The sequence below is a fragment of the Phragmites australis genome, chromosome 1 (assembly GCF_958298935.1).
Source record: "Phragmites australis chromosome 1, lpPhrAust1.1, whole genome shotgun sequence".
Lineage (NCBI taxonomy): Eukaryota > Viridiplantae > Streptophyta > Magnoliopsida > Poales > Poaceae > Phragmites > Phragmites australis.
This window is the reverse complement of record NC_084921.1, coordinates 46,622,689-46,690,649: the sequence shown is the minus strand read 5'-3', so window position 1 is coordinate 46,690,649 and position 67,961 is coordinate 46,622,689. Positions and strand designations below refer to the sequence as shown.

The 67,961-nt window shown below is 46.2% G+C and overlaps 4 protein-coding genes and 1 long non-coding RNA gene across 7 annotated transcripts; 4 read left to right on the top strand and 1 right to left on the bottom strand.

The window, feature by feature from the left end:
* Window positions 1–11,428: 11,428 nt before the first annotated feature.
* Window positions 11,429–15,156, top strand: LOC133922969 (ABSCISIC ACID-INSENSITIVE 5-like protein 2). Of its 2 annotated transcripts, XM_062368473.1 has the most exons (5): window positions 11,429–11,593; window positions 11,707–11,805; window positions 11,896–12,867; window positions 13,070–13,141; window positions 14,738–15,156. In XM_062368473.1, the coding sequence occupies exons 3-5, from the start codon at window positions 12,028–12,030 to the stop codon at window positions 14,816–14,818; spliced, it is 993 nt and encodes a 330-aa protein (XP_062224457.1). In that variant the 5' UTR covers window positions 11,429–11,593; window positions 11,707–11,805; window positions 11,896–12,027; the 3' UTR covers window positions 14,819–15,156. The 2 variants fall into 2 exon arrangements, with proteins under 2 accessions (XP_062224457.1, XP_062224453.1); XM_062368469.1 differs by having other exon boundaries at window positions 11,429–11,805.
* A 778-nt stretch (window positions 15,157–15,934) lies between these two features.
* Window positions 15,935–26,340, top strand: LOC133890155 (adenylylsulfatase HINT1-like). Its single transcript, XM_062330608.1, has 3 exons — window positions 15,935–16,166; window positions 25,886–25,943; window positions 26,127–26,340. The coding sequence occupies exons 1-3, from the start codon at window positions 16,027–16,029 to the stop codon at window positions 26,169–26,171; spliced, it is 243 nt and encodes an 80-aa protein (XP_062186592.1). The 5' UTR covers window positions 15,935–16,026; the 3' UTR covers window positions 26,172–26,340.
* A 1,962-nt stretch (window positions 26,341–28,302) lies between these two features.
* Window positions 28,303–29,695, top strand: LOC133922959 (protein RETICULATA-RELATED 3, chloroplastic-like). Its single transcript, XM_062368462.1, has one exon. The coding sequence runs from the start codon at window positions 28,419–28,421 to the stop codon at window positions 29,463–29,465; it is 1,047 nt and encodes a 348-aa protein (XP_062224446.1). The 5' UTR covers window positions 28,303–28,418; the 3' UTR covers window positions 29,466–29,695.
* A 14,623-nt stretch (window positions 29,696–44,318) lies between these two features.
* LOC133890147 (uncharacterized) lies at window positions 44,319–46,282 on the top strand. Of its 2 annotated transcripts, none has more exons than XR_009904028.1 (4): window positions 44,319–44,650; window positions 44,801–45,197; window positions 45,280–45,371; window positions 45,448–46,282. It is a non-coding gene; the product is annotated as an uncharacterized LOC133890147 (long non-coding RNA). The 2 variants fall into 2 exon arrangements; XR_009904029.1 differs by lacking the exon at window positions 44,319–44,650 and having other exon boundaries at window positions 44,707–44,884; window positions 44,970–45,197.
* A 14,585-nt stretch (window positions 46,283–60,867) lies between these two features.
* LOC133922949 (F-box protein At4g18380-like) lies at window positions 60,868–63,034 on the bottom strand. The gene is made up of 2 exons (XM_062368454.1): window positions 62,665–63,034; window positions 60,868–62,380 (listed from the first exon to the last, which is right to left on the bottom strand). The coding sequence occupies exon 2, from the start codon at window positions 62,204–62,206 to the stop codon at window positions 61,142–61,144; it is 1,065 nt and encodes a 354-aa protein (XP_062224438.1). The 5' UTR covers window positions 62,207–62,380; window positions 62,665–63,034; the 3' UTR covers window positions 60,868–61,141.
* Between the last annotated feature and the right edge of the window lie 4,927 nt (window positions 63,035–67,961).

Here is a 67,961-nt window from a genome sequence, read left to right as displayed (position 1 = left end):
CAAATTGCCAAAAGAGAAGAAGCATGCTCGTTGCAAGTGGATTTTCAAAAGAAAGGAGGATATTTCTCCTAATGAAGCAGCAAGGTATAAAGCAAGGTTAGTTGCTAAAGGCTATAGCCAGATTCCAGGTATTAATATAATGATGTCTTCTCTCATGTTGTGAAGCATAGTTCTATTCACACTTTACTCAGTATTGTTGCTATGCGTGATTATGAACTTGAGCAATTAGATCTTAAAACTGCATTTTTATATGGGAAGTTAGATGAAGATATTTATATGGATCAACCCGAAGGTTTTGTTATTCCTGTAAAAGAAGACCTTGTGTGTAAATTAAAGAAATCTCTTTATGGTTTGGAGCAATCCCCTAGATAGTGGTATAAGAAGTTTGACTCCTTTATGCTCTCTAATGGTTTTAAGCGTTCTGATTATGATAGCTGTGTCTATTTAAAGACTGTTAATGTTTCAGCTATTTATTTGCTTCTCTATATCGATGATATGTTGATTTCTGCAAAGGATAAATCAGAAATAGCCAAATTGAAATCACAATTGAGTAGTGAATTTAAGATGAAGGATTTAGATGCAGTACAGAAACTTTTTGGCACGAAGATCATTATAGATAGGAAAGTTGGCAAGTTATATCTTAGTCAACAAGCCTATATTAAGAAGGTCCTTCGTCGTTTTAATATGCATGATGCAAAATCAGTGAGTACTCCATTAGCTGCACATTTCAAATTATCTTCAACGTTATGTCCTGAGTCAGATTACGATGTTGAGTACATGTCTAGAGTTCCATATTCAAGTACAGTTGGTTCACTTATGTATGCCATGGTCTGTTCTTGTCCTGATTTATCTCATACACTAAGTGTTGTTAGTAGATTCATGGCTAATTCTGGCAAAGAGTATTGGAAAGTTGTTAAGTGGATTTTCATATATCTGCGTGGTACTTCTAATGCTTGTTTAAAGTTTAGAAATCTGGAGATAGACTTGTTGGTTATGTTGACTCAGATTATGCTGGTAATTTGGACAAGAGTAGATCTCTCGCATGTTATATTTTCACCATTGATGGTTGTGCTATTAGTTAGAAAGTATGTTTATAGGCTACTGTTGCTTTATCAACTACTGAAGCTGAATATGGCTATCTCTGAAGAATGCAAAGAACCTGTTTGGCTGAGAAGTTTGTACCCTGAGCTTTGTGAAGATAATTCTTGTATTAATATTTTCTGTAATAGTCAGAGTGCTATTTGTTTTACAAATGATCAGATGTTTAATGAAAGAACAAAACACATTGATGTGAGGTATCATTATATTCGAGATGTCATTGCTCAAGGTGATATTAAAATATGCAAGATAAGCACTCATGATAATCCTGCTGATATGATGACAAAGTCAGTTTCTGCTACTAAATTTGAGCTATGCTCAAGTTTTGTTGGTGTTACAGTTTGAGTCCTAGAGACTTTTGGTGTCGGTGATATTTTTTTATTGAAGAGAGTTCATTGATAATTCTTTATTTGCTATAAGATGGAATTTGTCTCAAGGTGGAGTTTGTTGGATTGTGATCCGAATTCTTGTTGGGCTATAAAGGGACGCCTTCGGCTCATTTTTCGGAGCAGTCTGTATTAGGCTCGAGTCGTATGTGTTCACTCTTATAAATATATCTTGTAAGCTGCAATGAGAGTTGAGACGTTTATTGTAATCCACTGCATTATACACATCCCTGATATAGTGAAGATCCCCTATTTGCGCTCGTGGTTTTTTTTCCGTAAAAATTTTTCACGTAAAAATCATGTCTTGTGTTCGATTCTGTCGTGTTTAATTTCTTACATAGTCCCTACTGGATCTCAGGTCCTGAGACCGGGACTATTTTACACCCGATATCTATTTTAAAGGTAGATCAGATTTGTAAAGTCGGATTTAGAGTCAGGTGCGAACCAGTAAAACTCGACGGTAGACCCGTTGGCATCACTGCACTAGCCATAAGCTTCCACTACCGCCACCACCTGACCTGAGACAGTACCAAACGGTGGAAGGCTGGAAGTGCAGCCGAGAGACGTCTGAGCAATCATTATCTCTGGGTGACCGGGGAATTTTCAAACAATCTAGGATGGTCGATTGCTGGCTGGCCCACCGGCCACTGGGAACAGCAACAGGAGCTGCTTCACGGAACATCACGGGACTGTTTGGACCGATTTCAAAGGAATCGGTTTCTCTGGAAAGTTTCTCGTGATGCCGTTTGTAACACAGAAACATGAACAGTAAACACAGAGGAAAGTTTACTGAATTGACTGATTTCACGGCAATTGAAACATCCGCTCCGACCCAAAGTTTTGAACGAAGCCCCCAACTAGCAAATAGGGGGAGAGGACAAGTAGCTGAGTAGAGGGATATTTTTTTACTCATCCGTTATTGAAGTATACATGGAGATTTGTTTAGAATATTTTCTCGTGATTCAAACAGCCTAAACTTTCTATTTTTGTATTTTTAATTTCTGTAACTTTTTACTTTTTACTTCATCCTATTAATGTGTTTTTTTTATCATTTATTTGTTTATGTAGGATAGATTTAACATACGAGTCGAATCGATCGAGGAAGATCATTGAGAAGTGTAAGTTTGTCTAACCTGAATAATTCAAATTAAACCTAGAGGGCCCGGGTAATTCGTGGTACTTTTAACGGAGCACCCTCGCTCATAGCCTCATCCGAATAATCCACCCAACCCGATTAATCCAAATTAAACCCGGAGGGTACGAGTTAATTCGATTTAGATTTAGCTAGAGAACCCCCATCCGGAGTATAACCTGGAGGTTTCGGAACACAGAGGTTCCGTGTTCAACCTGGAGTCTATGGCCTCCTGTTAGATTTTTAAAATCGTTTAGATCGCAAAGTTTATTATTATTTCACATGTCTTACATTTTTAGCTTGTTGTTATGCATATTGAAGTATACATTGTTGCACCTCATTCATACTTATTATTACATATGTTCTTCTTTAGTGAATGGGGATCCAGAGCGTGACACGGGTGTGGTTAAATGTGACACCGAGACACACGAGTTCTGTGATTTCTATGTGGGTAGCATCAGACAGCTGTCTGAGCAGCAAGGCAAGCATCTAAGCATATTTCTCCCATTAATTTGGATCATATGTGTCTAATGTGATAAAATATGCTTTATGAATGTTATGCATGTTGTTGAGTCGATGCCGGGTCTTCTATGGGTAGAATCTATGGTGATGCATTACGTTCCGTCTTGAGTTATTGGTGATCCATCTTCTTGTAATCGGGGTTTAACTTGATGATGGTCTAGTTTAAAAGTTAACTAAAATGCTTAATCATGCATAGATTCTTCGGTAGAAGTCGAGCGGTGGTTCAACCCCGTTCGTGAGCTATAGGCTTTAATTACTGTCACATTGATAATAATGTTGGGTTGATAGTGCTGATTGGTTGAGTAGTGAGGATGAAGCGAGATGTGAACGGTGTTAAAGGTATTTCTTCTACCCCGATGTGGAGTTCCCAGGGTAGGTTGTGAGAGGAACCTGAACACCGTAGACCGCCAGCATTGCTTAAGCACCGATCATTGTTGCAGTTGGCTCTAGCACTTACCATACTTACTACATGTCAATCTAATGATAAGATATGATGAATACCTCTATAGTTGTGCTTATTTGATCTTGCACATCGATGATGTGAGCGGTGCTCCAGGAGTTAACTTAAGTGGGTTATACACCGAACGATGCCTGATTCAAATGGTTATGGTTTATTGGGAAAGTTTAACACGAGTATCCCTTGGGTGAACCTATGTGATCACTCAAGTCTTATGGTCCTCGAGTCTTATGGGTAAAGTTGTACCCTCTGCAGGGTGTAAAAATATTTTGAAATACCGCACTCTTGGTCATGAGCATATTTTTATCCATTTATAGCAGTCGTAGAGTTTCGAGTTTGGTTTGAGGTGGTTATTAGGTTGAGATGATTCTTTATAGATATTATTACTAAGGTTCCTTTTAAATATATGTTCAATTGATGGTTATGAGTTAAATAGTTGTATTGGTTAAGTCTAGATGCTCACACATGTTTTTGTCAAATTTTGCTTTCGCATATCAATTTACTTAATCATGTGGTTGTATTCTTGCTAACATCCCAATTCATAATTCTGAGAGTCGGGTTATATATAAATACTCAATATTGATTAAGTCTTGTGAATAACTTCTTACTCATGCTGCTCTTTTAGATGCTACAGGCTAGGAGGAGCTGATATTTGGCTACTTCATGCCTACCGAGGGTGGTGGTGAATATAAGTAGGCAATTATTTGGAGATCGTGCTTTTGTGATATAGCCTAAGGGTATATAGCTCTATCATCTTTTTTATCGTTTATAGTTTAGCTTCCGCTGCATAGTTCTCTTTTGTCCATGAGTTGATTAATTTTAGTCTTCTTCTAGTTCTCTTTTGCTGTATATTGTAAGAAATTATGGATACTTAAGAATTTGTAATATAATTAAATTATTCGCTCTTTATTAAGCTTTGTTGTGATATGTTGAAAATACATGTGTTCCGATCTTGGATGCAAAACACATGCCGGGACTACCGGAGCGGTATTTTAATTGATCATTGAAGGTGTGCTTAAGTAAATAATTAATTTAATGATTAATTAAAATACTGTTTGAACGGTTCTTTACAATACGATGATGACTCATATAGGGTATGTTTGGTTTCTGTGTCTACTCTTGTCTACTAGTCTTGCTTAGGCAAATCTTGTTTAGAAGACGGGAGCAATTTGGCTCTCTCCCAAAAGTAAGAAAATTCTTACCCATTTTGCTTAAATTCAAATTAAGTAAAGAAATCAAATATATTTGCTTGTTCTCTAGTCTTAGGGTAAGCAAAGAAATCAAATATACCCATAAGGAGGAGGCAGGCCTGCATGCTTCCACTTCCGCATTCTCTCATACATATGCTAATCACTAGCACCTTGCTTAGTGCTTTAGCCATTCGTTCCTACTGGGTTGGTGCACAAAAGCAGGGCCGGCGGAATTGTTAAGCGCGATGGCACACGTATCCTAATCATTTAATCAACCACTAGCACTAGCAGCAGGCCGGCCTTAAGTTTTTTAGTTTGCTTTGCTCAAGGTGCTTCCTTGTTAACCTTGTAGCTAATCAAGCGCCCTGCGAGATGTCTTTGAGGAAGGAGGACAACAGCCATTCTTCAAGTCAAGGACCAAAAGCAGTCAGCACTTGCCGCCATGTAGTTAGATTTCTTGTTTACCATTACGTTACATGGTATATATAATGCTCACGACCCGCTTGCCTGCTTGCCAAAGTCTCCTCTCTCACAAGAAACTTCTAGCGTGACATGCATGCTACTAATCGATCAGCAGCTTAGAACTAGCATCAAACAGACATGTACTCTACTCTATATTAGTATTAGCTATTGTTCCAATAAAGAAAAAAACCGCTTGGGGAGGAAACAGAATATACCCGGCGAGATGCACTGGGTCCTCACCGCTGGAAAACTTGTTCAAGGGTATTTAGACATGTTTAGCACGGCTTTACCTCTCAGCTTCATCTCAAATATAAAGTTTGTATATTAAAATAAAATAATTTAAACATATATTTTTAGTATAAAATAAAAACAAGATGATACACAAAACAACCTGATATACCCACATCTTCAACTCCATGATTATTAGAGCGAGGTATCTAACTCTTTTTTTTAGAGTTATAGCTCTACTAAATAGATGTTTAAGCTGTCCTGACTCTCAAGCGATCTAAGATCATTCCCAACTAATTTCCGTTAGGGCTCAGAATCTCTTTACAAGAGATTTTCGTTCTCTTCAGCGTTCCAACGTTTTTCTTTCATGGTTGTCATCACGAAGTGATTTTCAAGATCATTCCCTTCAGGACGGAATTCTCTCTCCTTTCCCTTTACGAATCCTTTCAAAAGTAAGCTGTTAGAGATTGGAAAAAATAAAAAGAATGAGAATGAGGAGAAGAATCAAGAAGAGAACGAAATAAAAAAATATAATTAGAGATGATCTAACATAAAGAACAAAACTTTCTACAACTAGTGACGGACCCAAAAGAGCCACAGATCCCGCTCAAAATCTTATTTTTAGTAGAGACTTAGTTTTTTAAGTTGTAAAGACTCGGTCACTATTACAACCCGCTCAATTTTTGGAATTGGTCCCTCCCTGTCTACAACAAAGGTGCTTTGGTTTGTTTATTGCATATATTATTGGGTTTTTGTACTGAAAAGGGTTTGAAAGGTTAAAGTAAAACAAGTTGGCATCTCGAAAGTCAGAATAGAATACTATGTGCTTGGTTTGTTTTAGTATGGTTTAAGGAATAATCCCTAGAGTGGGAAGTCTCTACTCCCTCGAGATGCCATAGACTACGGTATATAAAAGAACCTGCTAGCAGTATAGATACACTTCTCTTCATATTTTGTTGGAGTCCGCTTTATATAATGCTTGTCTAACAAGGTAAACATTAAATATTTTACTATAAGAAAATGAATGATGTCTATAGCTATTGCAATGTTTATGACTACCCTATTTTGACACCTGAGAAGAGTGTTAAGTAATTCTAACAAATCTTTTAATAGGTGTGCGTCGTAATTTATAGCATAGATATTTTGAGGGAAACGGTATAATAGGAAATGTCTGCCATAAGATGGCTACTTAGGGAAACTTGTGTAAAATTTTAATGTGGTCTAATATGAAGTATTTAGACAAGTTTTTTGCTACTTCAACTATTATGGCACCCCCATCTTATAGTTAATGCTTAATGCTAGAGTTCAAGTCATATTAACGATGAGTTAGGGTGAAACAATTTAACTCTCATATGGTTAAAACCAGCTAGCCTTCCAACTTTGCGAAATGAAGCCTACTTTTTGTTTGGGTAGGAAAATCGATCAGTTTTATATCAGTTCACCACTCCACGCTCTATAGAACTCACTTGTCGCACCTTTTCAAATTAAAGACAACTAGTCAAGCATTGTGCGCAAGTTTTTCCCCCCACTGAAATAGCTTTCACTTGAGTACAGGCAGATACCCTCCCACAATTTCGCCCATTTCACGACATATGGATCTAGTCACTCACATCAGGGTGCTTTTTTTTTTTTTGAATTTGGCTATATCATAATATTATTAGCTTTATAAGAAAATAATAAAAAATTTATGCAGATATTTTTCAAGGGTATTTACTATACTGAGATTCTAGAGATTGATGTAGCTAGAAAGCAAGAGAGAAAATATAATCATGGTGTGTCAAGCATTGGAGGTGGTAACCATAGAATTCTTTGTTAATAATGGGTGACAGTTTAGTACTAAATTATGTAACGATGATTTATATTCATGTGATCTTTTATGTTTTTATTTTGTTTAAACTTTTAGCTATGAGCTGAGATAATGTAATAATGTACAAAGGCTGCATCACACTAGGGTTCGAAAATTCGATCGATAACTGAAATTTGCTACCCAGCGAATTTTCAAAGTTCGCAAATATCAGAAAATTCGCTTGGTTAAATCTGTAATTCGGTAAAAAAATGTGGGCGAATCGACATTTCGTAGATGCTCGATTTGAACCAAAAACTGACTGAATTTACCGCTTTTTTTAATTGACCACACTGACCGAATCTGTCACATTTCAAACGATTTTGTCGAAAACCGATCGAATTGACCAATTATCTTTGCATCAGAAGTGGTTGACCATTATCTTTGCAATATAGCATAAAACTCAGGGTCTTGTCACTCATAGATCTACTGAATAGAAGGCTCTGATTTAGCATCGAGGATATGATAGTGGTACGGATATGATCCAGAACTACTCTTCATATCATACTTGCTGCAAGAGCTCACACTATCTTGTGGTCTATCAGGGCCACCCTGTATGATATGCCTTTATGAGGATAGGGCACCGTGGTTTGGGTCCTATGTGGCTTGCGTAAACTGACTCTCAGCAGTGAATTGTGTGGGAACAACGGCAGAGGATGGGCATAGAGGAGCATCGCCTCCCTGATCATCATCGTTATTACTATCTGTCTTTAAGCTATTGTCATTAGACTCTTGGTAAGTTTATTTTTTTGAGTCACTATCCGTGCTCTCATCGTTTTGCACTTGTCTTTTGCCTCTACCCTTAATCTTCTTGGTCTTCTTTGTATGTCTATTTTGTTTATTCCTCTTTCCCGTGTGTGTGTCACCTACCACTTTAGCAGCTCATTGTGATAGTGCACATTCTCCAGTCTACCGATGCAAATCATATGGGTTCACTATGTTGGTCACTAGGTGAGTTGGCAGGGGTATGTCATTATTTGTGTCCTCATCAAGCTCTAGGGTAGCATTTGATCTATCGGTCTCCATCTAGTTCCGGAGCGGATTATTTTTCTCATTCAATGTGAGCTCCATAAGCCGCTAAAATGGATCATCATCAACAGTCGACCTGACTCCTGCATCCAAATTATTTTGCATTCTTAGGTTGTAGTTTATATATATCAATTTATGAAGCTTCTTGTAGCTTAATCGCTTGTGAACTTTCGTATGGATAAATACAAATATACTCCAATTTCTCTCACACCAACTAAATGAAGTGCACTGAGACATTAGACGTCTGTCAAGCATCTTTAGTATAGGTGTAGATGAACCGAACATAGACTACCATTACGCTGCATGTAGATAAAGAAATATAACGTTTAGAAAAATAGATAAAGTGATGCAATGGTTATATATGTCAACGTAATACGTACCAGGTGGAGTCTTGTTGTCACATGCCATCAGTGAAGCGAGTTGACTAGCGAATGACCGAGACTTTATCTGATATATTCCAACCTCATTAAGTGCTTCCGCGACAATATTAATATCGGTCATCCTCTCGAATGCCTCCCGGAGATCTTCAAACAAGGTTAGACCCATGCCATACGCGTAGTACGTGCAGGGATGCAATGCGGCTGCTGCAAAGTTGATGATCAAAATATTAGTACCATAAGCATTAGTACTATAAGAATACAAATGGTGAGAATGTATCACAGGCATTCACATAGGTCCCATGAGTTATATCATATATTCTGCGATCGACAACTGTCATATACATGTCAAAGGTATCTCTATCAATATGATACAAGGAATCATACTTCTGCTTGATAATGTTGTATTTCAGAGCACCTCACTCAATATCGACATCTTGTCTTGATCAGCAAATTGGAGGAAGGCATACAACCGCTTCCACTTGTCAAATATCTTCTTCAAATTTCTCTCGTTCTCGTCCAAGTACTTACCATCTATATCCCGACCAGTCGGAGATGGGACACCCTCTCCTGTTATAGAATAAATATTCATAAGTAAAAAAGAAGAACAAAAATAAAATTCATTACAAATTTTATCACTCACACTATTTATGTGTTTCTCTCACTACAGCAAAAAAAAAAAGTTATCCGCCCTTCTTCCAGAAATACCTGAAGTATGAAAAAATTTGGACCATATCAAACCAATAGCTATCTTTGCTTTCTTTCCCTTTGTACTCCATGGCCCGATATCAATCCTCTGCTGCACATGAGCTTTTGATGTAGCAACATTGTAATCACCTACTCTCATTCTTAACTCTGCCCGATATCAATCTTCAAAATATTGCCTTCTCTGGCACTTCCACAACCACCTTCGTGCTCATAAAAATCACCTACTCTCATTCTTAACTCTGCCTCCTCCCTAGACTGAACCATGGCATGTTGCACCTGTTCCTTTTCCGTCTCCTCATTATCGCTTGTTAAATCTATGTAGACAGCTGTCTCTTTCCTCTGAAGCCTATCCTCAGACATTTCCTTCCTCTTATCTCTTATCCTATCAAACTCACGCACATCTGGAGACACACTATCACAACTTAGAACATTCGATCCACGTCCTGTAAATATTCTTTCAACCTTGTGGCACCACCACCTTTCTTTTCCTTCTTACAGTAATTGCGCCTAAACCCCGAGTGCAAGTTATCCCCGTGCTGCTACACCACATCTCTATACACCATCGACTACTACAAAACAACATATATCATCCTATTAGCACTCCACAAATTTCAACTGTGAGTAAACATTGAACAAAACCAAGTACTAGGCGCCAACCAATGCTATTGGACACTAAACAACCGTAACAACCTAAAGACGAACCCTAACCGACATTAACCACTTAAAACCAACTCTAACCAAGCATAACACACATCAACCGACCAGTAAAATGTATTAACCTAGCGCACATGACCTAAAACCGACTGCATCAGGACGAAAATCGAGCTCATTGACAACTAAGCGCACTAACGACCTCCTACAAGCGCATACCGACTGCATTACACAATAAATTGGTCAGATTCGATTGCATCGACAACTAACCGCATAATGACCTCCTACAAGCGTACACCAGCCGCATTAAGCACAAAATCGTTCAGCTTTAGGCGCTTACAAGTCGATTTGCGTCGAAATACGGTCGGGTGTCAAGCGCTCACTTTTCCCTCTGCAAATCACGAATACTACTACAATGTGCTCGGTTACCACCCCCCCTGTGCCGCTTTTTGCGCTTTCTATGCCAGATTTCCTCAGCTATGCGGCGAATCTGGCTAGGCTTGAGGAGATGGCATTGTTTTTGCTCTAGGTGAAGCGAGGGGAACTCAGGGAATGTCTTATCTTGCTCCTGCCCTTATCCCATCGAGCTAGGCTGAAACAGTTCGTTTGCACTGTGCATTCGACCCGTTTCGTCCTTTTCTATATTTTGGTCTTTTTTTGAACTATCAATATTTCGGCACATATTTTCTGATGCAAACGATATTTTCTGATTTTTTCACAGATAGTCTTAAAATTGTCTCTAGTTTTTTTATAATTTTTATTTTATTTTTTTCAAATCTGATTTAAATTTTTTGAATTCAAAATAAAAACCGTTCGATTTCCAAATGTGGACCGCAACGAATTAGCCGAATATCACGAATACCGAATGATTTTCAACAAATTTTTAACCCTGCATCACGCGATGCAAAAGGATAGCGCCTTTTCCATTATCTAAGAAAAGTCACTCACACCTTCTAGAGTTACTTTATTACATTGTTAATCTTTTTAAAACTTTGATCGCCAATATACATAAATATTTAGTTATGTAGTATAAGCGTGCTATTGTTCGGCGTCAAAAATACTTCGATATCTTTCCTATTATTGTATGTTTATGATTTTTTTGTTGGTCTACATATTGTGAAAGTTCATAACCATTATGGAGACAGTGGTGATGTTAGAAACGACAAACAAAACAAATAGAGTGGACACGGCTGCACCCTGAAACTCGTCAATCTGGTCATGTCTTGGAGACTCTTTTTTGCTAGCCAGGAGAAGACAAAAGCGTGAAGCTCGGTTCTTCCCCCTTTTCTCATTCTGATGGTGGGGCCCATCTCGTAGTTCTTAATCACCTCTACACCAGTTTCAAGCCTGTAGTTTAGTGCTTCTACTACTTAACACCAAACACCTGGTTTCCTCAAGTTCTCCCATGGTTTCCTCACGCACCAACCACATGGCCGCCTCCTCCCCCTCCTGCTCCAGCTCTACCCCCAATGGCGGGTGGTAGGCGGCGGCGTCCCTCCCCCCCTGAGAGGTAAAGGAGAAGTTTTTGCCCCCGCGCACCCGACTGTGCCACGTTGGGTTCGGTCGCACCAGCTAGCTCCCGTCGCCTGACCCGCGCCTCTTCCACTCGATTGGTCGAAGCAGACACCTGGTGACGCGCGCCCGTGGTGAACTGAGAGGCGGCGGCTGCGGCGCGTCTTCACCGACTCCGGCGCTGGCGAGGGTGGCGCGTCTCACAGGCAGGTAAGCGCTTCTTCCTCCCTTCCCATCCCTTGATGGATTCGTATTAATCTTGCCCTCTTCTCTTTTTATCTGTGCTGGGTTCATCGGCAGTTGCTTGCTGGCCCCCCCTGTATTATGGATCTGCAGGCTGTGATCTGTCAATCTGTAGATGTGAGATTTGTCTCGAACTGAACGACAGTGAAACGGAGACCGGTTACCATTGTTCCTGAATTCTGTTGGTTCATGGGGAGTCAGACAATGGCGTCGCAGGCTGGGGGAGGAGGAGGCGGGGCCGGGACCGGCACAGCGCAACGCGGGCAGATGCAGAGCCTGGGAAGACAAGGGTCTTTGTATAGTCTTACCCTTGATGAGGTGCAGAGCCATTTGGGAGAACCCCTGCACAGCATGAACCTTGATGAGCTGCTTAAGTCTGTGTTTCCTGACGGTGTGGACCCGGATGGTGCCACTGCCAGCCAGTACGAACAGACTTCGAGCCTCTTGCGACAGCGGAGCATCACGATGCCTCGTGAGCTCAGCAATAAGACTGTGGATGAGGTGTGGAAGGGTATCCAGGATGCACCGAAGAGAAATGTTGAGGAGGGTGGTGGACGGAGGTGGGAGCGGCAACCGACTCTTGGGGAGATGACACTAGAGGATTTCTTGGTGAAAGCTGGGGTCGTCACCGAAGGATATCCGAAGGACTTGAACGACATAGGAAATGTGGATCAGGTTGGAAGTGCTGGGGCTGCCGAGATGACAACTGGGGCACAGTGGTTAGAGCGGTATCAGCAGCAGTTTACTGCTATCGAGCGCCGTCAGCATGGGCAACAGAGTATGCCAGGTGCTTATTTGCCAAGACGGTTAGCCCTACAGCCACTGAATGTTGGGCCAGGTGCTATTCTGGAATCAGCCTACCACGATGGCTACATTACTTCACCAATGATGGATGCACTTTCTGATTCTCCGACACCTGGTAGGAAGCGTGGTTCCTCAGGAGATGTAGCGGATAAGTTGATTGAGAGAAGGCAGAAGAGGATGATCAAGAATAGGGAGTCAGCTGCTCGTTCAAGAGCTAGGAAGCAGGTTGCAATATATGTTCGCTGCCTTTCTATGTTTTAATATTCTTTTGGTCTACAATTCTCTAGCTATAGGTCAATATGCATTAAGGATTATCAGTGCTACTATCTTGAATTAGATTTTCTTGTGATCTGTGAGTAGAAAAATGTTAAAACATGGTAACTTGATGTTTTATTAACTTACATTAGCTACATTGTATTTGCAACAGGCCTACACTAATGAACTCGAAAACAAGGTATCTCGTTTAGAAGAGGAAAATGAGAGGCTAAAGAGACAAAAGGTACTTTATCTTTTCAATACAATTCCATCAGAATGTCATCCTCTTTTTGCTAGTAAGTGTTGTTTTTTCCCCTCTATGCTAGGTTGGTGCAGTTACCAACTAGCCTTTTACTCTTTCCCTTTTATCATCACTAGGAGTCAGATTACATGATAAATGACAGGAAAGAAATGTAATTACTTTTACTGGCAACTGTGTCTATTTTTTTTCTTCTGTATTGTCAAGCTACTTTCATGATTTCTATTTACCAAACATCAGTAAACCCTTATAGTTTGTGATTTCCATTGTTCTATAGTCGTAGTATTTTGCTTCCATTACTGGAGAAAAGCCATGTTTGGGTGAGTATCAGAACTAAAATCTGATGTACCACATAACATTCACCCCATTATTTGATCTAATTACGAGGTTTTTCACTTCAAATAGAGTTGATGCAAGTACCAAGGCAGACTCTAATTCTTTTTTGTGACTGTAGGGGATGCAACTAATTTTCTGCTGAATACTGGGGGTTAGCTTGTATATACCTTAATTATCGGCCCAATGCCATCTGATATTATTATACATATTTGAAGTAATCATATAATGCTGCGTTATGCTAGGTGAATTATGTGATAAAAAACAGACATATATATTTCATTTAAAATTCTGAGAGAACCATTTTACAGTCTTTCTGGGGATGCTAATGTACTAAAACATTCTGATTTACTGTCCTTCATTAGAAGGGGTAGGATCGAAGTCCTCCATTTCTAGTTTTAGTTCTAACTTAGAGTAGAAGTGTACTGTGACTCTACAGACTTATTGTATTATCAGTTATAACTTATAATAGTGATGCCTTGGTTATTATTATTTGTGTGTAGAAACTAGAAACTGTCTGCTAAAAAATTTCTGGATGACTAAAAAGTCCTACAGTTTAGTTTTTTAGTGTAATTTAGAGATGTTTCATATGTTAAATATTTCTGCATATGCACAGTTTCGAGTTTTGCTTTATATTGTGGGTTCAGACTGCATCTACACAGATGTATTAGTAACATTATAACTACTGTTCTTATCTTTATATGCTACTGTTAATGGGTGATATACTGATGTGTAACTATGTAAGTGTAATTGATATCTAGGTCTTAGTTTCTAAACTTCGTAAGGGCCACTTGGTAGTGGTATTGTACTTTATAGTTTATGCAGCTACCCATTCATTTAGTAAGTTGCTTGATGATGTTTCCTATGCAGTTTTGGTAACCTGTGGTCCAACTCATAAACTAGATTCACTGTTTCACAGCTCAAACTTAGTTTCTTGGTGCAGAAATCTTTGTTTAGTTGGTAGTATTTTTTAGTCTTTTAGTTGATCCCAACAACATTATATGGCTATTTTGTTACGAAATGATTCAGCTTACAATGACACTGGTACTTTGCTACTGATGCAAATGTTTCAGCCCCAGACATTAAGTTTAGCTACTTGAAAATAATTTGTTATGCTGATTTCTTGTTTTTTATATTCAATTCAGTACAGTTCCCATATTTCTGTACTCGGATGAAATTAATGATGTATTTTTTTCCAATCTCCATGCATATCATTGACTTATATACCCTGTTTTCTGTTATTTTCAGGAGTTGGAGAAAATACTCTTCTCTGTGCCTCTACCGGAACCCAAGTATCAACTCAGGAGAACAGGCTCGGCGACTTTCTGATTATGTCCAGAATATCTTGTTTTGCAGGTTTTTAAGTGATTTGGCTTGTAAGTTCTGCCTCTTTGGTTCACCATCATCCTAGTTCGATGATTTGCTCTCAATCTCTCTAGATTAGCAGGAGCCTAGTATGTGCCGTGTGATCACCGCTGCCTTCTGAGGCCGTGCTACTAGCCTAGTATGTAAATCTGCAGGAAACATTTAGGTGTTCGAAGCTTCCTTTCCATGGTTACAGACCCTTCTCTTCCATGTGTGATATTCTGTGCTTGCGAAACTTGCACTATGCCAGATGGATATATATAACTATAAGCAGTATAGAACTTTAGTTTTCTTTCAACTTAGCTAAATTGTTTGATTCTGGTGCTCTTTGTTCTCCCATCTCCATTGATATATTGTGGAGAGTCAGTTTCTTGATGAATCTTCTGGGAGATTGGCTTAACCAACTATTTTATTGTCGAAGTTGGATTCCGACTAATGATGATGTCTCAAAATATGTGGGGGACAAAGAATCACTTGAATCCATGTTACCACATATCTACATCATTGTGCTCAACATCATCATTTGTCGGAACCCATTTATTTACTTGTGCTCAGCATGGTCTTTTACGGTGGTCCGATCAAGATGTTGATGTGCGTTTTTACCAGCGCCAAGTGTGAAGTTTCTCAACTCAAGCTTTAGTGGATTCTAACGCCCGAAAAAAAAAAATCAGATGCAGATTGTCAAGCTCGCATTATCCCGGCATTGCTTGACTGTTAAGTCTCTGATGCTGGTTTAATCCCGTGATTAGATTAGTACCATGCTAATTACTACCATGTGATCGCCAACTGGATGTTAGAGCCATACGTACAGGCGGCGGACCCACCATGGGGGCTAACATCTATACATGCAGCAGTGGATCCATCAGGAGGACACTTACGAGCCTCTTTCAGTTTTTTTTGCATGGAAGAGGAAGAAAATGAGAAGAAAGAAAAAAGAAGAAGAAGAAAGGACACATCTACTTCTGACTTTGAATCCGTCACTACATATATGACGTAAGAGCGCACTTACATCCTGCAACCATACTACATACACCTCTCTAAACTCGCCTCAGTACAAAAGTACGCTTTCATTCGCAGAAAGCGTAAAATCAAAGTAAGTCTGGGTCTCTGGGAGTTCAACAGCGGAAGACAAGGACCGAAGGAGCAGCGTGGGCGAGAGGAAAACGGTGGGGATGGGCTGGAACTGCGGCGCTCAACCTCCTCCGCCGACCGCGAGCGGCAGCCGCTTTGCAGTCATCGCGTCTCACTTGTCCCACTCTTCGCTGGGGATGGGCGAGAAGGAAGCCGCCGAGCCCATCGGCGGCCCCACCATGTCAGCCTCTCTCAACTCCTCCCCAATTTGATAATCACGTGGAACTCAGGGAAGATGACGGAGTGTTCATCTGAGTCGAGAGGTAGTTCTGCGAGAATTAAATTTGTTCTTTTTTTTAACCAAGCGAGAAATTTGTTCTAGCAAGCGTGAGTTTGGACTTCAGAGTGGAAGAACTGCCTGTACTGAATCCAACTCGAGCGAGGGTTCCTGTAGTCAGTATCCTATTCTACTCCATCAAATCTGTTGAAATTCATAGGTTCTGCATGAAACAGTCGAAACGTTTCTTCGATTGTGGCCTGGACCGAGAAACGCCGCAGGGCTGTTTCACCCGATTCGACCCTTCGGTTCCTAGATGCCTCAAAAATCTATATTTTCAATCTTTTTTCCCTATAGATTTAGACCTTCTAAAAGACTTAAAAATCTACCAATTAAAATTCAAAATAAAAATTAAAAAATCCACAAGCAACCTATTTTAACTGGTTACACTTTAGAAACCTGAACATAATTCAAATTAAAATTTATTAAAGTTGACCGTTCTTGCACCTTCCATGAATTTTAGAGCTTTAGAAGGATTCTAAAAAATTAGGAAAAATTCACCAATATTCATCTTAATTAATCGGATAATTTCTAAAATTATCTCTAGCTCTAAGTTATATAGTGAAATTTCAAGTTTCTTTATATGTCCTCACTTTTCATGAATTTGATCAATTCCAATTAAATGCAAATGCATGCAACAATTGCTCAAAAGCGATAAGAGTGATGCTCATGATGTCTATGTATGTCAATTGTTATTATTGAAAAAAACCCCAAAAAACAATATATCAAAAAAGGACAAAGTGGTCAATTGCATCACCATTCTCTCTTTAAATCTAGACAGCTAGCCAAACGATTTCTAGAAGTGACTATGATTCACTAGAGAAACGTTTTTACAGAAACAGATTTGCTCGGTTCCTTGATTGGGGCGGTGGATATACTCAGCTCCGTCATGTTTGAGCGGGCAGCATGCGTCGAAGGTCGGTTCTGCATGTCACCAGTTGGGTTTCGCGTGGGGGTGTGTGTAGTTGCCCACTGCGCATCATTGACGGGCCGTTGGATGTGAGGCACTCGGATCTGCTCGGCTCATCGCGGGATTTGTGCTTCGCTGCTTGGGATATGCGTGCGGATGGCCTCCTCGTGCTTTGCAGCCAGGTGTGCGCCACCGTGTGGCCCCCTTCGTTGATTCTTCACGTGGATTTATGCAGTTGGGTTCGGTGTGGTCGTGGCACCCCTGGCAGCTGTCGCTTGCGCTTCCTGTTGTTCTGGCGGGCCGGTGGTTCCGCAGTCTGATGGCACAACCTAGCGAGTGTGGTGTGTCGTTGGCATGGAGTTGTGCTCGTAGAGCCCTAGCGGTGCAACGTCGTGCGAAGGTGCGGCCCATGTCCTTCCAGGGTGGTTGTGGGTGTTCCATCTTGTTGGACTGATGGCAGGGGCCTTGCAATGGTCGGTTTGCGTGAGGAACCACCTCAACAGGGACCCTGCATCGGTCAATTTTTGTTTGGCGATGGCGTGCTCTAGTGGTTTGGTGGTCCGATGCCACGGGGTGTGCCCACAGGCACCTGTGGTGTCACGACCGATAGTGGGGCTTCCCTGTGTCGTGGGGGTATGGTTGCGCTATGATGCGACAGAGCTATAGCCTGGTGGCGCGGTGACTCCTCTTATGCTGCTCGTGCGCTCCCTCAGCTTTCTTCCGTGCTGATCCTGGCTCCCCCTCAGCTTTCCAAGGAGGTGCCGGCGGCGGTGGGCACTGGCCTGTTGCCTATGATGGGAGCCATCTCACGCTGCGTCATTGGCGGTGGCTGCCCCTCCTTCCACTACTTCGGTCGGCGTTCGGTGGCGGCAATGTCGTGTCGTTCTCGGCTCCTCGCGTTTGTGTTGCTCCTCTTACCCGATCTCCTCTTCTGCATGTTAGGCCCGTGGGGAGCTTCATGATGCTGAGATGGCCATGGGATGATGTGGCTGCGAGGTGGCAGTGGCACCGTGCCGCTCCTAGCTCCTAGTCTTTGCGTTGCTCCTCCCCTTGCCCGGTCTCCTCCTCTTCTGCAGGTTGGGCCTATGGGGAGCTTCATGACTCTAGGACGATGTGGCTATGAGGAGGTGGCGATGCTACTGCTTTAGTCATGACCCTTGGGCAAGCTGGCCGTGCGCGAGGGGCGGGAAGTGGGAGCAGCTGGTGAAAGCTTTGTTTGGTCTTTGGTCGGCATTGATGATGATGATGCTCTCATGCGTTGTTCTCCTCCTTGGAGGCGTTGTCAAGGTGTCTCCCCACTCCCCTCCCCTGGAGACTCTAGGTGAAAACCTGGTTCAAGCAACCGGATGGGCGATGACGATGACTTAACGTTGCATCCTCCTTAGAGGCGTCGCTCTGGTGGTCCAGTTCCCGCATCAAGGTGGTTGTCGGCTTAGTGGCGGCTTGGTCGGGTTGGGCATTGGCACTAACTACACTTGGCCTCGGAGAAGGCCTAGAAGTTTCGACAAGTTGTGGTCTGCTTATGTGGAAGTCGGAGTTGTCGTGTCATGGTGCGAGTTGGGCAACGATGACCTATGTTGAACGTCGTCGGTTGGTAGGGATGTGTTTAGTGCCATGTCGGCTGTTGTTGGGTCATCTTTAATCCAAAGTCGTCTAGTAGTTTAGGTTTCTAATTGGTTTCCCCTCAAATAAACCATGCAGTTGTGAGGTTTTCGGGCTCGGTTTCCCCTAATAAACTAGGCCAACTCTCTTCTTATTTAATAAAATTGGTAGTGCTCCTGTTATCCTTTCAAAAAAAGAAAAAGAAAAAAAAGAATCTAGAAGCAGAACGTTTCTAGAAGAATCTAGATCCCTATCAAACACACCCTAAGGGCATGAACAATGCTAGGTGCTTATTTCTATGTGCTTAATGAAAGAGAGTGCTAAGCATCTGTATGAAAATTATAATTTCCAATGCAAACAAGACTACAAGTGCTTAAAAATTATAATTTCCAATAACAAAGACTATATGTGCTTGAATATGGTTATTTATCTTGTTAGCACTAACATAAGCAGCGGTGCTTAAGTAAGCACCTCACTCTTTATCTAAGCATTTGTGCCACTGCAATTGAGAAAAAACCGATTTTTTTCATAAGCACCTACTATAAGCACTCTATTGTACATGCTCTAAATAACCTTGGATTGGTTTTAGAGGCGGTTTCACGTACATGGCGAATTACGTGGATGACAACGTGGCACTGACCCACGTCAACTCTCTCTCTTCTTTGTTATCTCCCCCCCCCCTCTCTCTTACACGGTTAAGCCATTTCCAACCGTTTTTTCTTTATTTTGTTCTCTTCCTGATTCTCCTTCCTGTTCTCTTTTCCTTTATTTTTCCTCATCTTTAACAGATTCACTTCGAAGGGATTCACGAAGGGAAAGTAGAGAGAATTCGAAGGTGAAGAGAATAACTTTAGGAATCTCTTCGTAAAGGGAACCATGAAGGAAACCGTTAGAGCACTAAAATGAACGAGAATCCCTTCGCGAAGAGAACGAGACTCGCATAGGAAAACCGTTGAAGATGGTCTTACACCCCACTAGTTATCCCTTTCCTCTCCTGCTCTCCTTTTTACACCCAACCCGAAGCGGCGAAGCCAACCGCCACTACCTCAATAACAGGGTGTCCACGCTCGGTACCTACCGAGATGGAAGGCTTGTGCTGCATCCCTTCCCCTCTCTCCTCGCACCTCCCTCCTTCTCTTACAGTGGGACTGTGGAAGCATCGGAGCCACGAGTGGTCCTGATCTGAATAGGTGGTGCTCGTGAAGAATGTCAGCTGAGCTACATCATTACTAGAGCAAGGCAATGAGGCAATCAAACTTGGATGTGTCGTGCGTAGCGGCAAGCGGTGGACACAGCGGGCAAGTTGCGAGTGGCAGAGTGACTGCAATCGTTGTCGACGAAGAGCGCGACGGTCTCGGCCATGATCCACCTCGGCGACACGCGGGGGGGTCTTAGCTCCGGCGATGAGAGAGCCTGGTGGGACCTCGTAAGCAGAGAGACGGTAAGAGAGAGAAACGAAGGAGCGGGAGTAGGAAGGTGTAGTTCACTTACATATGGACCCCACTTTCTTATATTTTTTCTATCTATTATTTTTAATTGCTGACAAAGCATCAACTCATCTACCATGTCACTACCACGTCGGCAAAACCACTTACAAAACCACCAGTGGTTATGTAGAAGGGTTAGAATACTTTAGGGATTTAATGCTTGGTTTTATAGTTTAGGGGTGAAGTGGACTTATTCCTCACTCAATTATATGAATCAAGACAGATACCTGTGAAATACAGTGTGCCATTGTGCTCATTGAGATGGCAAACATGAGTACATTGTGCTCATTGAGAGTAGGTATAGACTCCTCTCAAGAAGCATTTTCTCGGCAGTCTCAAGCCGACTGATGACTTGAGCATGCAAAGTTCGTAGCTCGGCAAGCTCACTTATGACCACAATATAACTATCGCACTCCTCATCATTGGCCCTAGACTTAAGCAACTCAAACTTAGAAAAATGAACACTCTAGCCTAGACTTGCGTTCCTTAATCTCCCTAACCGCCTTTTTGAGCAACCTATCTTTGCTAACAAGCGTATCATTCAAGGTATAGACCTAAATAGAAAGTTGGTCGTAGGAAGGCGATACCTTAGAAAAATCAAGCTCGGGGTCGCTGTTGTTTCATTCCGCCATGAAGCAAAGGACGTGAAATTTTTATTCTTCTTGTTTTTCATGAGTAGCTCCTCCTCCTCTGAGCTCTCCTCCTCACTTGATGAAGTGTTGACGTCGTTGAGCGCCGCCACGAAAGCTCGAGATGTCGTCTTGGCCGCCTTATTGGCCAGCTTGTCATGGTTCTTGAAGAATGACTTCTTGTTCTTCTTGTACTTGTCGTGGTCGTGATCGCGGTCTTCTTTCTTCTTAAGCTTTAGGCAATCAGCTTTGAAATGAGTGGTACCACCATACTTATGACAAGCCCAAGAGCCACATCTCCTTCGGTCTCTTCTGTTGTTGTAGAAATAAGTGAACTTCTTCACGATCAAAGCAGGATCCTCATCATCAAGTGTGTCCACCTGCTCTTCTGTGATAGAAACCAAAGAGTGCAAAGTAAAGCCACTGGATGAAGGATTAGCACAAGAAAATCCAACTCTATCCTAACTACCACTACTAGATCCTGAAACCAACGTCATATTCTGAGACATGGGTTTTTTTAGGCCTATCCTAGCCGCCTTAGCTATCTCAATGGATTTGAGCGTGCTTAATACTTCATCATAAGTTAATGTGTCATAACTGGATGACTTCTCAATGCTCGAGATCTTCACTTCTAATATGCTACGGTCAAGAGCATAGAGAAGCTTGATCGCTCTCTCATAATCAAAGTAGGGTAAAATACCCGTGGATCTAAGATTGCTAACAATTTCATCAAACTTAGCAAACATAGCATCCAAAGATTCTTCGGATCCTTGCACAAACATTTGATATTCTTGATTGTATGTGCTCTGACGCCGTGCCTTGATTTGGTTAGTGCTCTCATGGAAGACACTAAGAGTAGTCCAAATCTCGTGTGTAGTATAGAGGTGCTGAACTCTGTCAAACTCATTACGACTCAGGCTTACGAACAATATGTTTCTAGTCTTATTGTTAGCTTCATATTTTTTATTTGGATCCGAGTAGTACGAGCAACAGAGATCTCATAGTTGGAGTCCATAATCTCATATATTGCACTTCCTTAGCTCAAAAGGTAAGACTCCATGAGCACTTTCCAGTACAAAAATCTCAGCCTTCAAAGAGAGGAATTTTCCTATGTCTTTCTATTGTCGCCTACGGATCACAAAACTGGTTAGAGTCAACAAGCGATCAAACCGCTATGATACTAATGGTAAGATCAAGAACGATGATTAGAGGTGGGTGAATAGATGCATAAATAAATTTCTTACAAAATTGATGGCCTTCTCTTATTCTTTAACCCAACACACCTAAAAAACATATGCAGAAGCAAAAGAGACAAGAATAGATTGCAAGACTTCCAAAACTAACGCTCCTCTTTGATGAATAAGAACTCTAGGTTTCATTTAAGGTCATATCAAGATTCATAGTGCAAGAAAACAATTAACTAGAAGAAAAACTTCTAAACACAAGAGAACGAGCAACTAGAAAAAAGTGATTCTTCAAGTTGATGGATCCAAAGAGTTGGGATGGTTCAAGACCAATTCATATGAAAAGATTAACCCTCTAGCAACAGGAAGAAGACATCTTACACGATCCAAATGGAGCAGCTCTAAAGGAAAACAAAAATCAACAAGAAAATACCAAAAACTTGTACCAAAACACGGGAGCCAAAAGCAGGAGACTAGAAGAAAATGAATTCAAGCATATGCAAAACACTCTCTTCATTAAGCTCAGAGAAACGCCCTGTTTTGACAGATTACAAAGTGTTTTTCTCACAAAAGCTCTCACCTAAACATAAGTTAAGTACTCATCTCTTCCTCCCTACACTGCACAAGTGGAAGGCTCTCAAAACTTCTCAAAAACTATGTAAGGCTATTACTCAACCACCAACCATACCCCTCTATTTATATACCAAGGAGCTTGCTTAACTCTTAAGCTATCTTATCCCTAAACTACCATTCTCTAACAATGCACTCCCACCTGCCACCGGGGATAGTTTCGTTCGAATTTTTCTCTGTCCATCGTATGAACGTGGCGCCTTCAAGATTTAGCTTAGCCTCGACACTAGCTTCGTGATGATGCCATGTGCACTCCATCCTTCCAAGGTTTTGAGGCCAAACCGTGAAACCGTTTTGCACGCTTCTCAAAGCACGACTCACTGCCGCATGCTCTGACCCCAAGCAAGCATCCTGACGTCAACACGTGTACTCCATCTTACGATCTTGACCACTGGCAAGTCTCTCTCGCTCCCAATCCCTCCAGGCTACCTTGTCACTTGCACCGGCACCCCTTTCGCTTGACTTTGTCAACACACCGTCTTCATCCTTTATTTTATGCTTTACTTGATCTCCATGTGCACAACTAGGATCACCCTTGACTCCACTAAACTTCCTCAATCATCTGGCACCAAGAACCTCGCTTGGCCCTAATCATCTCACCGTCGACCGTCAAGTTGCATCCATCATCTAGACAACACAAGATAAGCAAACACATATCTCCAAACCATTTCTAGTTAATTTCAAATATAAATCCTCAGTTTAAGACATATCCTAGAAAAATCATGAACGACGTATGATCTGACATCCACAACTCCTGAGCGTTGAACCATCCGACGTGTTCAACTCCACAAACCAGCCATCTGGAATCCTCTCTGCAAGAAATAGTCCAGCGTGTGTAATTTCTCATCGTTGGACCATCCGATGTATTCATTTTCACCAGACAACAATTTTGTAATCTCTCTATAACAAATGGTTCGGTGTAGTCTCCGACGTTCACATCTTCCGTCGTCGGACCTCGGCGCACGTAAGTCCACCAGAGTCGATTTGCAACCTCTCTGCAAGAAATACTCCGGTGTTCACAGTGCCCATCATCGGACTATCCAGCGTGTACTTCAACTTTTTCTTCTGAGTTGAAATTCTACGGCGTGTACACCATCGTAACGCGGGATCATTCGGCGTGTTCAACTTCCTCAGCGGCAGATCATCCGGCGTGTACAATTTTTCTGAACTTAGAAACAAACACATCACCTCCATTTTTCTACAAATTTAGTTAGTCATGATCATAATTGTAACGGCTATATATATATATATACATACGCCGAACTATTTCTTGCAGAGAGGATTCCAGATGGCCGGTTTGTGGAGTTAAACATGTTGGATGGTTCAGCGCTCATGCAACCTAAAAATCATCAAACCAAATCAACATATTTGTCAATCACTCATTATATATAAATCAAGATATATTTCTATTTCTCATCTTAACGGGAGCTCATTTGTCATGGACATCCGCTTAAGAGTTCCAATGTTAGATTACCTGATTACCTCACATCTCCTTGCAAAAAAACACACACACACACAAATTGTGACGTTTGATGGAAATGGTCGTTGAGTTCATGAAGACCAATTATTGGACTCGCAGCCATGGTTCACGTTACCGACCGGAGGTCGGTTACCGACCTCCGGCGGTAACCGAAAAACCGCGGTAACCGCGATTACCGGTCAAAAATTCAAAAAAATTCGGAGAAAATTCATTCGGCAAATTTTAAATTTTTGCGAAAAAATCATGTTTTTGCCCTCTCGGTAACCGAGCGGTTTGGGTCGGTTACCGAGCGATTTTCTCGCATTTTTGATTCGGTCGGTTACCGAGCGGTTTGGCTCGGTAACCGCTCGGTTTTCTCGATTCATCGAGCGGTTTTATCGAATTTCAGCGCAGTTCAACAAAAAACCTAAAAAAGGGTTCAATCTTGTAAAATCAATAACTAATTCATCCGAGCTTCAAATCAAGTGAAACAAATTTTGTTGGCTTCCTTGTAACATGATCTACATGATAAATGTATTTATACTCATAAAAAAGTTCAAAATTTTCTGTGAGAAATTTTATTTGTTAAACCAAGGTAAATGCATAGTTTACTCTTTGCTAATCCAAAAATCATGAAACTAATTTTGTTAGTCTTATTACATGATCCTATATCTTTTAAAAATATATGAACTCATGAATTAGTTATTGTAACATGCATGATTGTGTAAATGTGTTGCGACTAGATTAATTCATAACTGACCCATCACACCTTAAAAATTAGTGAAACCACTTTCATTAGCTTATTTATATTATGATTTACGTAGAAAAAATAATAGTAGACATGAAAAAATTAATTACAGTGATGTTTCTTAACATATTCACTTTATGCTTGTGAACTTTGTAAAAATCATAGAGAATTTAATAAAACTCTAAATAAAGTGAAATCAATTTTAAAGGTTCTCTTAAAATACGTTTTATACAAGAAAAATATGTGTTTGCATGTTACACTTTTCCTTAACGTGAGTTAATAATTGAGCCGCACGCTTCAATTTTTTTCATTTTTTTCAAACTTTCTCCCTATAGAATATGATGCAAACGACATTATTTTTGAAAAAAAATTTCACAGAAGTTCTTAGAATTGTGTCTAGTTTTTTTTAAGATTTTTTTTGAAATTTTTTTGAAATTTTTTATTTTTTCGAATTTTTTGAATTCAAATTTCGGTTACCGAACGGTTTTTGAAATCGGACCGGACCGAAAAGGTCGGTAACCACGATTTTTGAGCGGTTACCGACGGTTTTTTAACCCTGCTCGCAGCATCCATGGGGATGCACTGAACCTACGGCCAGGAAAACTTGCAGAAATCTTCCTCTGATAACTTTATTATAGCATTTCCAGTCATCTAGTGAAGATATGGGTGACTAGTAAAGACCAATTATTGGACTCGCAGCATCCATGGGGATGGAAGTGTATGTAAAAAAAAAAAAGGGGAACAAATACTGTGCACACGTGGTTTTCGTAGTATCACACTTGCTGCTAAGATATATATTCCAGATACTAGCCAACATTTGCTGATTTTTAAATGTCATCTTCTTGTTGTTTTTCCTGAAAAGAGTTGGCTTTGGGTGTTCTGATTATCTCTCTACGACTATTGTTTTACCCCCTTCACACATACATGTGCCGTATGTCCTCCATTCAGATGGCTAGTTCTCTGTTTTTTTGCAGTTTCGACAGAATTATCAGGAAGGAGATCCCGTGTCAGGTGGTTTATGAGGACCAAAAGGTAAATCTTATCTGTGCTACTGCGATAAAGTTCTTAGTTATCTAAGGCTATGAACTTTGCTATTTGATATTGCCACCTTTAAAAATAATGATGCCTCCATCACCCTTGGTGCCATGTCAGCAAGGGTGATGTTCCTCCTTGACGTGCTATTTTTTATTTGACGAAATCCTCCTTGGCATGCAGTTGACAAAATTCGAGAACTACGTATCCTCAAACGTTCCTCCTTGACAATCTGGGTCAGAAATCTGGTGAAGTTTACATCCGTCACCTGGTGCCATGTAAGCAGGGGGACCTCGCTGCGAAGTCTTCAGGCTTAAGATGGAAATGAATTGATCCTATCCTCATCAATTTGTGCTCCTGAAATAACACCTTCAATTTCCCTGCCGGCCACCTTCAGAAAAAGCACCTTCACATATATCGAAGAATCATTGTGAAATGTTAGATTATTCCCTATTTTCCACAGACACCACAAAGCTGTAGGCTGCAGCACAGGCAGTAAGAACAACATGTATATCGTTTGTATCCACCATTAGTTTATAGTACGTGATTACAGTTGAATTTTGTCATGTCACATTTGGATGTTCAACTGTTAATTACTGGCTTACTGCAGGTGTTTGCATTCAGAGACATATCACCCCAAGCTCCCATACATATTATAATTATACCCAAGTTCAAAGATGGGTTATCTAGGCTGTCGAAGGTACTTGCATTAATCTCTTACTCCCCACATCCCAATGGTTGTATCGTGCCAATTCCACATTGTAAACTCTGTTTAAGAAATTCTCTGTAGTTCCTATGTGCCTTGTACACCAATGACTTCCATGGTGGAGTATCGGATGTTTGAAAATAAGATCAATTTACCTGATGCTTTTAATGATGATTTATAGACGATTTTCTTTATACTTTATGATACGCACTTTGTGGGTAATCAACGTTTTTTTGTAACTAACGATTGAAAATAATTGAATTTTTGTGATAAGCCTAGCAATACACTTGAAAGTTCGTGTATCTATCCCGTTCTATTTGCTGTTTTAGATACGAGGATAGTAATTTTGTAGTCCATAGAATTTCATCGTGATCAGCTCTCTAGTGTGCTCAATTGCTCATTGGAACAAACGAAGAATTGTGGCATGAGAGATTTTGCGAATCATGGATTGCTAATTGTCACATTATGGAATATAGTAGACTCACCTTCGGTAAACTGCGAGCAAATCTTTATCTTCCCCAGTAAGTGTGACTTAGAAGTATGACTCTTATTTAAACCAAATTCTAAGCAAACTATTAAAGTCTTTCAGACAATTCACCACCTCAAAACCATTTATTTTTTAGTATGAACAAAATATGCGTGTATGCTGTAGCTTGTAGGTGGGCTTTAAGCCTTCAAGAGCTTAGCCTTTCAGCAGCCTGTACCTCATAGAATTCTTTGAATAAGAAGGCCAAAATGGTGGGACAGCATCGGTACTGGACAGCGCAAAACAGCAAACTTCACACCTCGGTTTAAGACTTATTTCAGGGATTCAAAGCTGTTGGCAACTGTAGTTCACTGCAAATACTAATGGAAAAGATAATGAACTCTAATTGTACCTGTGAAGTTAGTATAGACACTTTCATTTGCTAATACCCTGGCGCGCTTGTTCTCAGGCAGAAGAAAGGCACATCGAGGTTCTGGGCTGTCTTCTTTATGCTGCAAAGATTATAGCAAAGCAGGGAGGCCTTGACGATGGATTCAGGATTGTCATCAATGATGGGCCGAAAGGATGTGAGCATCGTTCACTGGTTCTGATCAGACCCATCTTCTTGGGGGCAACAATTCGACTGATTTTTCTGTCTTCTGCTACGTAGGCCAATCTGTATATCACCTCCACACTCATCTTCGGACGACGGCAGATGAACTGGCCGCCTGGGTGAGTTGGTGTTGCAGCTTCCACGAGAGGGATTTTACAATGCTAGAATTCAGTTACAACTTACAACTACGGTCAGATGCATATTATTCTGTATGTTCTGTGCCCTGTAGTCTGCAATGTAATGAACCAACGCTGATTGCTTAGGGCATGTACAATAATGGTTGAGACGAGACAGCTGCTGTCTATAACAAGATTCATGTAAATATGACTGGTATTATTTTCGAAGCAGGCGAGTGAGGCAGAATCGGAAAAGACCATCTCCTGAGGAACTGAAACCCAGCCATTTTCGAAAGGAACAGAGGAATGAAATCAGCAGCCCGAGATCCTCCAAATTTGCGTACTGTACAGCAGCGGGTTTCGCCGCAGCCGTAGGTGGACAGGTGGTCGCACCGATGCACGTTCCCACCACCACCAACCACCCACCCCCCTCACCAAACATCTCTCTCCCTACTTACTACTCCTGCACTACACCAACCCCCGAAAAGCCCTTGCCACCTCACTCGCCCTTCTCCCGCACCGCCGCCGCCGCTGCGCGGCAGAGGACGCGCGATCCCCTCGCCTCCCGATCGCCATGGCCTCCACAGCCTTCGCCGCCGCCAAGTTCCTCCCCGCCCACCTCGACTCCTCCCCGCGCATCGCCCCTCACCGCCCCGCCCCCACCGCGAACCTCTCCTTCTCCCCGCTGCCCGCCTCCTCGTCCTCGCTGGCGTCCTTCCTCCGCCTCCGATCCCCGTCCCCGTCCGGCCCCGGAGGTAGTCTCCCCCCGCCCCCGCCCCCGCCCCCGCGCTCGTACGGCGGCGGCGGCGGATCTGGCGACGCCGCGGACTCCGGCGGCGGAGACGGCGGCAAAGGCGGCATCCTCGGCCTCTTCCTGGCCGGGTGGGCCGCCCGCGTGGCCGCGGACCCGCAGTTCCCGTTCAAGGTGCTCATGGAGGAGCTCGTCGGCGTGACCGCCTGCGTGCTCGGCGACATGGCCTCCCGCCCAAACTTCGGCCTCAACGAGCTCGACTTCGTCTTCTCCACCCTCGTCGTCGGATCCATCCTCAACTTCGTCCTCATGTACCTCCTCGCTCCCACCGCCGGCGTCGCCGCCGCCGCGTCGTCTGCGGCCTCCGCGCTCCCCAGCCACATGTTCGAGCCCGGCGCGTTCTCGCTGGGCTCCCGCGTCGCGACGCTCCTATCCAAGGGCGCGACCTTCGCGGCGGTAGGGTTCGCGGCCGGGCTCGCCGGCACCGCGCTCTCAAACGGGCTCATGGCGATGCGGAAGCGCATGGACCCGGCGTTCGAGACGCCCAACAAGCCGCCGCCCACGCTGCTCAACGCAGCCACATGGGCGCTCCACATGGGCTTCAGCAGCAACCTGCGGTACCAGACGCTGAACGGCGTCGAGTACCTGCTCGGAAATGTTGCGCCGGCGCCGGTGTTTAAGGTGTCCGTTGTTGCTCTCCGGTGCATCAACAACGTGCTTGGTGGGATGTCCTTCGTGTTGCTTGCCAGGCTCACTGGGTCGCAAAAATCAGATAAGCCGGCCGCCTCTACTGTTGCTGAAGAGAAGGAGAGGTTGATAGCTGTGGGCAATGCTGCTGCAGATGCCATCAGTGAGGGAAAGGATAAGTAAGTGGGTAGAGGAGAGGGCAAGCGAGTGGATGCACGCATTGCTCGCGATGTGCATCTCGCCCAAGCCTCATTTTCTGCTTCTTGGACATAGGCCAAGAAACCCGTAGATGTTAAGTCAGTTGGTTGGAATAAGGAGTGAGGCTCGAAACATTTTGTTCAGTCTGTTTGTGCTTTCTTGGTGTTACTGGATGACATGCTTAGTTGATCTTAGAATAAAGTTCTTTCTCTCTAGCTCATTTGATCATTGATCTAAACTTTTAGCCTGCTTGCCATACTTTCAATTGCTTGATTTTGCATGCAATTTATGATCCTGAACGGCACTATGATGTAACAAGTGAGTGGACTTATGGCACGGAAAACAAATACATCCATGCTCTTAGTGTTTGCACAAGTGCTTTATTGTATAGTCAGTACAATTGTCAGCCTTCATGTAAACCCGTTAAAATAGATGGAAACTTTTGCTGAAATGTTGGAAATCAATCCCTTCTTTTTATTCACATCTAGAACTGGCTGTTCGTTTTTCTTCTGCTATGGCAATGGCAATGGTTATGCAATGTCTTCCCTACTGATTGCCTTACTGATGGAATAAGGCCACAGGGCCAAGCCAACCATAACAATGCATGGGTCTTAAGATGATTGTTGAAGCTACATTCAAGTTAGTATTACAGTGCCACTTAGCATTTCAGGTTTTCTACGAGCAACTTTCATGTTCCCTTAGTAATCAAAAGAGAGTACGTTCGATGTAGTGGTGTTCATGTAATTGTTAATTGTCATGCTTAAGCTTAACTAAGAATTTATGACACCTCAGATGTTATGTTATCAACTGAATACATTTATTGATTTACCTTAACCAGTGGGTAAAGCTATATGCATCAACTTGTATTGTGGTTTGTGCAGACAGCTCTCCAGGAACATGCATTCGATACCTGTGTGTATATTTTGTTTGCACATTGGCACATTGCCATCCTTGGCATTGCACAATCGTAGCTTCTGGTGGAAGTAAACCTTAAACTCCAATGGTTATTGCAAGCATGCTATAGCTGTGTATGTATTGGTTATTATCTGGACATATTGTTTCTCGTCCTAATCTGCAGGCCTTCTTCGAAAACTGAAAAATACAGGAGCTCGTGTTCCTTGTTTCTTTGGCTGTGTAGCTGTTGCTCATAAGCTTAAAAAAATCGGTTCCATCTAAGCTTGAGAATGCTCCCTGTTGGTCATGAGCTCATTTTCTTAATCTGATTTATATTTGTGTTGGTTGTGCAAGAAGAGCTGATTCGTAGCTGTGCCGATTCGAGTTTTTGCTGAGTAAAGATCAGCAGCAATAACTAAACAAAGTTGTTTTTTTGATTGAATGGTTTGGATATCTAGCCTGTGCATAGTTGATATTTTCTCTTAAAGCTTCAGCCACTTGACGAATTGGACTTTGACGCTCCCTTCAGAGTTTGTTGTGATGCCGTTGTTGGCTGAGAATGAGGTTCCAAATGCCGTCCACCTTTGTTAGTAGATGGTGACTTGCAGCAATTGCGGGTCCAACGCTTGAGCTTTGACAGGTTGCACTTGTCGTTAGGGCACCAGCTCGAAATGCAAGATCCCAATTTTGAGACGTCAGGCGCGAGGTTAAGTCACCGGATCGGCACCAAGGCCTGTCTGCACATACTAGCGTGCGTGGACGCGTAACCTGAACTGGACGCACGCACACGAAGAGTCCGTGGCATGGAAACCTTGTCCCTGCCCAAACACGGATGTTGCTGTTGGCGTACCCAACCCAACTCGTCTGCTACAACTTGAAGCCACCGTCGCCGCCACTTGAAGCCTACGGTCCTCATCCATCTACCACCTCAGCTGGTGACAAGTAAACGAAAACGAAGGTGCTAGTTGGCTGCAACTGCAAAGCAAATCTCAGCCGCTTTGGAAGGGCTGCCCGGTTGATCCTGTACTAGGCTACGAGCTGGAGGGACAAGTAAGCTACAGGTTTCGTGCCGAATCCAACTACGAGCAAAACGAGGCAAGTTTTGGCATGTTCCTGCGGGGCAAGCGCTGCCAAATGTGCCGTTCGGGACGGCGGGCTATTTTTTACTCGAAAGCTGTGGCAAGGCCCCTTGTCTGTTTGGGCACGTCGCTCCTCCAGCCAGAAGACGCGTCGGGCACGCAGCGCGCTGAGCCTGCGCGGCGCGATCCCAGCCCAGGTCGGGCCCTGTGGCAAGGCCCCTTGTCTGTTTGGGCACGTCGCTCCTCCAGCCAGAAGACGCGTCGGGCACGCAGCGCGCTGAGCCTGCGCGGCGCGATCCCAGCCCAGGTCGGGCCCGGCGGAATCACGGGCATGTTACAATAGATGTAGCATCAAGCATCATGGGCTCGTGGCACCGTCCGAGTGAGTCCAGGCTCCGGAGGCTTGGGCATGTGCTGGGTGTGGCATCTGCTGCTTCATTCTTGCTTGTCAGTTACTCTAATTACACCAGTGACCAATTTACTCTCCTGTCACGTGATCAGAGGGACTGTACGTTGGGTACATTGGCTGCTTTCTCTTGATTTGGAGCCAATGACTTGTAAAGCAGTTTTGCAACTTGCTCCACTGTCTGAAAAAAAAAAACAGAGGTCTTATGACGATAGTATACTTCAAGCTAGGAACGACCAAAACAAAAAGACACAAAAGGTGAATGAATTGTGATGGGGCGCTGAAAACGCCAGAGGCTTCGAATTGATGATCTGTATGCCATTGAAAACTTATAATCTTTCCTTCAATGTTATTCAAAAAGGTCACTACCCTTTCATGCCACTGCTTCAAATTTTCCGTCCCCTCCATGCCGCTATCATCAGTTAGCTGATAGATATCTGTGAAGCGGTGGCATAAAAGCTGTTTTTGCCTCTCTAGAAGTCTTTCTTTTTTTTTTTTTTTTTTTTTGCTTTTGGTGCCCATTGCAGGGCTATTATGTGTCACCATTTTGCTTTTGGTGGCCATTGCAGGACTGTCGGGTGGCACCTCAACTCTTCTTCTTCTTTTGCCTTCCCTGTAGCCTTTTTCTTCTCTCTAGACTTGGAGGTAGCAGGTGGTGGTGTAGTTTCACCTGGAGTCGGCAAAGGGTACTCAATGGAAATGGAAAGTGCCTCAGTTGGTTCACGCCACTTCCTGACTATTGTAGCATTAGGCCACTATTATAGCATTAGGTTTCTAAACAAGTGGTAAGTGTTTTTATGATTAATAACAATTATATTATTATAATTAATAAATTTGTTTTAAAGGATATTAAAAATTTTATTTTACAATAATGATTAGGTATTATTGGTCTCTAAGTTGATTATATGGATGATCAAAGGATATGTATATCAAAATAAAGGATCTTTAGTTCTAAGTGTTATAAAGGAGATAAATGACACTTAGAATAGTATATTTCTTCTTTTTTAGTCTTTTTATCGTACTATAAAGAGAGACTAAGAGTAATAGTTTGACCTAATTAAGTCTTGACTTTGTTTGAAGCATACTTATGAAATTATATCACTAAGTAGCTCATAGAAACCAATTGTTGAGATATCGTGAAGTTAGAGCTCAAGAAAAAATTGAATTGGACGAGCTCAGTGAATTTAGCCCCACCGAGTAGTCCGGTGTTATATTTTTTTGTTCTCACCAGATCATTGTTCCTTGATCTAGAACAGAAGACATCGAGTGCACATGATGATCCGGTGTATAAGTGTTGTATTCACCGGAACCTTTTCTCAGTGACACATGACCAAAAATTTTAGAAGTGGTGCACCAGATGGTCCGGTATTACCCCCGTGAGAGCATCAGAGCTTTTTTAGTCAAAGCATTTTTTTTCCAAGTGAAATTGAAGTTGAATGTACCGGATTATCCGGTGATGGAAAGATGGGAACACCAGAGTAATTCTTGTAGAGAAGAATTTTTGTTCCAGAAGAAGCTACACTCACTGGATGGTCCGGTGAAGGCAAAGAGGAATCACCGGACTAAATTTTGCAGAGAGGATTGCATCGGGTAGACTGGCTTGGTTCTACTAATCGGATGGTCCGGTGATGAACTAAGGCACACCGGATGAATCCACCGGATCATTTATCAGCAGTAACGGCTAATGATAGCTGGCACAGTGGGGCTCTGAAGTTTGTACTCACCTGATTATCCGATGGCTGTGAGGAGATACTAACCGGATCATCCGGTGTTAACAGAAAAATGAGTTGTTAGACAACGGCTAAATTTGAATCTCTAGCCTATAAATACTCCATCACTTGGTTTTAGTTAGCACTCTTGCAGCCTCAGAAGAGCTCATACACTATGTGTGTCATCAATAAGCAAGGGAGTGCACTTGAGTGAATTCCAAAGTTCTTAATTGAAGGTTAAGGACATCTTTAATGCTTAGAGAGTAGCAAGTATGCATCTAGCTGTAGTCTAGACTTGATCTTGGTCAAGTGAAGCTATTGGCTTGTTACTCTTGGTGGTTCATAACACCTAAACGGTCTTTGGTGATTGGAGGTATCTCGGTGAGCTCTTGGAGTTCTTGTGGGAGCCTTAGGAAGAGCTATGTGCTTGATTTGATGCCCACCAAATCGGAGATAGAAAAGTGGCAATCATGAGTGAGCACTTAAGACTTCATAACTCAAGAGGGAGCGATATCCTTTGTGGATGCTCCAACAAGAACTAAGGGGGAGTGCCAAATCCTCAATACATCAGAAAAAATTGATATTCTCTTATCTATCTTCTTACTTTCCCGTATTTACATTTGAACATTTTACTTACTTGCAAGCTTTACTTTCCTCATTTACTTTATGTTCTAGCTTGCTTGTTGTTCATGCTTCTGTTAGGTTTGATCATGTAGTCGTATTTCAATTCATCTAGGTTAAGGTTGCTACTAAATTCGGTAGGAGTAACTTTTTTAAATAGCCCAATTCAACCCCTCCTTTGGGGCCATTCGATCCTTTCAACTACACATGCATATTATAGTTGAGAGGATATATTGAATTAAACATGTGCAAAATGTTGTGTGATGCATTGCGTATTGAACATGGACTTGACATATTTTTGAGAACCTAAGCTAGTTGTGCATCCTTGGCCGTGTTGCAAAGTTACAATGCAAGTAACTTAGAATTAAATGCCAAAATTTTAGGAAAGCAAAATATATGTCCCTAGATGCTTAGCTAGGAGGAAAATTTATTGCGGATGCTGATAAAGTAGAGTTAGCAGGTACAATACTCATCTCAGTGGATGGTTCAGTGGTTCTCTTCCTTCTTTTGGGTGCCCCCACATGTGCAATAAAGGATCAATCTAACATTTTATAACAAGCACAAATAATTAGTACAGAGTATTCTGCATTACCTCTCAACTAGCATATCTGCTATGTCCTCTGGATCAACATCCTTGCAGTTGTGCTAGTGGTGTCCATATAACTTGCAATAGGGCATCAATGCTGCCCCTTCTAGCATGTTGTGCTACCATTGCTCTCAACGCATCCTTTGAACATGGTGTTCCTTCTTCTACCACCTGTTGCTTTTAAAAGTGGTGGATGCATGAATAAGCCATGTTCAGATTGTGGCCACTAGGACTTGTCATGTAGGGTAGGGATAATGTTCTCATATGCAGCTCTAAATTTTTGAACTGAATAATAGTCAGCATAATCCTCCAAAAGGTCCTCTAAGTGCAGTGATGAATGCTATAGCATGTGAGCAAGGAATGCCTGAGACCTGCTATTCTCTGAAATAACAAATTCTCTGTTGCAGGTTAACCACACACATGTAGCCATTGCCTCCCTTCACACACACTTATGTAAGTTCATTTGAGATTCTAGCCACATCCATATCCAGGTTCCTACTTTGCTCCTTCAACTTCTTGATGATGTGTGGCAAAATCGCTCCTTCAATCTTTCTTGAGAATGTTCTCCTGATATACCACTTATCCATAAGAGGCTATTTGATCTTATCCATAAGACATCCAAATTCAAGTGTTTGAACTTCTTTATCAGTTGTTGAAACTCTCTGCCATATTGTTGGTTTCATAGCCAACCTTGCAATGAATTGAGAATTGGATTCTTGTCCATATTTTAGTATGCCACTTACTCATACAATCCATTGCTTATGTTTACCTTCATCCATTGCTTTCCAATGCTTCTCAAAGAAATATGGGTTCCATGAGTATGCTGCTGCCCAAAGATGGTCATAAAAAGCATTCACATGGAACCTTTTCTTGAAGTTGGTCACCAATTCCTTGTGTTCTGTAATTGGGAACGCTCCTTGGATTCCTTCCCTCACTGCTTGTCCATCTGTAACAATAGCTAATCCTTGTGGTGATTTTATGGCATCTCTAAGCCTTTGCATAAACCCGATCCAATTATCATTGGTTTCAGAGTTAATTACTCCAAAAGCAATTGGATACATTTAATTGTGTCCATCTACAACACATACACATACTAACTGCCCTTTAACTTTCATGATAACATGCCATAATTACTTTGTCATCCATTATAGAAGCATGTATCCTCCATTTACACCCATCTTCATTTTTCCTTTAACAATAGGCCCTAAGTCTCTCCGAGTCACTCTTTTCAATGTTATATCCAAACTCATGTTTGATATGGTACTAAACACTGGACACCCCTACAGTCTCATTTGAGTACCGAATTGCACCAATGCAGCTTCCTGAGGTTCAACTGGTCATTGCATCTCTAGATATTGAAGAGTGTAACAAGGATGTAAATTTTTAGTCACACAAGGCAGAGATCAACATATTGAAACAGGTAAATTGTTAGTTGTATTCATCTGCACCTGAAAATTTTCAGTTGGCCAGGGCCAGTCTCGAAAGTTACAAGGCCTTTTAGTCATCTATCGGGCTTGTTTTGCTCACTTGGGGCCTAGTTTTCATCTTTGTGTGTGGAATCTAATGATAACAATAACAACAGTTGTACTCTATTGTTCATTCGGGTGTGATGGAATAAATGAAGTTACTTCCCTAAAAAAAGAGTAAGTGAAGTTCCAACTGTCACACGAATCAACTATCCTTCATGAATCAACTTTCTCCACACCATGTCATGGAAACCACAGACATAAGAGGAAGAGTAGAAGAGGAGTGATATGGATCATGGATTCATCTAATTGGCATAAGCAAATCGAGGGAGAAAACTTGTTGGAATGAGATGCATTGGACATTTGAGTGGAGCCGGGAAGCTTTCTCTTCTGTGTCCATCTGAACAAGAGTATGTTGCTTCTGAGCAAGGGCGGGAGGTGGCAACAGTGGCACAGTCAGAATTTCTAGATCTAGGAGGAAGCAATCAGAATTTCTAAACACGCCAACTGCTATTGCCTGTACAACTTTGACCCATGTAACCCACCAGACCCACCCAACCTAACCCATCTAACCAATCCAATCACAGGTAGGTCAATTTTTTGGCACAATCCATCTAAACCCACCCGTGTACACTACACCGCTCACGTTCTGGTGGTTAACATTGTTAGAATATATGGGTTTGGCCTATTTTATTTTGAGAATAATTTCTAATAAATCTCAAAGATCCATTAAAAAATGGAGGTAGTGAATTTAGTCTCACATTACTATTAGAGGTGGAGGAAGACCAACTTAAAAAGAGTTATGTCTTCCACCCCCTTAGCACATGTCGATAAGAGGACTAGAAGACCACATACACGCTCGTTGGTCTAGTATGTGGCCGGAGTAGTGGCGTGGGCGCATGCCGGTGGGAAAATGGTACATGGTTACATACAAAAATCATGTCGGTTTAGAGTCCGATCATGGCACGTCTTAACCACACAACTTTATATATATATATATATAAGTTCTATACGCACATAAAAAGCCGAACCAGCAAGAACTGACGGTGATACCAGTTCATAAAAGGACATGCCTTTAATAACCGGGTAGTGATAATGGCTATCACTGCTGTTTGTATTTACAAGTCAGCAGTGATATCCCAAAAACTATATGAATTCATGTGCCCGCCTGCTCGGCTTCTCCCGAGCGCCTTTAAATCAATTTGCCTTTTCCCCTCCACCGCAGCCACCGCCGCCGTGATAGATACGCCTTCTTCTTCTCTCACTCTGGTCAATCCATCGCCGCCCCCTCCGCCACCTTCTTTGGCTACACCACCCACACCCGCACTATCATCCAACGACGAGGCGAAGGCCCCGCCGGAGTGATCAGATGAGGCACAGTCCTTGAACTCCAGTGAATTGGCGGGGTCCCCCTTCGAGAACAACGTGTGTGACTACTTCCTTGATGAACCGAAGATGAAGGGGCCCTGAAGCTAGGATGATGATGAGGAGGAGGAGGCCGGCCACAACGGTGAGGACAAGGACAAAGATGGTGATGATAAGGACAACGTGGCCGACTGATAGACACGTGTGTTTAGGGTTCTTTGCGCATGCCAGTTTAGGGTTTGTTTGTGCGCGCGTGCATGCATGTCTTTTGTTTTTTGTGTACAGTGATAGAGTTAATGATTAGTGTGATATAAACCAGTAATAGCTAAGTGACCGTGCGTTGCAACAAAAACATAAATATTGGACGTTGTAACATCAAGTGTAAACTTAAGGTATGAAAATATGGATGCGTCACGGGAGCGCTGACAAATGAATATATCGGGAGCGATACCTGCAATTTGATTTCAGATGGGATCCCAAAAAAGGAGGATATTATCACTAATTTTTCTTATAATTTCTTCATTTATTTTTATTAGTAAAGCGAATCCCATATCCGTAGCCGGTAACGAGGCGAGGAGGGTAGAGGACGAATGTGGATGGTAAAAGTGGATAAATTATTCAAATTTTAGGAGTTTTATTAGATGAAAGGAGAATAGGAGGAAAAGGTGGCGCGGGAACCAACTCGTGTTTTATACTATAGAGAAATTCTAAATATTAGTATATAAAGCTCAATTAAATTATTGTCTCTCTGCTTAAATTTTAATTTTTCCCCTTGGATTAAGTATCACTTTTGATTTGTAACCGGAACCAACAGTGATAAGTATATCAATTCACAAAATAAGCTCAAGAACCAACAATGATATGTACAATCAATGTCAGACCTATAGCTGGATTATCACTGCTACTTAATAATTGTCAATTCAAAAACTGGCAGGAATGTTGTTTTTTAACCGGCATTGATGATCCTTTCTATATTAGTAGGGAGAGTAGGTCTCTAGAACCCGTCATCCTTAAGATCATGCACCGAATAGGGCGAATAATGTTTTTGGGAAGCGCCCCACATGTATGCTCGTGATCTGCTTCCTCACACAATCAAGTGCTCGCGTTCTACTTTGTACTCATTGTCATCGCCATCACAGGGGCTTCTATGTCTCTCGCTACCAATCAATACATTCGTTATGATCAATCTTTATTTAGTCATGTTTATCATGCTAAGTAAAACTATGATGTTCCTGTTAGTAAGTACATTTGAGAGTTATATGTGTAGTCATGTTACCTACATGTCTATGTTATATTATTGCTATATTATAATGTTAGTTTATGAGTTACTGCTCATGTTTTATTTAAGAATTAAATGAAATATGGAAAGTGCTCTTATTTTCGACAGACATAACGTTATTCTGGTGATGGATGGTTTGTTTGAGTATAATGCTTGTAAATCTAATATCTACATGCTCCTCATGGATCGGATCCGACTTATGAGCCCTTAGTTCCTATTATCTCTACTACTTAAAAAACACGTAGTGCTTCCTTCCTACGGTCTACCTCTTCACATCCCGCCTCTCCATGTCATACCCACGTTCTGACAAGTGGGCCCTCCCTAATCCCGATCCCACTCCCTCCCTAAATTGCGCCCCTGCTCCCAGCCCTAATAGCTGCCATCTCCCTTGCCTCCTCCCACTGTCACCATCCCCTCCTCTCTCTCCGTCGCCGACCTCCTCTCCTCGCTCTTCACCACCTCCCCCTGAACCACCTCGCCCTCCCTATCCGCCACAACTGACACCTTCTCCGCCCTCCTCTCCACTCTTAGTTGACCCTCTGCCACCCTCCTCGTCATCACCTCACTCCTCCGGAACCTCCCGCTGGCCTATCACACCCGTGTTCCTGCCTTCCTCAGAAAGATCAAATCTATTGTGCCCTATCCACTCCCCATTCAGATCCATCCCGCATGCACCCCATGCCTCGGGGGCGCATTCCCCCTCGCGCTGCCCACTCCGCCTGCCCCACCACTACCGTTCTTCCTCCACTCCGGTCTCCCCGTCTAAAATCTCATGTGACAGCCAGCTATAGCTAGCATCGCATGCACGCCAACAGCCAGCCAAACTCCCAAGTCTGCATACCAGCTCAACTCCTAAGTCCCAACTCCTGCTGATCTCACCCCACCCCGTCCGGCCATCCCCATTAGGCCATTATAGGATCACATTGCCCGCGTGATGATAAAAATCCTCCTCTAAATCGGAGTCTAGCCCGAGCCTAAAACCCTAGCTGCGGCCGGAGAGCCCTCCCAAGCCGAGCCGAGCCTACCGGACCGGAGCTAGATCGCAGCCGGTGATGGAGAGCCCCACGAAGGAGGAGGTCGGCGGGGAGCTAGCGATGGAGATCGAGTCGTCAATCACGGCGGAGAACTAGCATCGCACGCTCTCCTGCATCGTGCCTTCCGTTGTAGTCCTCCACACCACCGCACCACGAGCCTTCGATACCGAGGTCGCAGGCACCAGCTACGCCACAAGATTCATCGTCGACAAGTCCCGCGGCATCATCCTCACCAACCGCCACGTCGTCAAGCCCGGTAGGAGCAGCCTCCTTCCCTCTGAACCCGACGTCCCCTCATCGTGTATTCGTGTGATTTGTGAATGATTCATGTGCTGTTGTCGCTATGGTGGTCGCGGTCGTAGGGCCTGTGATCGCGGAGGCGATGTTCATGAATAGGGAGGAGAAGAATTCCATGCTCTTTTCGATAGGAATTTAGTGCGCCCGAATATTTCTGTTTTGCATTTGGAATTACACTGCCAATTTCCTTGGCTCAACAGTCACACTAGATCTTTCGGTTGAGATCACATTTGTTGCCACATCTAATTGTGAAGTCATGGATAATATCATTTTGAAATGTTGTGAAATGTTCGGAAGGCTAGGTTTCACCTGAGCTATTGGGTTTTTTGATGGAAACCTAAAGACCTGCAAAATATAAAATGTGTTGATGAAAACTGTAATTGTTGTGTTGCCAATGTGCTGGTTGCATCCCCCCCCCCCCTTTGCTAATAGTTAATCGAAAATAGTTTTATGCACGACATGTAGAACCATATTATTTTTCTAGAAGTTGGTGTCTGGAAGAAATGCCCACGCAGTCTCTGGCTTTTAGTAGTCTAGCGCAGATAACTTTTTCTGAAATCAAGGACCCTCACAAAATGATGTATTACAGAACTCATCCTATTGCAATCTTGTGAGCCACATTTGTTTATAGACATAAGCATGACGTGGTGTAGCTGCTCTCGGATTTTGCCAATACTGAATGCTTGACTGTCAGCATATATTTGGTTAGTTAAATCTCTAATATGGTTAAACAACAATACATCAGATTACAAAGTGGATGATTCCGTTCTTCTAATTCGACACCTTGGTTGCAGTATGTAAAGTGTGGCTTTGCCGGCGAGAACTTCCCTACATCTGTGTTCCCTTGTATCGTTGGAAGACCATTGCTTCGCTACGAGGAGTCACTCCAGGAACAAGATTTGACGGTCTGAATTCAGTGTCTCATATCATCCTTTTTGGTACTCTCTTTTTTTCCTGCACCTTACAATTGGTGCTTGTGTTCAATGCAGGATACTGTTGTTGGAGCAGCTTATGCTGACTTGATGTATCATATCCTGTCACCAATGGGATTGTTCAAAATTGGGATGATATGGACCATATATGGGATCATGCCTTTTACAGTGAGCTCAAGTTATATATATATATATATATATATATATATATATATATATATATATATAGGACACCTATTCTATACTCCTAGGAGTATGTACTCCCACATACAATATACCACTTAAACAAACACTTTATACTCTTTTATCATTTTTAGTATACTCTAATACTAATTCTAAGATACTCCAATATGAGTTGTATGAAAAAAAATTCAATGTTAGCCTTTCATTTTTGCTATATACTCTTTTTTATACATAAAAGAAGTATATACGCAAATTATGATAAAAATCATGGAATTTTATAAAAAAATTTGTAGGATTTGTATTGTAGTATCTTATAATTACTAATGAAGTATATTTAAAATGATAAAGAAGTATAAGACACGTGTAAAAGTGGTATATGAGAGGTGGGAGTACATACACCCAGGAGTACATACTAGTTTTCCTATATATATATATATATATAGGAAAACTAGTATGTACTCCTGGGTGTATGTACTCCCACCTCTCATATACCACTTTTACACGTGTCTTATACTTCTTTATCATTTTAAATATACTTCATTAGTAATTATAAGATACTACAATACAAATCCTACAAATTTTTTTATAAAATTCCATGATTTTTATCATAATTTGCGTATATACTTCTTTTATGTATAAAAAAGAGTATATAGCAAAAATGAAAGGCTAACATTGAATTTTTTTTCATACAACTCATATTGGAGTATCTTAGAATTAGTATTAGAGTATACTAAAAATAATAAAAGAGTATAAAGTGTTTGTTTAGGTGGTATATTGTATGTGGGAGTACATACTCCTAGGAGTATAGAATAGGTGTCCTATATATATATATATATATATATATATATATATATATATATATATATATATATATTCTCTATTCTACTCCCTGCGCTAAAAATAGTTATTCAACACACCGGTCACACTGCCCCTCCAACCCAGACCAGCCCCGAACCACCCCACCAACCAGCCTGCAACCAGCCCCGAACCAGTCCGCAACCGTAATTCAATTATCAATGTAACCGTATATTTCTTTCTTATTTTACGGTTAGACGTGACCATTAATCGCATTGTCTTCTATAAGTAAATACTTATTCTTTATGACTGTAAATATTTAACCTAACGCCATCAGTCATATTGCTCCCCAGTTCGGCACATAACTGTATTGCACTAGGTAATGTAACCATATATATGTTCTTTTTCACGGCTAGATGTTGCTTCCCATGAGCCCGGTACATAACCGTATTGATTTAGTTATTGTAACTGTATATATGTTTTTTTTTTCACGGAAGGACCTTACCATTAATCGCATCATTTTCTATACATAAATTTACTATTCATTATGACCGTACATATATACCCTCCACTCCATCAGACACGTTGCTCCCATCCCGTCCCATAACCTTAATGAATTAGTCAATCTAACTGTATATATGTGCATTTTTTTTTACGACTGGATGTTACCATTACGATCATCGATTGATACAGGTTAAAGCTCGTTTATTGTGACCGTAAATATATTACGACAACAATATTTTTACAAAAAATGTTGCCCTGTCGGTTTTGTCAATCATGTTTAACCACAAAACTTTTACTCCAATGTAACGTGATGGTATATTTTTTAATTATTGGCTTAATTTTTTGGATTCTTATTTGTTCCTGAAAATTTTGGAAACCGCACCATTTGTGGAGTGCGTTGTGGGGCGGATTTCCACATTACGGTTACTATTTTTTTTAGTCAATGCGCATTCACCACCGGCTTAGGGTTCTGACGGAAATTTCCCTTGTGGGTGATATTGTGGATTTGAGGCCACCAACTCCAAGCATCCATCATACGCACCTCCCGCATCGACCATCCTCTCTGGAGTTGGTTGTGATGCAGACGCGACACGAGCACAGAAGTCGCTGCGATCCTCCTCTGCTCGCACAAATGGCTGCGTCGTAGCGTGCGATGGGCACGCCGGTATAGTGCTTTGCACAGAATTCGCCTCTCTCCATTTCTACTTACGCAAAACACTGTTTTCATGGTAGCGGTCCATGTCCACCACTCGGGGGATCGCTCCAACCCTAATTCTAGTTCAATATTCACTGACTATTCCCTTTTGTTTCGGCCAATTTTTCCCAAGACTTTTCTATTTTCTGTAACCTCCTCCCGCACCACGGATTCGTTTCCTCGTGAGGTGCCCTTTTTTGATCCACCCCGCAACTCCCTCATCAAATAGTGTTTTACAGTTAGGCGTTACATTTGAAAAGGTTACGATTGCGCGCTTATCGAATGAACAGTAATTCATTTGTTACTGCAACCGTATACAAATGTACATATTCTTATATGCACATTTTCCTTTTAATTTTTACGGTCAGTGATTCACCATAAAGCCGAGAAGACACTAATTCTAATTTTGTTTTACGGTTGCGTTTTTTTTTTGTTAAAGCTGTGTCTAAGAAAAAAAAACACATGGTTCCATAGATCTGTTTTAAACATAACTATTTTATGGCTTCATGGATGCTTTTTATATGGTTACGGATCTGGAGGAACACTCCGTCTCATCAAAACGTGTTTTACGGTTAGGCTTTATATTTTAAATGGTTACGGTTGGGCGAGTATCGAATTTTTATAGTTAGGCTTTATATTTTAAATGGTTACAGTTGGGCGAGTATCGAATGGACCGTAATTCAATTATTTTACAGTTGTTGACAACGATCTTACCGTTACGGACAATATTTATACGGTTTCGGTCTGTTCACACCGTGTTTTACGGTTGCATGCGTCCAATCTGTACCAAGACTTTTCTTTCTACGGTTGTTGAACCAATTTTACGGTTGCGGGTGATACTTTTACAGTTTCGGGGTGATCTACCGAACGATGCAACGATCGGGGCGCGAGACAGGCTGGGGCGCTAAATAACTATTCTTAGCGCAGCGCTAAGAATAGATGGGCCCTATATATATATATATATATATATATATATATATATATATATATATGTTTTACTCTGCTTGCAGTGCCGGACCCTATTTTGGGAAAAAAGAATTAGCAATATCCTTAGTTATATTTCTTCAAGTATCCAAGAGCAGCAAAATTCTCCACATGGCCCTGTGCGCACTTATCAACATTTTTTCCTAAATTTTAAGGGTGAGAAAATTGCCCTAAAATTGCATTTACTTTGGTTACAGATGAAGACAAGTATGTGGTATTCGTGTCAGGGTTGAGTGTTGCAAGCGACACATTCAATCCTCTGTAGTTCTTCTTCCAAAAAAAAAATCCTCTGCAGTTCCAACTTCTTATTCAAATATAACACCGGGGCTAAGGATCAAATTGGTAATTTTTCTTACATCTCCCCCCCCCCCTCTGGACCATATCACAGGGCATTTGTATGATGAGAATGTATGCTATTTGTCTTTGTAAAGTGTAATATATTATACTCAATAGAGACAAGAATTTGGATAATCTTCTTTCAAAATTACTCAGGAGCAAACCATAGCATCAAATATAGTACGTGTTGTTGTGGCTGGGAATTCAGTGCATATTTCACCAAGGTTCTTGAATGGTCAGGTAATGGGATTGCATTTCACATTTTTTTGTGGCACTTTCTCCTGTTGCTTTAGCATGTTGTACTAACGGGGTTCCAATATTTCAGATGTTAACATTGAAAGATCAATTCGGGATATAGCTGAACCAATCAAGGAACTGGATATAATGCTGACCCTGGTTATAATTATTTCCCCCCATCAATTTAGTCATTGCAACTGATCTGATCTGACAGTGTCCTTGATGTAATCCATGTCCTCTACAGCTTGTGGCATCATTGCCTATAGATATGATGTCAGGATGTCATGATCAGGCAAATTTTTCTTTGCCTCAGCAGGTGGGCTTTCAATGTGAATAAATACTTGTTGATTTGTATTACTGGCACTTAAGTGTGTGGCTCATCTTTTGCTTACCTGCAGCCTTTGCATAGATGCCTTTTTGCTGGAGCATCCACCTACAATACTTTTTTGTCATGTTCAAATCCCCATCAATTTGAGCTTGACAACGTCCAGTGAGTGTCAGTCCTTTAACTTTCCTTGGGATTATAGCAACTTGGAGGTTTTGATGTAAGAAAGTTCTATATTTAGGTTTATTGGAACATCTGGCCAGAACATAGATAACCTCTACAAGTACTCAGATGCTAAAGACAAGCTGGAGTTCATGGAAAGAACACTGAGATAGCGCCATCTTGCTCCGACTGCTCCAAACAGCCCAGGTAACTCTTGTCTCTAGTCCAAGTTGGCATGCCACATGTGACTACCTTGGATTGAATGTCATCTTGTATAAATTTGTTTCTGTTGCAACCCACGAGCACTCAACTAGTTGGTACAAAATTTAACTGAGAGGCCAAGAGGATATCTATGACTCAAGTTCCCGTGAATGATTATTTATATATAAAAAATCATGGCTGTCGGTGGGCCAAGAGCATTGGAAATGGGTTGTGGGTTGTGGCCCTTAAAACCTTGTGATAACTGAAGCCCACAGCAATGCACGGAAGGATAGGAGTCATCGGGTCTTGCATTTGGAGCTATTACCGGCGGTCACGGGAAAACCCCCTGAAATGGATCGTCATCCAAGGTAAAGGTGGAAACAGTCTTTGCTGAGTGTCGCAGGCTGGCTAACGAGGAAGTAAAGAATCAGAAGTCTATTGGATAAAAAAACACTTTTAGATAGATAAATTATGTATACAAATAGGTAAACTAGCATAATCATATAGTATGAGTATATTCTAGACTTGTATATAATATGGCTACACATATCTCTCTCCAATATACTCCATGATAGAAACAACGGAATACTGAGCACAAAAGACATGAGAAAAAAATAGATATGATTGCACTGAACGTATTGATCTCTTTTAGAGGAGTTAGTAACAACAATATATATAGGAGACCTTGTGATGATGATGCAACAAATGTTAACGAAGATTGTCGGAGAGTGAACTCCTATCGCAGGGATCCCGAGAGACCCCTTTTTAAAGATTCGACCGGGGGGATGATCCTGGGAAAGCTTGTTTGGGAAATAAGCAGGAACGAAAATAAATGCGATGGCTAGTGGGAGACGATCACCCAAATGCAAGAAAAAAGGGGGTACGCCGGGTGTTAGACAGGTTCGGGCCGCACGGAGGCGTAACACCCTACTCCTGTATGAGTGCTATATTTATCCTTGAAGGAGATTCTTCAAGGGGGTATCTGGTTCTAAAGGGAGAACTGTTTACAAAGAGCTTGAGGCTCTTATGTTCTAACTTAACTTGAGCTGGTTCGAATGTCCGTCGATCTATCTTTTGCCTGGTTCGTCGGAGATTGTTAGTTGTCTGGTGGTCGGGGGCTCTTGCTCTCTCCTTTTAGTGTTCTCCATCCTTTCCTTTTATAGGCGCGCCGACCTCAACATATCCTGAATGGGAAAGAGGGGACGCGAATGCCAAGGTGCCACGGAGAAAGGCGTAATCATTTCATCTTGGCGAAGTGACAGGGACGGTGGAGAAATGCGGCGCGCATTCGACCACCAGCCGCTGCGGAAGCCTCGGGGCGCCCTAAAAGGGGCCCACCGGTCAGCCTCAGAGCAGTGTGGCACCCACCCTGTCTTGTTCTTCTGCCAGGGCAGGGTGGCAGGCGGAGCGCTTCGATTCTGGCAACGTTATCCCGAGGCACCTGGATGAAACGGGACGGGACCCATGCATTTAATGGACCCACGGCCCCCTGCTAGTGCATGGCAGGGTCTGACACTGGGGCGTGGGCAGCTGAGAATGTCAGGATGTCAGGATGTCAGACCGCGCGTGCCTATTAAATGCGGCATTGGGCCTTTGACTGGATGACACCCTGACGACGGGACCCTTCGGGTCGTTGAATGATCTTGCGCGAACCTTCGGGGCACCGAGTCCTCGGGAGCTGCCACGTGCAGCCCCGAGCACTCCCTCCCGAGCACTTCGGTGGGACCTTCGGGGCACCGAGTCCTCGGGGGCTGCCACGTGCAGCCCCGAGCACTCTCTCCCGAGCACTTCGGTGGGACCTTCGGGGCACCGAGTCCTCGGGGGCTGCCACGTGCAGCCCCGAGCACTCTCTCCCGAGCACTTCGGTGGGACCTTCGGGGCACCGAGTCCTCGGGGGCTGCCACGTGCAGCCCCGAGCACTCTCTCCCGAGCACTTCGGTGGGACCTTCGGGGCACCGAGTCCTCGGGGGCTGCCACGTGCAGCCCCGAGCACTCTCTCCCGAGCACTTCAGTGGGACCTTCGGGGCACCGAGTCCTCGGGGGCGGCCACGTGCAGCCCCGAGCACTCTCTCCCGAGCACTTCCTTTTTGGTATTTGGGCTCTGCGGATCATCGGGGAACTAGGGTGCTCGGGAACCAGAAGCGGCGACCCCGAGCACCTTCTCCCGGGACTTAGCTTCTACCTACCTTGCAGGGTGGTGACATGTGGTGGATGGCCGGCCTGGCCTCGGGACTTAGGGACCCCTGGTTCTAAATACACCGACAGTAGCCCCCGGGCCCGTTGGTAGCCGATGGGACGGAGACTGCGAATGGGCCCTTCGTCGCGACCGAGGCCAAGGCTGGCGCGGACGCCATGTGGCAAGCTTTCGAGAGGTGGCCCTTGCGGACCTAGACCTCAAGTACGTTCCAACGGGAGAATGAGTGGACGCGTGTCCACACAACTTTCGAAGGGCATGATAACCATACGGGCGGCACGCGCGGTCGCCGCGCAGATCGAGGAAAATACGCCTGGCAACCGCTGACATCGCGCGATCGGCGGGAGATTCGCCTGATAGTTGCGTCGATCGAGGCGACGCTTCGCCGAGCGAACCGTCTGGGGCGGCAGTTTTTGAATTTTGAGCTATAAAAAGGGGGAATGGATCGGACCGTTCCCCTTTTTTACGCTCTCTCGCACTTGCGCTCCTGCCTTCTTTGTGCTCCGAAGCCCTCAGGAAACTCCCAGGCGACCGGAGCGTTCTCCCTTCTCTCTCTCTCCACCACCAAAAAACACCCTCTATCCTGACGAAATGACGAGGGTTGGAGGAGGTCGCCGGGACAAGGCTTCGGACAGCATCTTGCCGGAGTCTCGTCTGAGGAACGAGGAGGCGGCGGATAAGATTAGGAAGCTGTTGGTACCGGAGGGTCAGGAAGGTGCCGTGGTGGTGAGGCCGGCGACTCTGACGCCGGCGACGACCGTCCCTGGGCGGACCGTCCTCTTCACCTCTTTCGTGGCGGCAGGGCTAGTGCCGCCGTTCTCCGCCTTCTTTCTGCAAGTGCTGGAGACGTACGGCATTCAAATGGTGCACCTAAGCCCCAATTCCGTCGTGGCGTTGGCGGTCTTCGCGCATCTCTGCGAAATGTTCGTGGGGGTGATGCCGTCGGCGACGCTGCTTTGCCACTTCTTCGTCCTTCGGCCGGTGGGGAAGAAGAGGGGGCACTCCACGGTGGACGTCGCGGGGTGCTGCAACCTTCGGCTCCGGGAAGGCCTGGGGGACCATTACATTCCCCAGGTGATGCGCAGCAAATGGGAGGAATGGCGACGGGACTGGTTCTTCGTCGACATCGACCCCCACGAGCGCCTCGAATTGCCAGAGAAGGCGGCGGAACCTCGGCGGTCAACGTGGGAGGCACCGCCACCAGAAGATGCGAGACTGAAGCCGGTGCTGGAGCGCATTCTGGAACTGCGCGAGGGCGGGCTGACCTCAGTCATGGTGGTGGCGGATTTTCTGCGTCGTCGGTTGGCGCCTCTGCGAGAACGGGCCCGGCCGAGCTGGTTCTACACCGGGCCGGAGGACATCACCAGGACCCAAATTGGCGCGAGCTGGGATCTGGGGGCGGCGGAACTGCGGGGGATGACAAGGGTGATCACCGGAACAGAGGATATGAGCCGGGCGGAACTCCCGTGGCCGGAGATGGCGCTCTGTGCCAACCCCAACCGGGTGGCCATTATGGCGGGGCTGCCGGAGTTCGATGCCCAGGGGCCCGTGGACCGGCCACGAAGCCGGAGTCCCGAGGCCTCCGACCTCCCCGGGCTGGAGGAACTACTTGGCGAGGAGGTCGCTGGCAGCTCGGCGCGGGCTGGCGACGGGGCCGCCGCAAGCAGCAGCCGCCGTGCCGGAGAGGAGGGCGCCACTGAAGTCGTTGGGGAGTTGGCGCCGGGAGACTGGGGAAAGCGTCCCCGGGCCTTGATCCTAGTGCCAGACTCTCCGCCGTCGCCGACGGCAGCGGCGGCATTTCCGGTGCTGGAGCCGCGCCTGGTGCGGATGGGGCCTGCGACGGCGCCCGCGACCAGCACGGCGGAGACCGAGACCCGTGCGGCGGCACCCGAGGCCCGCACGACGGCGCCCGTGGCCCGTGCAGCGGCTCAGCCGAGCCCCCAGCGGAAGAGGCGGCGGGAGGGGTCCGGACCGACGGCGCCGGACCCGGACATCAGGCTCCCAGCGGCCAAATGGCGGTATCGGTGAGTCTTCTTTCTTGCTTTTCCATGGGCATTTCCGGCCCGAACTAAGTTTTGACAATTTTCACTTGTCTCCCGTAGGCCGGCCGCAGGCGTTGCTGCGACAGAGAGAGAACAGGCGCCGGGGCCAGAGCCGAGCCCGCCCGCTGCGCCAACGGAGGCCGGCATAGGAACGGCGGAGGCGCCAATTGACGTGGCGGCCTCTGGGAGAGAGGCGGAGGCGGCGACCAAGAGAAGGGCGCCGGCGGAACCTACCCCGGGCGCGGAGAGCCCGGGGCGGATAACGGTGGAGGCGGATGTTCTGCCGGGGCCGGTGGACAGGGCGGCCGATGCGGGAATGCGGCCGCCGTCCGAGACCTTGGCTCCGGCGGAGCCTACCGCGGGCAGGCAGAGCCCGGGGCGGATGGCGGTGCAAGGCCCTGCGGAGAGCTCGGCCCCCCTGGAGGCACTCTGCGGAGAAGCCTGGGCCCCACCGGTGCCCGGTCAGCCCGCCGATCTTTTCCTGGCCGCCATTGAAGGCGTTCAAGTAGCGGTTGGGCGGCTGGGCGCAGTGGTGGACGCCAAGGAGGGGGAGCTCGAGGCCGAGCGCGCCCGCCTGGCACTGGAGAAGGCGCAGCTGGCGGGCGCCCAGGAGGAGGCCCGTGTGGCAGCCGCGCGGGAGCAGAAGCTCCTAGAAGACATCCGCGCGGAAGCCGCGCGGGAACGAGAAACTCTGAAGGCCGCGCGGGCAGAAGCCGCGCGGGAACGAGAAGACGCCGCCCGCTTGGCCGAGGCGTCGAGGCAGCAAGCTGCCGAGGCCCTTGCCAGGATGGGGCAGGCGCAGGAGAGGGAGGTGGCAGTCGCAGCCCGGGAGCAGGCTGCGGAGGAGCGGCAAGCCGAGCTGGCCCGCCGGGAGGGCGCGGCCGAGAAGACGCGCGCCGACCTCCAGCGCTGGGAAGACGACCTCCGGAAGATTAGAGAAGAAATCAAGCGCTGGGAAGAGGAAGTCTCCATCCGGGAAGTAGACAACGAGCTATCGGCGTCTGAACTCGGTGCCCGGGAGGATTCGGTGGTCCAGCAGGAGGATGTGTTGGCCCGGCGGGAGAATGAGCTGAGTCGCCGAGAAGGCGAACTGAGTCGCCGAGAGGGCGAAGCTGCTGCTGCGGCGGCCGCCGCGGCTACCAGGGCGGAGGAGAACGCGAAGCACGAGGCGGAACTGGCCGAGCGCGAACGCGCCTTGTCCGAGATGGTGGCCAAGACGAAGCAGGCTGCCGCCTCCACCGTGGCTGGCGGTTCTTCCGGTCCGGCAGGGGACCAGGGACTCGAGGCACAGCTGCGGGCCGCCAGGGAGAAGCTCGAGACCGCCTTTGTCTCGCGGGTCAACCTCGAGCATATGCTGGAGGACATACTCCGGCGGATGCGACGGGCCGTGGAGAAGGGTGGTCTCGGACGGCTTGTTGACGACAAGAAGGGCGACGGCCCCGCACGACAAGTGTTGGGGCTGCAGCAGGTCTGCGAGCGCCTCGAGACCCTGCCCTGGGCAGTTCAGGAACTTGCCGCCCGGGAGGGACGTGGCTTGGCACGTGCCGTGGCCGAGCACGTCCTGGCCTGTTACCGAAGCAGGGACCCGAACTTCCCATTGGAGCCGACGCGAGAGGGAGTAGTCGAGGCTGAGGAGGAGGCCGCCCGGACAGAGGTTAGGAGTACCGCCTCCGTGGTGGCGGCCGGCTTCAGGCGAGAGGTGCCGCCACCGCCAGCCCCCGGGGACGACTCGGAGGATTCAGCCGACGCCTTTGCCGCCGACTAGGCCTTCTGTGCCCTCTTTTCTATTGTTGTAGATGTAGGAGTGAATATTAGGAGTGAACCCTTAGAAAAACGCCTTGTATATGTCTTGTGAACATAATGGCAGCTTTTCCTTGGGCTCGCAACTCCAATTTCTCTGTGTGTTTGATGTTTCTTTTGGTATTCTGCCTGGAAGTCCCGGGGAGTACTTAGTCGGGCCGTTCCCGACCTTCCCATCCCCGAGAAATGAAGTTGTTCCGATTGCTGACGTTGGCGCGGCCAGCCCTCGAGCTTTCGTGAGTCCGCACTGCCTAGGTTAAGAAACGAAGACACAGACTCCCTTGCCCGGGAGATAGATCGATCCTGCTCGGAACACGCCGTGCCTAATGAACACTTTTTCACTTTGCGACCACTCAGTTAGTAGAAGGGAGACGTGTGCGGGCGAGAATGTGACCAAGAGTCCTCGCGGTCCGGTGGTGCCCGGGCTTGAAACGGGCCGGACCGAGCACTGACAGCCTGCCCCCGAGACCTGAGCTCCGGACTACCCGAGTAGCTCGAGCGATAGGATTACCCAGGGTACCCGAGGACTCGGTAGTGCTCGGGGTCCATAAAAGCGGACCGAACACCACGACGACCACGAAGGGCTTCGGTCAGACATTATCGCAAGCACGCTACTCTTTTCTGCAAACCGCTCTGTCGTTCTGGGAAAAAGTAGACACGCGGCAGGGTTTTTGCGTGCGAGGAGACCACCTCGCCGAACAGATTAAACCGCGAGAGCCCCCGAGAGTGGCTCGAGGACGTAAATTTACTTAAAGCAGACTTATCTGAACATAACCACTCACCGGACAGCTGTCGGCCTTCTGGCTCATCGATCCAGGAGGGATGTGCTTCCGAGCTCGGGTGCCCGGGGACTTGATTCTTTCAACGGAGCGCCCGAGTGCCCAGAGGCATACGAGGCTCCTAAGGTCGGGTGATCTCGACCTCCCAAGCCTAAGTGGTAGGACCACCCGAGGACCCTTGGGGCCGACCAGGGACAGGGGCATTGAAGCCCTCACGGCCGAACTGCTCGTGATTGCCAGCCTGTGACTTAAGAGAGAATATAGAATTTCTTTGTCTGGTGCGCTCTGTTACTGCGGTACTTGCTATAGACTGCTCTCATTTTTGACCCGAGACCTCTCGAATACCCAAACCGGTGGACAAGAGCGGACAGAGGCATAACCTAGAGGTCCTATGGTTCGGTGGCGTCCGGGTATGACAGACCAGACCGAGCACCGACAGCCCGCTCCGGGGGCCCGAGCTCCGGACTACTCGAGCAGCTCGAGCGATTGGATTACCCAGAGCACCCCGAAACTTGGTAGTGCCCGGGAGCCTGTCACGACACCGAACACCACAGCCTACCATGCTGGACGTAGGCCAGCGGCGACTGCTCGCGTGCATACCGATTCGGGATTCTTTTGTCAGCCGGGAAAAAAAGAGAGAGAGAGCGAACTTTTTCTCGCACAACCGAGCTCCTCACCAGACAGATTAAACATACGGAATCCAGAAAAAGTATTTTGATATAGCGATTGCTTATTGAAAAACTTAATGTGCAATATTTACAAGGTTGGGTGACATCGACTTACCCCACGGGGCGAAGCCTTCAGACTGCTCGGGCGGGGAGAAGCCCCCGGCCTTACTAACCTGAACCGCGAGCACGACCATCTACGGGTAGAAGCGTCGAAGATGCTCGATGTTCCACGGATTCGGGAGTGGCTGTCCTTCCTCCGTCGCCAACCTGAAAGAACCTGCCCGGGAGACCGCGATTACGATGAAGGGACCTTCCCACACAGGGGACAACTTATTCATTCCTTCGCGCGACTGGATGCGTCGGAGAACTAGGTCCCCCACCTCGAGAGACCGGGCCCGGACATGGCGCAGATGATAACGCCGCAGACTCTGCTGGTACCGAGCCGCCCGGACAGCAGCACGCCGCCGGCGCTCCTCCAGGTAGTCTACGTCGTCGCGCCTTTGATGCTCCTGCTCACCCTCAGAGTATGCATGCACTCGAGGGGAGCCCAGAGTGAGCTCGGAGGGGAGGACTGCTTCGGCGCCGTAGACGAGGAAGAAAGGAGTCTCCCCGGTAGCGCGGCTTGGCGTAGTCCGATTGGCCCATAGCACGGCTGGTAGCTCGTCCACCCATCCCTTCCCGTGCTTAGCGAGCACGTTATAGGTCCGGGTTTTGAGGCCCTTTAGTATCTCCGCGTTGGCGCGCTCGACCTGCCCGTTACTCCGAGGATGAGCTACGAAAGCGAAGCAGAGCTTGATGCCGAGATCTTCGCAATAGTCCCCGAACAAGGCACTTGTGAACTGGGTGCCGTTGTCGGTGATGATTCGGTTCGGGACGCCAAAGCGGCTAGTGATGCCGCGGATAAAATGGAGCGCCGTGTTTTTGGTCACCTTGATGACTGGGACCGCCTCCGGCCACTTGGTGAATTTGTCGATAGCGACATATAGGTATGCATAGCCCCCGACTGCTCGGGGGAATGGACCCAGAATGTCCAAACCCCAGACCGCGAAAGGCCATGACAGGGGAATGGTATGGAGAGCCTGAGCTGGCTGGTGAATCTGCTTTGCATGGAACTGGCATGCCCTGCAGCGCCGAACCAGCTCGGAAGCATCCTGGAGAGCTGTAGGCCAGTAGAAACCTTGCCGGAAGGCTTTCCCGACCAGCGTGCGGAATGATGAATGGCCACCGCACTCGCCCTCGTGGACCTCAGCGAGAAGATCGCCGCCTTCTGCCCGAGAGATGCATTTCAGGAGGATACCTCCTGCGCTACGTCGGTAGAGATCCCCATCTACAATGGCATAGCGTTTGGACTGCCGAGCAACCCTTTCGGCAGACGCCTCATCCTCGGGTAGGAACTTTTCTTTCAAGTACCCTCGGATGTCAGACATCCACGAGGCATCTTGAGAACATTCGGCGAGCACAGCGCACTCGTCGGACGGCGGCGCCCTGACGGGGCTTCCCACTGAGGGCACCGCCGGGGTCCCCTGAATTGAGTTCGAGGTTTCCCCTTCATCCTGTTCGGCAGGCAGGACGGAAGGCCGTGCGAGTCTTTCTTCAAAGACTCCGGCAGGGACGCGCGCACGTGATGAGGCCAGGCGAGAGAGCTCGTCGGCCGGAGCATTGTCGCGGCGAGGGATATGCCGCAATTCGAGGCCGTCGAAGCGTCTCTCGAGCTTTCTGACTGCAGCCACGTACGCCGCCATTTGAGGATCCGTGCACTGGTACTCCTTGGACACCTGGTTGACGACCAGTTGGGAGTCCCCTTTGACCAGGAGGCGACGAATCCCGAGCCCCACCGCAGCTCGGAGGCCGGCGATGAGACCTTCATACTCCGCCATGTTGTTGGATGCGCGAAATTGCAACTGTACGACGTACCGGAGCTCTTCACCCGTTGGGGAGGTGAGAACCACTCCGGCCCCTGCGCCTTTCAGCGAGACGGAGCCGTCGAAGTGCATGACCCAGTACCCAGGCGCGTCGTGCCCGGGATAGGCAGAAACCTCTTCTGGGACGACGCAGGGGACGGGCGTCCACTCTGCCAAGAAGTCGGAGAGCGCCTGGCTTTTGATTGCCTGGCGACTGACGAAGTGTAAGTCGAACTCCGCCAGCTCTACTGCCCATTTGACAACGCGCCCGGTGCCTTCCCGGTTCCGGAGAATGGGTCCCAGTGGATAAGTGGTAACCACCGAGACTTTATGCGCCTGGAAGTAGTGGCGCAGCTTCCGGGAGGCGATGAGCACGGCATAGAGCAGCTTCTGAGCTTGGGGATACCTTGTCTTGGCCTCCCGGAGGATCTCGCTGACGAAGTACACCGGTCGCTGTACCCGGCGGGCCCGGATGGCGGCCCCACCCGGGGGGCTGCCACAGCCCCCAGGGTCGGCGGTATGGTCGGGGTTGGCCGGGCACTCGAGCTCGATTCCTTGGCTGGGAAGAGCAGTGTGCTCGGGCTCGACCCCTTGCTCCGGGGGAGCCACGAGGACAGGTGAGTGGTCGGGGGCCTCTGGGAGCTGGGACCCAGCACCCGGCCCTGAACACTCGTCTCGCTCCACTACCAATACTACGCTCACAACCTGAGGAGTGGCTGAAACGTAAAGCAGTAGGGGCTCACCTTGAGAAGGAGCCACCAACACGGGTGGCGAAGTAAGGTACTTCTTGAAGTCGCGGAAGGCCTGCTCGGCCTCCGGCGTCCAGTCAAAATGATCGGATTTCTTCAGAAGCTTGAAGAGGGGGAGCCCTCGCTCCCCGAGCTTGGAGATGAAGCGCCCGAGGGCGGCCATGCAGCCGGCGAGGCGCTGGACTTCCTTGAGTCGAACCGGGGGTCGCATCTGCTCGATGGCCCGGATCTTTTCTGGATTGACCTCGATCCCTCGGCCAGAGACCAAGAAACCAAGGAGCTTGCCCGCCGGCACCCCGAAGATACATTTCTCCGGGTTGAGCTTGAGGTGGGTAGAGCGGAGACTGTTGAAAGTCTCGGCAAGGTCCTCGAGCAGGGTGGCGCGGTCTCGGGTTTTGACCACGAGATCGTCGATGTAAGCCTCGACGTTGCGGCCAACCTGCGAGTTAAGAGTGATACGAATGGCGCGCTGGAAGGATGATCCAGCGTTGCGCAGGCCGAAAGGCATTGACATGTAGCAATAAGTACCCACTGGGGTAGTAAAAGCGGTTTTTTCCTCATCCCCTACGGCCATGCGAATCTGGTGATACCCAGAGTTTGCATCTAGGAAGCATAAAAGATCACATCCCGCAGTTGAATCTATAATTTGATCAATGCGGGGTAAGGGGAAGAGATCTTTAGGACAAGCCTTGTTAAGGTCGGTGTAGTCCACGCACATGCGAAGCTTGCCGTTGGCCTTCGGGACGATGACTGGGTTTGCTAGCCAGTCGGGGTGGAGGACTTCTCGGATGAATCCGGCGTCAAGGAGCTTGCGGACCTGCTCGCGGATAAACTCCTGGCGCTCTGGCGCCTGCCGCCGAACCTTCTGCTTCACCGGGCGGGCGTCCGGACGCACAGCCAAGTGATGCTCGATCACCTCCCTAGGGATCCCGGGCATGTCGGACGGTTGCCAGGCAAACACGTCCACGTTAGCCCGGAGGAAGGCGACGAGCGCGCTTTCCTATTTGCTGCCCAGGTCGCCGCCGATACGGACAACCTGGGTAGCATCTTCGCCCACCTCGACCTCCTTCGTTGGAACAGAGGTGTCGGCGGCGATGCGGGGTCTGGATGAAGAGGGTCCCGGGCCCCCTGAAGAGCCATCAACCTCGGCCTGTGCTGAGACCAGAGCCATGTATGATTGTTCGGCGCAGGAGACGGCGCCGCGGGAGTCGGCGACCACGGAGATAGAGCCTGCGGGGCCGGGCATCTTAACCGTAAGGTATGCATAATGCACGGCCATCATGAACTTGGCAAGCGCCGGACGCCCGAGGATGGCGTTGTAGGGGAGAGGGAGCTCCGCAACATCGAAGAGGACGCACTCCGTGCGGAAGTTGTCCCGGCTCCCAAATGTGACAGGCAACTCAACCTGCCCGAGGGGCAGGGAGTGCCCGGGAGTTACTCCACAGAAGGGGAGTGACGGCTTTAGGCGTCGGGAAGATACTTGCAGCTTCTCAAAAGCCTCCTTGGAAAGGAGGTTGAGGCCGGCACCACCGTCGATCAGCACTCTGCCGACCTTAACATTGCAGATAGTGGGAGACACAACCAGAGGTAACCGTCCCACGGCCGCAGTACTGACGGGGTGATCTGCCATGCTGAACGTGATCGGAGCATCCGACCACCTCAGGGGTCTTGTGGCCTCCTCGCTCGGGGTTGCCGAGCACACTTCGCGCCGCATGACCTTGATGCCACGGCGCGAGCAGGGTGTGCAAGCGCCCCCGTCGATGAAGGCGACCGCATGCTCGGGCTCCTGGAAGCCGAGCTCGGCGTTGTTGGGGATGACCTCGGTATCGCCTCCTGCGCGGGACTCGTCGCGCTCTCTCTGGCGCTGCTCCACGAGTCCTTTGACCGTACGACACTCTGTGAGGTCGTGCCATCTGGTCTGGTGTATGGGACACCATTTACCTGGCTCGGGCCCCGCGGGAGCGGGGGCCCTTGCTGGAATAGGAGCTCGGCCAGGGGCCGAGGCTCTTGCTGGAGCTGGCGCCCTAGCCGGTGCCGGGGCCCTCGCGGGCATAGAGGCCCGAGGAGGAGCCCGAGCAGGGGCCTTGCCGGGGCGCCGATCGACACCCGGCTGACGCTCTTGCCGGTGATCGGGCTCTTGCGGTCCCCTACTTGGCGCGCCAGCTGTCGGAGAGTGAACTCCTATCGCAGGGATCCCGAGAGACCCCTTTTTAGAGATTCGGCCGGGGGGATGATCCTGGGAAAGCTTGTTTGGGAAATAAGCAGGAACGGAAATAAATGCGATGGCTAGTGGGAGACGATCACCCTAATGCAAGAAAAAAGGGGGTACGCCGGGTGTTAGACAGGTTCGGGCCGCACGGAGGCGTAACACCCTACTCCTGTATGAGTGCTATATTTATCCTTGAAGGAGATTCTTCAAGGGGGTATCTGGTTCTAAAGGGAGAACTGTTTACAAAGAGCTTGAGGCTCTTATGTTCTAACTTAACTTGAGCTGGTTCGAATGTCCGTCGATCTATCTTTTGCCTGGTTCGTCGGAGATTGTTGGTTGTCTGGTGGTCGGGGGCTCTTGCTCTCTCCTTTTAGTGTTCTCCATCCTTTCCTTTTATAGGCGCGCCGACCTCAACATATCCTGAATGGGAAAGAGGGGACGCGAATGCCAAGGTGCCACGGAGAAAGGCGTAATCATTTCATCTTGGCGAAGTGACAGGGGCGGTGGAGAAATGCGGCGCGCATTCGACCACCAGCCGCTGCGGAAGCCTCGGGGCGCCCTAAAAGGGGCCCACCGGTCAGCCTCAGAGGTGCCCAGTGCGCCCACCCTGTCTTGTTCTTCTGCCAGGGCAGGGTGGCAGGCGGAGCGCTTCGATTCTGGCAACGTTATCCCGAGGCACCTGGATGAAACGGGACGGGACCCATGCATTTAATGGACCCACGGCCCCCTGCTAGTGCATGGCAGGGTCTGACACTGGGGCGTGGGCAGCTGAGAATGTCAGGATGTCAGGATGTCAGACCGCGCGTGCCTATTAAATGCGGCATTGGGCCTTTGACTGGATGACACCCTGACGACGGGACCCTTCGGGTCGTTGAATGATCTTGCGCGAACCTTCGGGGCACCGAGTCCTCGGGGGCTGCCACGTGCAGCCCCGAGCACTCCCTCCCGAGCACTTCGGTGGGACCTTCGGGGCACCGAGTCCTCGGAGGCTGCCACGTGCAGCCCCGAGCACTCTCTCCCGAGCACTTCGGTGGGACCTTCGGGGCACCGAGTCCTCGGGGGCTGCCACGTGCAGCCCCGAGCACTCTCTCCCGAGCACTTCGGTGGGACCTTCGGGGCACCGAGTCCTCGGGGGCTGCCACGTGCAGCCCCGAGCACTCTCTCCCGAGCACTTCAGTGGGACCTTCGGGGCACCGAGTCCTCGGGGGCTGCCACGTGCAGCCCCGAGCACTCTCTCCCGAGCACTTCCTTTTTGGTATTTGGGCTCTGCGGATCATCGGGGAACTAGGGTGCTCGGGAACCAGAAGCGGCGACCCCGAGCACCTTCTCCCGGGACTTAGCTTCTACCTACCTTGCAGGGTGGTGACATGTGGTGGATGGCCGGCCTGGCCTCGGGACTTAGGGACCCCTGGTTCTAAATACACCGACAAAGATGCTAATAAAGACGTAGAGAAAACAGGTCGCACCGAAGAGGCTGATGAAGACGTAGAGAAAGTAGATAGCAAATAGTCGCATCAAGCGCTTTCCAAAAATCTTAGTCATCATCTCCCGGTGCAAAGTATCTCACCTGATTACTGGTGCAAACCAACACAACGGGATGGAGTAGTATATTTGTGATTACATAGTGGAGAAGAGGAGACAAACTCTAACTCGCATATGCCTTGTGGCGGCGGGTGGTAGCTATATTTAGAGAAAACAATGTGGTTGAGACATGCCACTATTAAACTTTTAATAGATGTGATCTTCATATCTCATAACTGTGTTGACTACTTTCCCACGTGGCAAAAGAAGGTTATGCCTGCGTAAACTACCGGATCCAATTTCAGCGAACCATTCATGCAGGTGTATACGCTCGCGTCATTCGCCCCCACCCAGCTAGCGAGCACCCGCATGTTCTTTTTGTTCCTCCTATCCGCATGAGCTAATGTGGTGAAGGACACAACTTATTTTAAGTTGATCTCCCTCCACCTCTACTAACAAGGTAAGACTAAATAACTATACCCTCCCTTCACATGGTGGTCCTTTGAGAGTTATTACCAAACCCATATATTCTAACAAAGAGTAGTACACCTAGAGGTATAGAGACCGGGATCTTATATTCCATAATTAAAAAGTAATGTGGCAAAAAATATTTCTTTTGCCAGCTAGTTCGTGTCTTTCATAATTGGCCGCTCTATTTGTTAGTTTTATGAAATGTCACTATATTTGTGTCACCTTAAATATTTGCCACCTATGATATTTTTATTTTTGAGTAAAATACCCTAGCAGTTCTTAAATTTTGTGACGCGATGTCATTCATATACCTCAACCTTAAAATGCAAATTTAGATCCCTAAAGTTGTTGTGCACCATTCGAGGTCAAATAACCCTAATCAGCAATCACATGCCAGGTGGACCCCACATATCGGCCTCTACACTAGCGCGTTGGCAGACATATGATGATTTAGACCTCGAGCATCACACTTAACGAGTTTATGGACCTAAATCCACAATTAAAAAGTTTAGGGATCTTGATAACACCATGAGATAAGTTAAAGTACCGTTGATGTATTCTACTGTTTTTCTAGTTACATAATTCACATGTGAATTCATTAAAGATATGTTTGGCTCCTTTACCCACTTTTGCTTACTAATTTTGTTTGGCAAGTTTAGGCAAGTTAAACCTGCTAAAAGAGAAGGGCCAATTTGATTTTTCTCTCAAAAACGAAAATCATTGCCCACCGTATCTATTCAAATCAAATAAAGAAATTGAACATGCTTTCTTGTTCTCTAGAGCAAAGGTACCAAACATGGACTAATTTACCCTTAGATGGACTTGACTGGACTGTGCCTGGACTCGCTGGACCAGAGTGGCCCGAATCCCGTGCAGGCTTGTTGGAATTTAATTCTCGTGTTGATTTTGCCCCTTCCGTGGTGATGTACTATCGATTTAATCTGCGTGGATTAGGCATTGACACTTGACAGCGCTAACATGTCAACTTCCTCTTGATCGATGTGTAGCGGGCTTTGAGCTTGGAGGATTCAAAATTTGACTTACAACTTTATAAAGTTCTACCATCAGGGTGGTATGTGGCTAATGGCTAGCTAAAAATACGTGGCGCGGTAAGATTAGGCCCGGTGAGGGGTCATTTTGTACATCTCAATTTCTCCATCGAGGCTTCGGCAACTACTACTATACTAGTGTACAAAGAGCAAAACAGACAAATGGCTCATAAGAAGCACTCAACGTCTCTAGAAACTATTCATCTCCAGAAGATAGGTGCGTCTCTTCATCAGGGCCTTCGCAGCAAATCTCCACGGCCCATCAAACGCGCCTGAAACAAAAGCTTCGGCTTCCTTCCGGCTGCCATGACCGCCGCTGCTCCCATCGTTGGCGGGCTTGACAACGAGCAAGGTCGCACCTTGCAATGCCGAGCCGCCAGGAAGCTCAAGGTATGGAGCGTATTTCAGCTTGATGTTGCATGCTGGGACCTGAGTCCTGTTGGAACATGCTGAGGCTGACAACTGGTTATCCCTGAACTCCTTCAGCTGCTCTGTCCCCATGCACAATGTCCCTTGCTCATCACCATCCGCCAAAACCAAGCTTCTCAATGTTGGATGGTCCTCGATGATTGACCGGAGGAGATAATGCCTTGTCGATGCAGCAATCAAACAGCTTATAGTCCATACAACACGAAGCTTCAGCCCGCCATTGGTATAGAAGGATTCTGGCATGCATCCATTGTCATCACACGATGGCTCATGGCCCGTGCCAATACGCTCGCGATCGACCAAAGTACCACCCAGAATGACACAATTCTGAAGTGAACTGCCATACTCAGCGCGCCACTTCAGTAGAACCCCCTCCTCGGTCCTGACATCACCAGAGGGGAGCTCCACCCCAAGATTGCGGACATGAGAGAAGCTCCTCAGCACCTGCACGGGTGAATGCTGGGCGAGCTGTGGGAGCAGTGGGCGCCCTGGGCCATTCGGATTGCACATATCATGGAAGGGCTTAGTGATTGTGAACAGCACAAGCTTCAAGAAATGCGAGATAATGTTCCGGTGCTTCGGCGCCAACAGGTTCAGAGCAGCATCAGAGTCACCGTCCACAGTCGCAACACGGTCAATCTTGACACACACATCATGCACGAGGGGAACCAGGCTGTTGAACCGCTTCGACACGGCAGAGCACCGGCCAAGCGAACGGACATCCTCAAGCTTGTTCAGGATCAGCAGCACAAGCGAATCCGGTAGGCAGTCGAACTGGTCAAACTCCAGGACCGGGTCTGCGTGGATTCGAGCCTTGGCATGCATTGCGCAATTCAAAAGACGCCCCTTTTTGCTTCTTCAACTGGTCTTCACTCTAGAATTGCTAAGAAATAGCAGAACTTTATTTCTGTCGAAAATCCTATGAGCTAGCTAATAAATCTTCAGCTCTTCGAGTGGCCCGTCGGTGAGCACCGCATCCCGTCGGATTGAAGAAATTTTCTAAAACAAAACAAAAGCGACAGGAAGAACACAAAGGTGAATATGTGATTGGGGGAAACGAGCTTATCTGAACAAAGTACCATGCGTCACACAAATTTGAAGTGGGAAACGAATTGAACTAAACAACGAAAAGTCATATGCAGTGCTTCCAAACATATCGCTAAACATGCTAAGAAATCCTCTAAACTATGCTTCGAGAAGACAGTAAGCCATGAAGAGAGAATTAAAAAGGATTACAACACTGCGACAGATACATCAAACTAATCCAAGAAGACAAGCCGTACCTTGAAAGGTTAGGAAACCACAAGGCACAAGCGCGGCTATGGACAACTCGGAGGCCAAAGTTATGCTCCAAGAATCCGATCTTCCGCCAGATCCCAGCCGGATCCGGCCCGTCGAGCCGGTAACCACAGCCTCGTCAGAGACCAGACCACTCCAGGAACACCAGAACCAACTTGACACAGCTCAGCTTCAGGCCCAACCCGAGCACCGGAAGCTCCGATTCAGGAGACGAATCTGCGCGAGGAGGTAGGAGGGTTTACAGCAGGAGGAGGAGGCCGGGGGGACTTCTGCTCTTCGGGGTTCGGGGGACGGTTTCTTTAGTGCGAGGAGAAGTGTGCCGGCCGCTCTCCTCACCTCGCCACTCGACGCGGCTTTAATAGTAGTGGAAGGATTCTCGGGGGAGGTAAAGATCGGACCCCGCGTCCCCGCCACGGCAAAGTGATTCGTCCTCCTCCGCCACGGCGTGGCGGCTTCGTGACAGCGTTACGGGGGATAGGAACCGTGGTCACTGTCACTCACGCACGCGCCTTGGACTGGTCGGCAAGCATGGCAAGTTCCCCTTTGGCTTTGGCTAATTCAGGCACTATACTAAATTAGTTTTATTATCTTTCCGAAACGAAGGAAGAAGCTTCGCTATTTATCATCTTTCCGAATACTAAGTTGGTATACAGCACCAATCATCTCAAAAGAAAACAGTACTAATACAAGCACACAACACTCACGAGTGTAACGTCCACTAAAAAGTACTCACGAGTGTGTAAGGGTTTGTTTGGTTATAGCTTTACTTACTACATTTTTGTGTCAAGATATGTTTGATTGATAGTTATGTTTTATATGGAATAAGTTTTCTTTTCAAATTTTTTTAATTTACTGGCTCTAGTATTCACTTGCTTTTATGGATTTTATGTGGTTAGAGAAGATATGTTTCATAATTGAATAAAAAGGCATACGTGCGGCACGTCACAATTGTTGTGGCTGACAAAATGCGTGCTGCAACTACGACAAATTTTGGTAATAAAACTAATCTATGATAAATAGGTCTAGCTAGAGAAAAAATTTGGAACATCATAATTGTGACAACTAAACAAACACTTATCTCAACCAATAAAGTTTAGTTATCTGAGGTATGACTCATCGCAGTAACTAACCAAGCAGTCCTAAATTTTGGACACTGCAATTTGAATCCTAGAACGGGCGGAGCCATGATTCGAGATTGAGGGGTGTTTGGCTAGTGTTGCAGTGATTGGCTGGTGCTAGGTTAGTGGAGATTGAGCTAACTTTAACTTTTAAGGCTGGGAAGGAGTAGTACCCTTGATCCGCCACTTACCCTTGAAACACTTCTTCTCATATTCTCTAACAGCTTTTTTTATATTATGTTTGTGAGACTGTGACGTAATAGTGAATTATTCCCGTTAAAGATCCCTAACTCCCATCACCACAGATGAGACCTGGATAAACAATCACAACGATAACCACGAGTCAAGGCGCCACGCATGGCCGGAACTGCGAGATACTACAAGCACTGGTTTTCAAAATCGTGTTAGGTGTACTCCTCTCCTGTATGTGACGATGCATGGATGTTTTTTTTTTCTAAATAGAAATTTTGTACCATACCATCGACTGTCACAGGATTGAATACCATCTACTCATATTGCTTTGCTCAAATATCAAGTAGGGGCCGAAGTCGGCATAAACGAGCACGCTGCATCCACGAGAACCACGAGGAATAGCGGAGCAGGTGAACCACCCGATCCATCCACTGGCATCAACGCAGTTGCGTCATCACGCATAGGGTGACAGTGGGTTGGATCTAGAGTGAAAACGGTACATATATTTTCCGGCATTTCAACTTGGAGAAGCCTTGCGAAATAAATATAAGTAAGATATAATAATAACTATTATATACTATTTTATACTATTTGTGTTCGATTTTGGATTGAAAAAAATAAAATACAAAATGACTGTTATCCGTTCGAAATATCTTAATGTTAGATATTATGAGAAAATTTATTATGATTTTATTTAAAAACTTGATAATATATAGATAGATTGTCACATATCTGTAAATAGATAATATTAAATGATCATGTTTTCACACCTCAACGAATGCTCTCTGTGTGCTCACTTTGATTGCACCCCTATATTATTCAATGTGTTATGTGGAGATACAAATAAAGTGAAAAAATTCATCTATCTGACTAACCAAAAGCTTACAGTACTATCCGCTCTTTCTCCAACTCTGAGAAAAAAAAAGGATATAATATATGATGAAAAAATAATTATCTAACACTATTCATGTCCTAATCCAACTTTGAGAAAAAATACAGGATAGGATACATGATGAGCTATATCCTTTCGTATTCGATCCGACTACATCCCTAGTTAGATCAGGTTTGGTGGAGCAAAACTATGCCCGACCCAAAACCCATCAGTCTCAACCCAACTCGAATCCGAATTGGCAATCAGGCGAACATTGACACCCGAACCCGCACCCAGCGGGTTTCGGCTGGCATAGCACGGGAGGAGGTCGTCGGTGGATGAATCGGGAGGAGGTCGCCGACGTAGCATGGGGGGATGGGTCAACCTGCACGTGGCAACTGGCGGCGGGGGTGGGGCGTGGGCATGAGGAGCTGGGGAGGTCTGAACTCAAGCAAGGATCCTAAGCGAGTAACCAAGTGGGTGGCAATTATGTTTTCCAGGTGTGGAGTGGACACATAGGTTGTCCATGCTAGTTGGGCGACTGGGCCACGAAAGTACGCTACAATCTACTAATTTGAGTGACTCGATGGGCTCCCATGAGCGAAAATTGAAATTCAAGCTCGACTCGACCCAATTCAGGTACCTGACCTGACGGATGATTAAGGAAAAAATAGAACCAAAATCTAGACCCATCAGATATAGAACTCGTGGGTACCCAAACCCACACATACAATTGCCACTCTGTCGGTGTATAGAATAGGGTCCCCTGTTCTGGGGGCTTACACCGGTCAATACCAGTTGGCACAAGATTATTTTTCAGTCAAAAGTCCTACCACGCGATCAGTATGTATCTTCGCGACCAGGATCCTTACCACATAATAAGGGATTCCCACGACTAGCCTCCACTGGTCGCGGGACAGGTACATATCTAACCAGTCTATTCTCATTAAATGTATTCCACTCAAGTATTTTCCTTCCCGAGCCACTCCTCCCCAGTGGACAAGTTGTGGTCGGCGCAGTGGTGTCATGCCTCGTTCCATAGCATTAAATGTTATAGGACAGGCTCACAGGCGTGTCAGACTGCTTCACAGGTGCGCGTACAAGACCGGTGATGGGACAGGGTGCACCGGCTGACCGGGGTGACATAGGCATGGAGGTGTCCAATGGATAGAATGAGCTTAGCTACTTCATCAGAATAAAAAGGAGCACATGCGCTGCCCATTTTAAATAGCCTATAGGTGGAAGGTTTAGCTAAGGTATGTGTCAGTAGAAAATGGCCTACTTATAAGGTCTCCTTTTATCTGGTATATAAAGAGAGGAGGACCCGGTTTGTAAAGGGGAACGGAGAAGGAAGGATCAAGAAAAGTCATTTATAATCAGTTCACAAACACTGATTACTAAATACACAGGACGTAGGACAATTATCCTTATAGAGGCATGAACCTGGATAATCCCTGTGTTTTTGAGTTCATCACGAACACACGCACTCTGCAAGCATCGTGAACGCACACATCGATCGATACAACCCAGAATCATTGTCAGGAATTAACCCTCGATAGTTGGCGCACCAGGTAGGAGGCGCGTTTCTACATTTCGGTAAGTGTTAGAGATTAGATTGGGCTACTCATGGCCGGATCCACAGCAACCGCTAAGTCCCGTTCTGAGGACCCCAGTCACCACGAGGTGTTCGTATGGGGTACGAACCTAGTCACCATGGTATGCCCCAGGTATAGGACACCGAATCAGAGTCTGAAGACTACGAGGCTCAACGGAAAGTTTGCATGGCAGTTCATGCAATAGGGGGGATCATAAGCTCCCATGTCCTGGGTGCCGGCGATGATCCCTAGGCCACGCGTCTAGAGGGGAACCAGTCTGACGCTGGACATGGGGATGCATTGACACAGCCCTAACCACCATAGTGTCGCCTAGAGGAACTGCCGTGGAGGACGCGGTCTTTGGCAGTGTCATCACCAAGGCCATTACATTGCACAAATGTCAGGGGCTCCCCCCCCCCTCGTGACATGACACCAAACTACGGCAGCAAGCACCATGTCTTTTCAATAGGACTAGTAATTGTCGCGATAGCCAAGAACCATGGCAGGCCCCGCGACAGGAAAGATCCAGTACTCCCTTGTTAGTGGAGAGTGCTCGGAGACCACAGCCGCGTCGGGACAGCCAACCCCCTGACCTGCACGACTCCCTGCGCCAACGTGACCTCTACAGCGTGATCTAGAGCCATCAGCCAGGCAAAATCCCCAACTAGGTAAGAGGGTACCTTGAAACTAATCGGGTGCGTGGCCTTTTGGGTAAGGTCATCTCAAAGATAGGAAAAAGGATCTTCCGCTCTTCAAGTTTCTAATAGAAAGAACGACCATTTTATACCAGGAACGGAGGCAGCCTTCCAGGATCCCAACAGGTGACCCCTTCTATTCTCCTCCTGTACTAACTACTCCCAACCAAAAAAGGAGTCATTGCCCTATTTTCAGGAACCCAACAAGTCATGGGAGCGGTACTGATCATCGAGCAGTGATGGTTTTCTGCAACCAGAGATAAACAGGCATAGGACCACGCATGTCAATATGTCGTGCATGTTGATTGGATTAGGGGCTGGAGCGATCTCGACCCCACACGCCTGCGACACCTTCAGGTACACATTTCAATTAAATTTTTAGGCTACCAAATATTGTTGCGGAGTATGAGGGCCTTTTATCTGGGGTGAGATGCCCACTTGCTATGACGAACTCGCTACTAGTCATAAACTAGGTGTGGAGGGTTTCCTATGCTCAGAGCAGACGATGGTGACATACCTCTTCAAAGTGAGAAAGCTAGAGCGACGCTCCTTCGGTTTTGAAGTCTAGCACGCCCTTCGCAAGGACAACTTCCCAACTGATGAGCTGGTTCGTCTAGCCTCTTCTGGCGCACCTGTCCCAATCAGAGTCTTTCAAAAAGATTTACACGACCACCCACCGCGGTCTCGGGCCAACGTGGAAGGGACGCTCCTCTTGGAAACGGAGCACTGGAGGCAAAGCATTTGGAGGCAACGCCTCCTTAAGTGTCGTCGACCTTGGGTGGCCATCATGTGGTCGCCCGGCTCGATTCA

Coding starts and splice junctions, on each gene's coding strand:
- LOC133890155 (XM_062330608.1), top strand. CDS start 16,027: ATGGGCTGGAACTGCGGCGCTCAACCTCCTCCGCCGACCGCGAGCGGC. Junction 16,167..25,885: donor CCCATCGGCGGCCCCACCAT/GTCAGCCTCTCT, acceptor GTTTTTTTGCAG/TTTCGACAGAATTATCAGGA. Junction 25,944..26,126: donor TGGTTTATGAGGACCAAAAG/GTAAATCTTATC, acceptor CTTGGCATGCAG/TTGACAAAATTCGAGAACTA.
- LOC133922969 (XM_062368473.1), top strand. CDS start 12,028: ATGGGGAGTCAGACAATGGCGTCGCAGGCTGGGGGAGGAGGAGGCGGG. Junction 12,868..13,069: donor GTTCAAGAGCTAGGAAGCAG/GTTGCAATATAT, acceptor TATTTGCAACAG/GCCTACACTAATGAACTCGA. Junction 13,142..14,737: donor AGAGGCTAAAGAGACAAAAG/GTACTTTATCTT, acceptor TGTTATTTTCAG/GAGTTGGAGAAAATACTCTT.
- LOC133922959 (XM_062368462.1), top strand. CDS start 28,419: ATGGCCTCCACAGCCTTCGCCGCCGCCAAGTTCCTCCCCGCCCACCTC.
- LOC133922949 (XM_062368454.1), bottom strand. CDS start 62,206: ATGCATGCCAAGGCTCGAATCCACGCAGACCCGGTCCTGGAGTTTGAC.